We start from the raw sequence: 72,089 nt of genomic DNA, 5'->3' as shown, positions 1-72,089 counted from the left end.
TAAGCTGATAATCATATTGACCTTTGGTTCCAGTGTAGTTTTATTTTTGAACACTGTATAATTAATTGTTATAAAGGAGAGGACGTTCTAAGTTTTAAGAACTTGTGTCCGATCCTTTTGTTGTAACGTCTAAACAATAAAATATGTACAAATCAAATAATTTATTATTATTTTATTTCTTAATGTAAAATAACTATTAAGCTACATATGCTAGTTTTCAGTCTTCTAGCACAACTTTGATACATTTTTCTGCACATAAAATAGTTTCAAAACATAAATATAACATGAAATTGTTTTGAAACATGAATATATTAACCTGTCATTTGGAATATAAATCAACTTTCATCGAAATATATCATATGTGATTTTGATTTTATAAAATGAACACGATATATCATTGATGTAGTAGACATTAAAAGTATATCGACTTCCTTCCTATGTCATCTCGATGTTTATTGTTTTTTTTCCTCCTCAAAGATTTATGAAGAAACCTGTTTCCAACATCCCGATGAGGATCTTTATTTTTTTTTCTCTCCCTTTACTATTGTCTTTAAGCACTGTAGTGTACTTAAAATATTCATCATACTCTAGCTATAGATCAACAAAGTTGACGTCTTTTTGTAGCAAATGTCCATCACATGATGTAGGTTACCAGCTGACTTTTTCACTTTGGTAAGCATATAGCTGTTTTTTGTTGAAATTTAATCATGAATTATACAGCTAGTTTATCGTCGATATCTCGGAAAATTATGCTTCTTTCTCCCGTTCCGTTTCTTGTGTTTTTGTTTCTTTGAATCCGACGTCCTGTCCCTCGTTTCCACAGGGATCTGCAAAAGGACGAAGGTAAAGAAAAGTCATATACTGTAGTTCTCAACAAAATGTCATTTAAAAATGAAATGTACTCACTAATTGAAATCTGTCTCCCTAAATGATTTATCCTATTACTCCCGGGGAAATGAAATCTATCCATCGCGGATCTGTCAGCTGAAACAGGGCGGAGAAACTTTGCCATACCTGAACAAATTGAAATTATACTTGTTATTATAAATTCAGTAAAACCATTTTGTTTCCGGTCGAACAGCGGGAAATTCTGATGCATAGAAAAAAAATTCTTGTATATGTTCTATTTGTTAACAATTTAAATAATATTATAAAGAAAATTTTTATATACTTACTTTTTCGCATTAAGATAGTTGATAAAAACTATAAATAAAAATGAAATGCTGGTAATATATTTAATCAGGTCCTCAATTATGAATAGTCCAACAAATGCTTCAAATATTAGTTTATTCAAATATAATATTGAGACACATATTTAAAAGGACAGGAACCCTTAATATACCTTCAACTGGCCCTTATCTATGTGTAGAATTGATTGAAAAATATCCGCTAATCTTGATAACACTTATTTTTTATTAAGTTACCTAATTTAATTCCGAAAGCAATAGTTCGATATGTCAAATAGAACGAAGATACCTGTAATGATCCATGCATTCAGGGTATAAATTAAAAGAAAGGAAGTTATTTTTAATATCTGATGTCATTCATAATAATCTATTAAATATAAAATGTATGTTAATAAATGGGTGGTGTCTTTATTTATACACGACACAAACAAATGCAAAACAAAGGAAAACGAACACACTTATACAAAAATAGAATAGAGAGAGAATTGATAAAGCCAACTTTCACATTCATTACCCTAATAATTAAGACATATTTTAAACATTGTCATGCAGACTTTTTGAAGTTGTAAAGTTTACACGGATTTTCCCTATCTTTGATAACCTGGAGTTAGCATTGTTTACATTTGATACAGAATAGACTGAATCGCTGAAAACATAAGCCATGGAAAAATAAATTAAACTTTAAAAAGAAATATTTTATCATTGTTCAATACTAGTAAGCATGTTTTTATGACGATGAAATGGAAATGTCGACATTGTTTAAATTCATTAATGACGCAATTAACTCTTTATATTTACAGAAAACAAAATATACTCGTATATGAAGAAATCTAAAAGATGTGGAAACATGGCGATAGTTCTTAAAATTCACAAGAATGTTAAAATATTCCTACTGTGAACATTACAATAGGTTTTTACCATTTGTAGCACAGACTGGCCTGTTTTTAACACTGAAAAGAATATATTATTCTCAATCATCGTTTAATAAGGATCTCTACTTTACTACAGCCTTTATAAAGGAATTATTATGATTAACCAGTATATGTTACTATGAAAATTAATGACTTACCAATATGTTTTTCAACGTGGTCAATTGAACAAGTAATTCTAATCAAATAACTGCGATTCTTTGCTTTCTATATATTTGCTTTCATTTTGGAATTTCCGATTTTTCTTTGTTTACAAATTAGCAATACTTTGCCAAATTCACAAAGATTACATAAGCAGTATTATTTTTCATATTTTACTTCCTTGATTTCATGCCTTGCCAAAATAGAATTTACTTTTGATTATTAACTATTTTTGGCTATAAATAAGTTAATATAAAATGCAAAAAGAATTAAAGTCGCCTGTTGGCGCAGCGCTTACAGCGTCTGCTCTAGAGTCGCGGAGTAAGGAGTTGATCCTTACGTCGTTGGCTCGAATCCCTCTGCGGGACGTGGAGACCTGTCCTTCGGATGAGACCGTATAAACCAAGGTCCTGTGTCGCAGTAGGTGCTGGCACGAAAAAGATTCCTCACTGCTCAATGGCCCTAAGTGCCGAGTATAGGTCTAAATTTGCAGCCCTCCACCGGCAAGTGGTAGCGTCTCCATATGAGTGAAAAATTCTCGAGAGGGACGTTAAACAACAAAACAAAAAGAATTAAAATTAACTGAGTATATTGATAAAAACTAGTGTTATTCGTGCTTTCTACTTTTCTTTTTCATAGTACATATATAAATAAGAACTAACTAAAGATCAAGCGAATGTTAGCCCCTTTTTCAGCAACATTCTGTGTATTTTAAATTATACATCCTGTTAAATACAGATATATTGGGAATACGTGCTTATAATATTTTACACTCGCTTAATATTTTTTTTTTTGTTTTGCTTGGAGTTCACTCCCATATATTATAATGAAGTTAAATCAAATATTAAATGAACAGTTTTTTTATATTATCAATTATGAATAAATTCAGACAAGTGCTAAGCACTTTAACAATAATGCTATTACATGTATACCGTGTGGGAGTTAGTGTGGGCATTCTTTGTTGTGGCATGGCTTATTTAAGGAATCACTGTCTAGTTAGTAGAGTATGCCAGGGCCACTCGGCACACCTCGGCCGATTCGTACCTCATCTAACTCGGCACACCTCGGCCGATTCGTACCTCATCTAACATCGGATGTATCATGTAAACGTCCATTGAACCGGAGCTACTTTATACGCAATATGGCTACGCCCTACATTTACACGTGCACAGTGTGCTGAATTCCATCCGTTAACAAGTAGAGCTTTTTAAAAAAGCTTACCGTCTTTAGCAACAAATTTAAACAGTAAACTGAGCTAAACCTGCCAGGCCGTATAATTCTTGAAAATTTCTTGGTTTTTATTTCTTCATTAGTTTTTTCTGACACAAGCCCTACCAAGTGAAGCAAGTAAAACGTTAACATATGCTCGGCTGTCTCCGTAAACTTTGACTCTGCTGCTGAGATCATTCGGCAAACCTCGACTGATTCCGTCACCTTTGTGATAATTATGTAGATGAGTACGAATCGGCCAAGGTGTAGTCGAGTGCTGCCGAGATTAGAAAGACAGTGCAAAAAAGGGAAAAAGAATACATACAAGCTGTAAAGCTTGCATGCAATAAAGATCAATTCTGTTAATAATGAAAATATAGAAACGCTTTTTGGTAATTGCTATAAAAAAATCTGGCATGTTATTTCGAATTAATTGCTGCCAATTTCCACTGTTCGTTTTGTCATATTTTTTTACGATTGAAAATCTTGAAAAATTGTTAAGTCGTACGAAAATTAGACCATCAGAAAATTATCTCCCTTGCCTTGAACAGCATTTCAACCAATGAAATAATTGAAAATATTTCTACTTATCGCAAAAGAGAGGAAGTGCATAGTTCGAAGACTGTAAAATACTTCAACTCTGTCAGCATACCGTCTTCCAAGGAAGACGGTAACAAACTTATACTGATGTTTGATGAAAGTGACGGAATCAGCCGTGGTTTGCCGAATGTTTGATGAAGGTGACGGAATCAGCCGAGGTTTGCCGAATGATGCCAGGGCATCAACGATAGTTGGAAACGTGGGATAATTTATGCATAACGGGCGAAGCATCAACGATAGTTGGAAACGTGGGATAATTTATGCATAACGGGCTTAGTTGGAAACGTGGGATAATTTTTGCATAACGGGCTTCGCCCACGTTTCCAACTATCGTTGATGCCCTGGCATACTTTACTAACTAGACAGCGATTCCTTATATTTCCATTTCATTGTGAAATAAAATTGTAAATTTAGATTCTAAAAATGTAGACTAATAGATTTAAATTACACGAGGCCTCACATGTCAATTTCAATAGTCCCCGCCCACTGACGTCAAACACAAAGACAGCCGCACGAGAATTACATGCATATTAGGCCTTCTAAGCTCCTGACCTTTCGCTTGGCGAAATTTGCATTCCGGTAGAATGATCAAGAAATCAACTCTCCTAACTTTCAAAAAGTTATCACAGAGAAAACAATTAGAAATGGAACTAGAAACTCATTGCGAGCAATGAGAGGTCTTCCGTCCGATTCTGAAAATAAAAACGAAAATTCAAGCTGAAAAAGTGATAAAAGAAATTCAGACACTCTGGAGATTTAACCCTGGTCGTCAGCGTGAAAATCCAACGTGCTAACCATTAACCATTCACTTTTTTACATCACTTCCTTTCACGACCGGAAGTAACGGCGATGCAAGATTTTCTCACGATCCAAATAAACTGATGACTGAATATCAGTCCTGAAAGTTTTAGTCCTCAGTCGTTTACTGTTGCCGAACAATATTGTGGGACTAAATTCTAATTTTGAAAACAGGTAAACACACAACCGGAAGTGAATTTTATAAAAAAAAAATCTCTGACTGTTCTTTAGTGTAGTATCTACACCATGCATCAAATCATTTCAGGTACTTCATCGATAAGCGATATTTATGAGAAACTTAAATATCAAAACAACGTAGTCTATCTCCTAAAACCGGAAGTTGACGTTTTTGCTTCCGATGGAATCTAACATATTTCAAAACAGCAAAAGAGATGCAATAAAATCATGCAAGTTTTAATTTAAAAAAGAAAAGTTAAAATTTTTGATTTCTTCGATCACTTCCTGTGACAAGCGGAAGTGACGACTGACGCGTCTAACCCAAATAGTTTCACCTATCTCTCAACGTCCATTACTCTTATAATTTTGGCATTTTAATCTTTTACCTGTTTTTGAGATCTCGCTCAGACAACTTCTCATTTTGAGGACAGGAAAACACGCGATCGGAAGTGAATTTTTGAAAAAATATTTAAGGTTACTCTAGACATTTGCACTCTGAATAGCACATTTAAAATTCATTTCAAATACTTTATCTTTAAAAAATATTTACGGGAAATTAAGAAACTCAAATTATTTAGTTTTTCTCTTCTAACCGGAAGTTGTCGTATTTGTTTCCGGTGGGACGAACATCTTTCGAATCTGCGAAAAAGATGCAATAAAGTGGTGCAATTTTTAATTAAAAAAAACGAAAAGTTGAAATTTTCATTTTCTTTGATCACTTCCTGTGACGTCCGGAAGTGACGACTGACGCTCTTAACCCATATGGTTTTGCCTATATCTTAAGGTTTGTTGCTCATAAAAGTTTGGTGTCATAATCTCTTACCGTTTCCGAGATCTTGCTCACACAACTTCTCATTTTGAGGACAGAAAAACACGCGACCGGAAGTGAATTTTACAAAGATATTTGAAGTTACTCTAGACATTTTCAGTCTGAATAACATATTTAAAATTCATTTCAAATACCTTATCTACAAAAAATATTATTTGGAAAGAAAAATACTCAAATTATGTCGTTTTTCTCTTATAACCGGAAGTTGACGTTTTTGTTTCCGGTGGGATTAACATATTTCGAAACTACAAAAGAGATATAATAATGTGATGTAAGTATTGATTAAAAAAGGAAAGTTGAAATTTTACGATTTCTTTGATCACTTCCGTAAGCGACCGGAAGTGCCGACGACGAACGAAAAGTAGCGACCCGGCTAGTACCTATCACGAACTATAATCCCTGAAAGTTTGACATTGATATCTCTTGTCGTTCTTGAGATTATCCGCGGACAAAATGTCATTTTCAAATCAGAAAATGGTCTGTAACTTGGCACCGGAAGGAAATTTCCAAAAAATCTCTCAGATAGATCAAGTTCATGTTACAACACACTTTTCCTGAAAATTTCATGTAAATCCATCCAATAGTCTTCGAGAAATCGCGTGCACAAAATTAGAAAGTCAAAAAAATAAGAATAAGAATAATAACTAGAAACTCATTGCGAGCAATGAGAGGTCTTCCGTCCGATTCTGAAAAAAAAAAGAAGAAAACTCAAACTGAAAAGTGATAAAAGAAATTCAGACACTCTGGAGATTTAACCCTGGGCGTCAGCCTGAAAATCCAACGTGCTAACCATTAACCATTCCCTTTTTTGCATCACTTCCTGTCACGAAGTAACGGCGATACAAGATTTTGTCACGATTCAAATAAACTGATGACTGACTATCAGTCCTGAAAGTTTTAGACTTCAGTCGTTTACTGTTGCCGAGCAATAGACCGGAAGTTGACGATTATTTCCGGTGGAATCTAACATATTTTAAAACAGCGAAAGAGATGCAATAAAGTGATGCAAGATTTAGTTTAAAAAAGAAAGAAGAGAAATAATATGAGCGCATCCTCTGATTTAAAAAAATAAAACAGGTTTTGTAATCCTCAGAAATACTTCTATCATTTAATAGTTGCATATTTAAGATTAGAGGTTACGTCCTATATTAAATATCGAAAAATAGCTTAAAAAATTGGCTGTTTTGTAGAAATTTTCAGGATACGAGGAAAATGACGCATTTCATGACGTCTTAATGCATAGGCTAGCCAGAAAATTACGTCATTTTTGATAGATACGCAGTCATCAAAGGTCTAAATTATATTTAATTCATCGTCAACTAAAACCAAGCAGTTTCAGTTTTTCTGAAATTCACAGGGCCAAAAAAGGCCCTAAGTGAACCTTGTTCTTAAATATTTAAAACCACTACACTAGCGCAATGTACCAGCCGTCATCGATGTTTACCTTGCACTCATTCTCTGAAGTAACGAGTGTCAGGCAGGTTATTTTTTTTTTCTTACAGTGCGGAATTATAGGATGAAAACTAGCCAGCTAAATTTTGTGCAAGTGCTAGTAGATTTACATCGGATTTGTTACTTGAGTTTTAACAATAACTGATAGCAGAGAAAATAATATGTTACTGATAAAAACTAAAAAAAACTATTGTGTTTACTCCCTTTATTCTTTAAGCATTCAGCTTTCTGTTCTATGCAATTCGAAATACAGACATGCCCGTGTAATCCTTTTCTGTACTTCTACACTACTGCATCAGACCATTTGTGAAAGGCTGGTCAAGATACATTATTTCGCGCCAAATGTCACGAGTAAATCTTCACACCTTTTCTTTGAAATGTGTCTTCAATTGAATAAGTGTACGTGATAGCTTCAATGAAATTTAAAAAAAAAAAATATGTTGCTATAGCCTGATTTTCAAGCCTAAGAATGTTTATTTATCACACTGTACATATAACATATCGTATACGGGCAAGTAACATAAAGGCAGCGCTAAGTTTTCTTACACATTTTATATTCCTCTTAACCCCCAAAGTGGACTATTCCAATTAGTAACACATTAATGAAGTCTTGAATGTTTTGCAACAAAACACGTCTCGCCATATGACGCTCAAGGAATCTGATACCTATTATGTTCGGTAACTCTATAAAGGAATATAACTCTACTAAAATCAAAGAAAAATATTGAAAAATGTAAAAGTTGAAAAAATTTACTTTTTTAATTCGCTTCCGGTAGCGACCGGAAGTACTCACGACGCACGAAAAGGCAAACCCGCACATCTAGGAATTATGTTCAATGCTCTCCAACAATTCTCCAATTCATATCTTTAGCCGTTCTTTAGATCTCGCGCGGATAAAATTTCATTTCAAAATCAGAAAATGTCCATAACTGGAATCGGAAACGAATTTTTCCAAAATTCTTTCAAATGTAACAATGGCATTTTAAAGCGCATTATTCCTGAAAGTTTGATGGAAAATCATTGAATAGTTCTCGAGATATTGCGTGCACAAGATTTGTCTAAAAAATCTATTATTAAAATGTATTCTGGTAGACAATTTTAAAAACAAATTATATGTTAAGCATTACATTAAGAATCTCTATTAACCCTATTAAAATCAAAGAAAAATATTGAAAAACGTAAAAGTTGAAAAAATTGACTTTTTAAATTCGCTTCCGGTAGCGACCGGAAGTACTCACGACGCACGAAAAGGCAAACCCGCATATCTAGAAGTCATGTTCTATGCTCTCCAACAAGTCTCCAGTTCATATCTTTAGCCGTTCTTTAGATCTCGCGCGGATAAAATGTCATTTCAAAATCAGAAAAATGTCCATAACTTGGAACCGGAAGCGAATTTCTCCAAAACTCTTTCAAATGTTACAATGGCATTTTAAAGCGCATTATACCTGAAAGATTGATGAAAAACCACTGAATAGTTCTCGAGATATTGCGTGCACAAAATTTGTCTAAAAAATAAGAATAATAATAACTAGAAACTCATTGCGAGCAATGAGAGGTCTTCCGTCCGATTCTGAAAATAAAAACGAAAATTCAAGCTGAAAAAGTGATAAAAGAAATTCAGACACTTTGGAAATTTAACCCTGGTCGTCAGCGTGAAAATCCAGCGTGCTATCTCCTTAAACCGGAAGTTGACGTTTTCAAGGTTACTCAAGACATTTGCACTATGAATAACATATTTAAAATTCATTTCAAATACTCTATCTATAAAGAATATTTATGGGAAAGTAAAATACTCAAATTATTTAGTTTTTCTCTTATAACCGGAAGTTGTCATATTTGTTTCTGGTGGGACCAACATCTTTCGAATCTGCGAAAAAGATGCAATAAAGTGATGCAATTTTTAATTAAATAAAGAAAAGTTGAAATTTTTGATTTCTTTTATCAAATCCTGTGAAGACTGGAAGTGTCGGCTGATGCTCTGAACCCAAATGGTTTTGCCTACATCTTAAGGACTGTTGCTCATATAAGTTAGGTGTCTTAATCTCTTACCGTTTTCGAGTTCTTGCTCAGAGAACTTCTCGTATAGAATTTTTCAAGAACTCTTCAGTAGTTTTAATTGTAATAAACAGGCTATATTCTGGATTGTTTAACCTACCAAGCCAACCTTCTTTTTTTAGATTTTGCCAAATCAGTGTTTTTGCAATTCTCAATGAATTTCCTGTGTAAAATGTTGATAAAAGGGACCTACATAATTTTTCACCATAATATTTCTCCAAAACTTACTCATATGGTTTTTTTATTTCAATTTTTATTCGTAGTTATAAATGCTGCTTCCTTTATACAACCTAGAAACTGATCTCAGTCGGTCTACCTTTCAGCATATGTCACATCTTTGCCTTTCCCAGCACAATGAGCATAACTATGGTAAATGACGACCTGTTGGCTCTTTGTCTCCTGAATACAATGTACAACAAAGCCATTAATACTTTTCTTTCTTGCTGTATAGGTGATTCCACCACTGAAGGAAGTACGCTTGCTTTTTGTTTACCTCTGTAAACATATGCTTTATTGGTTTTCACCGCTTAAAGAATTCTACACGGGAGATCACTCTCAATCACTATTTCATAAGTGAAAAATCCCATGTATTTAACCTTTTTTTTTTCAGGAAAACTTTGACTTGCCAATGTCCGTAAAATATAACATGGGTCCTTCAAAAATGCAAGGATTTTTAAGGATTTATTAAAAACAAATGCAAATAGCGCAGGATTCACACAGAAAAAAAACATCATTTATAAAGATGAAAACGTAAATTAAAGGTAAAAAATGAGAAAGAAAATTCAGACATAATCGGGATTAAACCCGAAATAAAAGAACACCGTTGCCGTTGGAGGTTAGTGTACGAGGTAGCAGCCACCCGAAGAGCTCTGAGTACCGACCTGCTCGTCGGAGTTTACGGAGACAGCCGCCATTTTGGACCCGCTTCAAATTTTAAAATGCGAATATCTAGAGTTTGGATTTATCAATTTTTAAACAAATTATATATTAAGCCTTTTTGGAAATGCCTCTATTAACCCTACCAATATCAAAGAAAAATATTGAAAAACAAAAAAGTTAGAAAATTCAACTTTTTAAATTCGCATCCGGTAACGACCGGAAGTTCCGACGACGAACGAAAGGTCATGTCCCGGCTAGGACTTATCACGATCTATAATCCCTGAAAGTTTCACATTGATATCTTTTACCGTTCTTAAAATTAGTTGCGGACAAAATGTCTTTTTAAATTCAGAAAATGGTCGGTAACTTGGCACCGGAAGTGATTTTCCAAAAAATCTCTCGAATAAAATAACTTCAGATTAAAACACATTGTTCCTGCAAATTTCATTAAATTTCATCAAGTAGTCTTTGAGAAATCGCGTGCACAAAATTAGATGGGCGGAAAAATAATAATAAGAAGAAGAAGAAGAAGAAACAGTAGAATCGCTATAAGGTCTTCCGTGAAGACGAAAGACCTTAATAAGAAGAAGAAGAAGAAGAAGAAGAAACAGTAGAATCACTATAAATATATACTTCTAATTTCTATACTATGATCCAAAAATTGCTGTGGTGTTGAATTGATTTGCTTTCGATTCAGCCCTAAATATGCTTGTTGTGAGCTTGAAAAGCGAGGGGGATAATAATGGAATTGTCCGTTTGTCTGTCTAGCTGTCCGTAGGTCTGTCTAGATGCCCCTCGATCCTTTACATTTGACGGTGCCCATTTCTAATCCGAGACTCCTCGTATACCACTGAATAAAATTTAAAGAGACTTTCACAGAATTTTTATTACATAGTGCCATTGTACACCTCCTATTTGATCAGACAGATTCGTGGTTCCCATTGCAAAACATGGACTTTGCCATTCTTTATTTAACATTGGCGGTACCCATCTCTTATCCGCAACTCCTCCTATGTCACTGAATAAAATTCATTGAGACTTTTACAGAATCTTTATTACATAGTGCCATTGTGCACCTCCTATTTTACGTTTGGATCGGACAGATATTTGGGGTTTCCCCTAATAAAAGATAGACTTTGCCCTTATACCAAACAAAGGGGGTATAAAATTCAATGGGATTTTCACAGAATCTCATTTACATACTGTCAGGAAATGCACGTTGCCATTATATTTATGTGGGAGTGGGGGGGGGGGTGTAATTTCGTGAGCTCAGTTCTCAGAGTACCTCTTGTTTGATTTGATTTGGTTTTGATTTAATCCTAATTATATGCTCGATAGGCTATATACTTACATAAAGACAAGTGCGCCGCAATGATAATCAACCGTCTGATGAGTCACTTAATTGTTTTAATTAAAAAAAAGTCTCATCAATCTGATTATCGTTATGTACGTGTAGTTTGTGTCCTTTTATAAATGTAGGGTGTTGGGAAATAGTTTCCATTTGCCAAAAATAAGAAAATAAAACAACATCGAATCGTTGATCTACATTTACTTAATTATCTGAATACATTTAAAATGATGTGTTAATTAATACTTTATTTAATGTTGAACGGAGAACTCATGGTACTGAAATAGAGATATGAGCCACAAATACAAACAAAGGATTTGACTCATTCTCGGTGTGTATTAAACAAACCTTTTTATCTTAGATTATTTCATAGGTGTAGTCCTATCTGACCATCATCAGAACCAATGCCGATTAGTGATTTACATATTGATAAACAGAGAACTAGGATTCCAGTGGAGGGGTGGCACAACCAAATATTTTCAGTTTGGGGACACTATCAAGGAAAACTTACTTAAAAAGCAAGAAAAAAAAAGGTCATCATGCAGACGTTATTATTAAGGGAAGCACAAGAATAAAGTAACTAAATTTTCTATAGCATACTACAGTATACTATATATCATCCAAATTATTGCGGGCTCCCCGTGCCCCCCCCCCCCCCCCGGTTCGTACGGCCATGCTAAGGACTTAAAAGTAACGAGCTTAAAAACTGTTATTTTTACTGTACTTAGGATCCTTTACGTTAACTAATCATTCGTTCCCTGATACCTATATTTCTCTTTTAATTTGGTCGGAAAGTGTGATAAGAAGGGGCAATAATAAAATACATACATAAACACACACACCCTTAACCCCCCCCCCCCTCTCTCTCACACACACACACCCTCACACCCTCACCCTGGGTGTGTGTGTGTGTTTTGCACTATATTTGCATTCTATTTAAGTGTCATGTCCTAATATAGGGATTTACACAACGTACATTTTGACTTGTATATATTTTTAAAACTGTTTTCAATTATACTCTCACAGAGAAAGAAATGCGTTTCAGATACTAGGCAACATATTTTTAAACATTACAAGTTTAAAAATTCATAAAGTATAACAAGTTCAAAGATTTACTTTGAAATAAGAATTTTACTTGTGTCATCAAAATACCAAATCTGTCAATGAGTTCCGCATTGTTTGTGGTGGACAAACCATTTGACATCTTATCTAACCTCAGAACTTGGCACTATTTCAAGTACAAAAAAATCACCTGACTTTAAAACAACCTGTCACTTTAATCAATATGATAACGTCATCTATTACAGATATCTTTAGAACACACATCTATATATATATATATATATATATATATATATATATATATATATATATATATATATATATATATATATAGTGTACACAATCGTATGAATCTTAACCTTTATTAAGATACATATAGTATATCATCATTTTTCAATTTACAATGAATAAAAAAAGTTTGTTTTATTTCATTTTATAACATAAATTATATGAAGTATTCATTAATTATTACATAGAATGTTTATGATTCAGTTCTCTGTGTGTGTGTGTGTGTGTGTGTGTGTGTGTGTGTGTGCGAGCTTCAAATGTTAAAGCATTGCTGTGATGTCGTTCGTTTGTTCTTTAAGTCTAAAAATTTACCTGTAGCAGTCCGATATTAGTGAGCAGTCTGATATTAGGTGTAATATCAGACTGTGTCAGTACTGATATCCTTCAAAATTGGACTGTTACTGAACATAAGAAATAAAAGTGTGATTATTAGCAAACAGCAAATTAGTTGAATTTCATACATGTATATACAATGATGAATATGAAACATAATATTGATCATATACAGAACTGGAAAATAAAAATATTAAACTTCCAATTAAACCAAGTATACTGTAACAGAAAGGAAGAAAATGTCATGGACCAGATCATGCAGAAACGGGTCCCTAAACTTGTAATTATGAATAAAGTTAATTGACTTTAAGAAATGTTTCAAACCCCATGGTACGCAAATGATCGTTTCTCTGTTTTTTTTTCTTAAAGAGAAGGCTCACTGAGGGCCCTCAGAGAAACGAAATTTTTTTTTTTTTTTTAAAAAAAAAAAAAAGGTCATAAGATAATTTTTGCAGCCAAAATATGGCCGAAATACTTCAAATTCGGCGTAAAGTAATATACAATCAATCAGTCATTAAGTGCTGACCAAAGGTCACAAATTCCCTTGTCAATCAAGTGCATTAAGGTACATCACTGGGTGCTAGAAATTGATTGACATTTACTTACTAGTCCCTGTGTATACCCTGTACACCTTGTTTGGCACTCGTGGTGACCTTCAAATTAACTTTTGATCCTTTGATATTTACCATACATGGTATAAACAATAGAAAGTTTTATTACCATGATTACTATGGAATTTTTTGCTTGATATATACACCTTTAGTATTTGAAATACTTATGATATTCTTTATGATAATATATATCAAAATTTGGTATAATATTTTGTCAAAGCTCGACAAATATTTTGAATAATATATTTTTTAATGGGTGGAGATGCTTTGACACACATTCAATTTCAAATTGATAATCAAATTGATATAGAAAAAACTTCGAATGGCCTAATATACCCTCAACATCTACTTTATTTTCTTTGGTTGTTCAATTCAAATGAAAGTTCACGTCTGCAATTTCCTTTTCCATTCCAAAAACATCATTCACTAGATTGTCTAAATCATAATCTGAAGCATTGTTCTAAGCTCCGTCTATATTTTAAGGAAGAAAAATTTTGACACCACTCTCTTATTAATAATATCGGACTGTCTCAGGTAAATCAAAAAGCAATGTTTTAAGTACGATATATGCCTCGTACAATTCTGTATGAAAAAAAAAATCAGACAGTTTTCGGCCCTAAGGGGTCTCAGACTGTATGATATTTTTTTCATACAGACTGTATTCGGCATATATCCAATACATGGCACACTTGACCTTGGGTAGTTTCTATTTTAGTCGCAAACAAACCGTTGATATTTGAGATAGATAAATGTGCTTCACAGTATAACACGGTATGTACAATTGCCTGATCTTAAATTTGTTGAATTTAGGATTTACCTTGATATCTATACTCAAAATTTATTTTGGGCTACATTTTGCAATTTTCTAGTACATTTGTACTTTCTTCCTTATTTTTGACTGACGTTCAAAGTTTAAGACTACTTCCTCATAAATTAGATTTGTAAATAAGAAAAAAAACAATAATATCAGGCGGTGAAAAGTTCCTTTATTGTGTATTAATTAAATAAAGTGTAATATCGGGAAGTAAAGGGACGATTGCTTCCGAATTTTGTCATAAAAATAATGATGAAACTATAGGACCTTCCACAAATACAGACATCTGTTCTCAAATGAAACTACTAGTTTGTCCGAACACATATCTAATTTGTTCGAACGAATATTTAATTTGTCCGAACAAATATCTAATTCGTCCGAACGAATATCTAATTTGTCCGAACAAATAAATATTTTTTTATCTGGCCCTCCAACAGCGCCGTAACAAATAAATATATATATTTTTTCAATCTGGCCCTTCAACGGCGCTGTACTTCGAAAATCCAATTTGTAATTATTATTTGATATCTATATCCTTGTTTTGTATCTCAAGCAGTTGGAAAATGCTTTATTTTGTATGCTTTATATTGTGTATAAAATCTGATGAGCCTTTGCCTTAAAGAAATAATCAAACAAACATTTTAAGTCATCATTTCGCAAGTTCTATGGCCGATACAATGACCTTGTCAGCAAATAAAATCTATCATTAAGTCGTTTATCATATTAATTTTTAGGCCATTATTTAAACACTGATTTCCGTTTGTCCGATCATGACATTAGGCACACGGCGGGTGTGACTGGTCGATAGGGGATAATTACTCCTCCATGGCACCTGATCCCACCTCTGATGTTCTTAGAGGTCCGTGTTTGCTCTGCTCCCGATTTGTATTGTTTCCGTGGAATTTTGTTCGTTATCCCCATTTTTCATACACGAAGCATTCAATATCAATCAGTCACCCATTTAGAAATGAGGTGTTTGAACAAATAATAGTCCAAAAAAATAACTAAAATATGTAGCAGCTGTCAAATTGTTATGATAAGAAAGATAAGTTAATTGTTCTGCTCATCTCTGGAAAAGTACCTTGTTTATGGGACTACATGCATATGTATTCTCGTATAAAAGCTAAACCGGTGTTTAGGTGTATTGGTTTAAAATCTTTATTCATTAATAGGTAGCAGGATGTTGGTCATGTTTTATATAATTGCATGGAAAAAAAAATGCAATGAAATATTAATTTGACGTCAGAAGATTCATTTCTTGATAACAATACCTCTTGATTTGCTCTCTCTTTATCAATATGCATCAATATACACAAAATATTTATATTTTTCAAACAGCTTCCATATTTTTAAACTTTATTTTCTCTTTCTGTTAGATATGTACACGTACATGTTTAACGAGTATGCAAAAACAGTATATGATACTAAAGGATGACTGCACTTAACGCCGGGTTTTGGGTCTTTTTCGGTCGCTTCTGTTGCTTTTATATCATAATCTTATTTCATTTTTATATATTTATGAAAGAATTCTGTCAATTTCGAGCCGAATTTAAATATTAAAAAGATCTTAGACTGTGATACAATAAAATGATTCTATGTTTTCTGTCCTTACTCTTTCCAAATATAGAGAATTTACACTTACCTGCCCTTGATTAAACATTAGGTATGCATGAGAGGTGGAGCTAATATTGTAAGAATGGGTCTAAAGTTAGACTAGATAAATAACAATGACATGTATTAAAAAATACGAGATCACTCTTTCCCATTCCCTCTTTATTCTGTATGGCACAAGTACACTATTTTCAGAGGTTTCAAAAACGAAATTAACAATATGAGCGACGTCCATATAAGTAAAGAATCTTTTAAATCGATGCCTAACAATTTAACGTGTTCGAGCACTTTGTCCTAGTTAGCACAAAACATGCTACTTTACAAGTCATGTGACGGAATTTAGTATTCACAGAGTTACCTGAGGTAAGAAATCACGTGGTGAATTATAATATTCAACATGTCACAGCCCTTGGTTACAACAGAGAGAGCGAATGTAAGAAGAAGCAGTTTTTTCTCGTATAAACCATGAGCGCATGTTTGTCTATTAATCTCCTTTTGACACAACATTGTTAATGCAAATATACAACTATTGTTAAACGGAGAACAATAGACAAACATGCGCTGACTATGTATAAAGTCAGTGAAAAAGTGGGCGTCCTCATTATCGTACGGAGATTCAAGGAATTGTGATGACCCCCGCCTTAGAAAACAGCATCGTACTTCGTAAATACGTGCTTTTATTTAATGTAATTATATAAAGTTGTAGATTAGATGTTGACCATTCGTGCAATTAAAAGAAAAATGCTTGTTTTGAAAGTTTGTTTTGTCACAATTTTCTCATGTCCTTAAGTGCAGTCATCCTTTATATTAAAATCGACATCTCCTTTTATGGCATTTCGTTTAAAGTAAATCTTTTACAAAACCTTTCTTAAACACACTGTTGCCTACAAACAGGACCATCATGAATTGTATAAAAACAAGGTCTTGTTTGAAAAATATATGTCCATTGAAATACGCTGAAGCTCCACATTTCCTTGCTGAGTTTGGTCACATTTCGTTTTCTTCCATCTTTGCCATTTTATCCATATCAATCGTTGTAGCTTGATTTTAATTGGATGCAGATCTTGAATTTTCCCGAATTTTTTTCAATGTCCCTTAATGTTTTTATCAGTCTTAAGAAATTTAAATTCACTTTTCCGGAATTGTTCCGTGTTCTAAGTGTGGTTGGGGTTTCCATGTTTCAGTTTTCCATCATCGTTATCCGTGCTATGTATGGTTGGGGATCCACGTTTCACTTCGCTGACATTGTTCCGTGTGTTGTGCATGGTTGGGGATACATGTTATGTTCCTCAGTTTCATATGGACCTGCAGATGAAGAAAAATGAAATACATTTTCTTGCAATATGTTGAATTCAGAGCAAGTTAAATAGAGAAATTGTTTGAAAAAAATATTAGTTTACTAACAAATAGATATTTGTCTTCCGAAATGATAGATTTTGATTGTACCGGGTTTATGAAATCTGTCAAAAGCAGATTTGTCTGCTGAAACAGGGCGAATGCATTTGGCCATAGCTGAAAACACGTATAACAAATGGAAGACATTTAAATTAGTTTCGAATATGGTTTAAACGCTGCACAGTTTGAAATAGTGTTTGTAGTGTATCCCTTTAAATAGTTTTATACTTATCTATAAGGGAATTTCCCTTGGCCTATATGATATATATGTCCATGACCAAACTATTTATAGACTATATACCTAAATCAGAGTGATTCTATTTTTATCACAAAATAGTCATCCAGAAAATAAATTCTGTCAGTGGACTTCATTTTGTTTACGTGTGAGATAGGTTGAATCCGTGCTGCTATATTGCAACAGACTATTCTCCCCCGCCCCGCCCAGTATCGTTATTTCGTACATGTTTTTCTTCATTTGATGTTGCTTTTTAGGATCTTTTTCTTTTGTAGAATAATATGGACATTTGAATAAGAAGTCGAGCTAAACATTGCTTTGTATACTGCATGTCTACACTTGAATCTTCATTAAAGTCTGTTGCACTCGCGCATGCGAGCTCATCCTGTATAAAAGTGTTGTGAGTTTTATTTCATAATTAGAATATAATTGTTGACAAATACGACACCTCAGATGTTTATATCAGTAATAGATTGTGTTTAAGCTATTGATAAATATCACATGTGGATACTGGTACAAATCCAGCAGTAATTCAAAATCGTGTGACCTACATTATTTACGTTACTAATTTTAACTAGGAAATTCAGCTTGTTTCGATGTTGATGATGCTCTATTATTATATACCAAATCTTATCAGTTTTTTTCTGTCGTGATATTATAAAGTGCCTGTCCTGAAATGCATATGAATTAAGATAGTACAAGTATAGGTTATTCAACCTTTTAACGAGAACTGTGCATACATGTAGTTGCAACAAAGTAGAGATTTGGTCCCCAGCGTGTAAAGGTCTACCCTCTGATTCAAAAGCCATTTCTGTAAAATTTTGAAAGATATGCTGAAATTGTGTGCATTTAAATCATAAATTAGATTTCTTTTGGATAATCATAAGCATGTAAAATTACATGAGTGAGCATACGGATAATAAAACATTAATGAAATGGATGAGTAATCAAAGGTATTACAACCCAAACTCAGTGCATAACTCACATGAGTCAGAACATGGTTTACATGAGTCAGTACACGGCTCATATGACTCAGAACATGACTCATATGAGTCTGTGTATGGCTCATATGAGTCAGTATATGACTAATATGAGTCAGGTTATGGCTCATATGAGTCAGTATATGGTTCACATGAGTAAGAATATGATTCACATAAGTTAGTACTTGGTTCACATGAGTCAGTACATGGTTCACATGAGTCAAAACATGGTTCACATGAGTCAAAACACGGTTCACATGAGTGAGTCAGTGTATGGTTCACATGAATCAGTATATTGTTCACATAAGTCAATATACGGTTCATATGAGTCAGTATTTGGTTCACATGAGAAATTTAGATGTTATTTATGATTATATAACTTAAAAACAGTGATAAGTTGTGTTTGCAAACAAGGAAATTTAAGTCCATAAAATTTTCGAAATGCTAACATTTGTCATTAGCCTGCCTTGGTTTAAAAATTGATTGATCATCGTACTCAGAGAATGCTCTTGCGTATCGAATTAGTTTGAAGACATAAACATCATATGCAGGTAAAGTCGAATATCACTACATAAATAAGGAAAGCTTTCGATGGAAAAGCTGGAGCACAATTAGCGCCCATCAATATTTTAACAGATTGTAAGAAGATCTCCAAAGACTACATGAATGTTGTAAGTGAGGAACTCCAGCACCCTTTTAATATTAACCAGTGAGTCAGAGTACTGTGTTACTTGAGTGTCGATTCAAAATGATTTTTCAATAAAGTAAATTTGTAGATGACCAATCACAAGATCTGAAATATTCCGGGTTCCAATTTTATTAAAGAAGCAGTTGGCTATGATATATATCAAAAAGCCTAATCTTTACTACATCGTGAAGAATGGTTGAATAAAGTGTAGAAAAGCCATATGTTTTGATGTGACTGACTTTTGGAAAAAAAAATGTGATTTTAAAATCTTGTTAAATTTAAGAATCTATATTAATTTTGATTACCACCAATTCTAGAATATGCTGTACCACAGTGCGTCTAAGTTTCTCGATCCTTCATAACAATTAATATTGTGGGAAGTGTTCATAGGGGCTTGATAGAGCATTTGCTTGACCCTTCAATGTAAGCTCGTTTCTCTGTTTGATCAAAGAGAGACCACTCATACTCGTGCCAGTAATTCCTGAATCATTTTTTATCAGACAACGGGTTTCTGAAAAGGGGTGCGAGTAACCCTTCTGTAGAGAAAGATTTTTTTTTAATGGATACCATTTTGGTGAATTCTAGTGCATCTTCACATAATCAAATAAACAAAATAAAGCATTATTTTTAAGTGTTTTTACAGGGGTACGATCGCACCCAATGCATCCCCAGTTCCGACGGCTTTGAAGCGTATATGCCACTAAATGAATCAAAATATGTAGTAAATATTTCTTTAAGTCGGACTTCAATGGGGTTTTTTTTCGGTTGGGATGATTTATCTTCAGCGGTCTTCGTGATCTCATGGAATTCAAAGTTTTAAGTATCCATAATGTGGACAGATATTGATCAGTATTTTGACTTAAATACATTTAGCTAAAGGAAAGGCGTCTCGCTTTAATGGCATAAAGAGGTACCCGCATAACTTGTATGTTCGAATGCCAAGTGTTTCACGACACAATGAAATAGGTGAAGATAGCGAACAGTGTTCGATCTCAAAAAACTTACAAATAATACAGATCTGTGACCAGGGCATGAAACACGGATCCCTGAAAACTCCAGAGGTGGGATCAGGTGCTTACAAGGACTAAGCATCCCCTGTCGACCGATCACACGCGCGGTGAGCCCTATGTTACGATTAGGTAGACGGAGAAATCCAAATATCTTCTGACTTACAGTGGGCCACTTCCAAGGGTGACTCAGGTTACTTAAAAATTAGTATATGGGTTACAGCTGACGTAAAAAGTCACTGCCAATGATTTAGTGCATCTTAAAGAGATGGAGTTGGAAACTAGAAGAAACATATTTTACTGAGTGAAGCAAAAGAAACTGTGGAGTTTTTTTTTTTGTTTTGTTTAATAAGGTACTCATATATTGTAAAAACTGGCAACATTGCAACACAGTTACAAAACATTAACAAAATAAGATTTTTAAAATTATTTTGAAGTCCCACATTCTCCCTTTATGAGATTTCCTCTGTAGTATCATTCTCCTCTTCCATTTCTTCATTCTTCTGTGTATTGTTCTCAGTATTTTCTCTCTCTAAGTCCTTGGAACATATTTTACTCAATTTGATATTTTTGACATATTTAATTTCTCCATTCCAAGCCCTGAAGAGAGCTAAATTTTTGGCATTAAATATGTGTGGAACTTCAAAAGAGCCCTCGTCAATTTGCCTCCTCTCTCGTTCAGTGGTCACCTTTATGGCATTCTCTCGGGCACTGTGGGGATTCCCCTGTCTTTTTCCTACATTCCTCATAATATCTATCTGCTCCAATTCAGCATCAAAACGCTGAAGGTATTCATTAACAAGAGGTTGCATATCTGATCTTGTAAACACCTTTTTTTCTGGGTCTAGCCTTTCTTTGAACCAAAGTAATTTTTCTGCCAGAACCTCCAATTTAATGGATGATGCCTGCTTAGAAGTCCGTAACCTTTCGTCACGGTTGGCTTGCCGGGACAAAAATGCAGCTTTTCTACTGTTAGGATGAACCACTTTTTCAGCTTTGTCCTTTCCAAACTTAGTCTTGGGAGCTTTGGGCATTTCTGAAACACACAGAAAGGAAAATCTATAACAACGTTGTTCAGAATGTAAATTTTGTCTAACTCCTTAAGTTTCTAAACCAAGAAATCCCTAAAGACATTATAAATGGACTGCACTATATATTCAATTTCATAAAATAAGACTCAATGACTGTGGTCAGTCCTTGATTACCTTACAGTACATTAACAAAACAGAACTATACCAATGCTTATCATATACCAAAAATAATGGTACACAATGGTGGATCCAGGATTCCTTGAAGGGAGGGGGATTAGGCCAGGGGTCTGTGGGCCACCTTAAGGCAAAACCATGGTAGGGACCCCCTAAAAGGTCTCGGGTTTTAGGTCATTTTTAAGAACACGTGAGTTATATTAAGTATACTTTACATAAATTTTATCTAATAAGATAAAGTTGATTCATTCATCCTTACAAATTTTTTGGTCCAAAAAGGGGGGCTGCCCCCCCCCCCCCCCTTCAAACTGGTAATGGTCAATGTCAACAAACTACCTATTATACATATACTGCTTCCTGATATGTCTTTTCATGAAAATTGCATATGACAGCTATGAAATGTCTCTCATAATGGAGGTTAGTGTACCAAGACACCAGGTTTCACTTTATAGTCAAAGGTGAGACAACTCCATCAGTCTTACCTGAGAATGTAATCAGAATAGGCCATCCTCAATGTGTGAACTTACATTAAATATGACAGTCATTTGAATAGTTGGTCATCAACAACAGATTTTACTATATATATGTTGTAAGTTTAACAGCTTAACAAAATTGTTCATGCAGAAGGATAGATTTCATCAAGTCAGACCAATTTTGCCTCACAATTCACCCCCCAAAAAATGTTTTTTATTAAGTTGTACTTACTTTTGTCTGGGTAATTGCACTGCTTTCTAGCTCTTTGATTAGTTATTTATCTCTCTCTTTCTGTTCCTTTATTTTTTCCTGGTATATCTGTTCTAACTTTCTATTTTTTTCCTCGGTCTCCGTTTCACTTTTATTGGTGAAATACCTGTACCCTGAAATGCTGAGGTGTGAGGCTGGTACTCCAATTAAAAGGGTCAATAACAATGGATGTTTCCAGTTAATGTGCATATCAACCTGGAAAATACACAAAATAGATCTCTTACTAACAAGATTTAGAATAACATGTGCAAATAATGCTTATTTCACAGGTAGTAAACATTCTAAAACTTGCTTCTGAATACATTAGTTTTCTGAACAGAAAATGATAATATTCATGTCAAAAAACATCTATGTCTGAAGTAGATGTGTTTCAAGATGGATATTTTTTTCTTTACAAGAAATTTTTGGTTGATACAGAAATTTTTAGAGAAAAAAAAAGTTTAATACACTGTATATTTCAATGGTACCCTTGATACTTTGTGAGAAAATAAAAAAAAATATTAACACACAGAACTGTTTTTGGTGGGCAGTAATTATTAAAGAAGAAATAAGTCTGCTAAATCCATAACAGATAATGCAAATTATATATTGAAATTCTGAATACAGTAATATTCATCACACAGAGAAAAAGTAGACAGCATCCCCTCGAAATTTTCACAAATAATTCACCAAATATGTAAAAAATTTTCAATTTGAATTTTCAGGCCAAGAATATGGTTTGTCTCTCTACTTCTAATAGCCAATTGAGACATTTATGAATGACCAGTTGGAAAGGTATGGATAATATTCCATTTTATCTTGTATTCGCATAATCTTCTATTTTCACATGTGCACTTGAGAGTCATAGCCGACTTCACTGGTTATTTAAGCAACTTGAACACTTACAAAAATCTAACTAGTTCAAACTGGGAATCTCAGAATCTACAGTTCGAAGTAGCTGGATTATATTTGGCAATCTCAGTGTTTAAACAGTGCAACATGCAAATTAGCAACATGAAAATGTGACTTGGATCTTTCTGTAACCGTAGGGGCTTCCATTCCTTTCAGGTTGATTTGGTGAGATGAGCTTCCAAATTGAAATTTTATCTGGTTTTCTGTTGATTGAACATGTGCGATGACCAAGAACCACACCAGCAGTAAGGGAAGGTTGTGGGTTTACTGCATAAATAATCATATGAGAAAACATACCCTTAAAATTTAATATAATGTTCCTGAGAATTTGCAGCATATTATATGTTTTTATGCCTAATTATTTGTTGTGTTTAACTGATATATTCATGGTTTTTAATATTCAGAATATCATACAAAAGCAAGATATAATTTTAAAATTATATTTTTCACATGTTTTCATCTTCGCTAGCCAAGGGTTTCTGATACGCTACTCTCCTCATAAACCCTTGGCATACGGTGCTGACAAAAGACGTGATTGTTTTTGTCACGTGATCATGATTCTTACCAGGTACGGCACAGATTGCGTCATCGACAGAAATAAAAAGCGTATTAAAAAAAAATTTGTTTTTAAAGAATAATTAACAAGAAGGTATTGCGTTATGTTAATTTGTTATTTAAACATGTAAAAATGCAAATCTACATCTTCAGTATAGATTCTTAATCACATATTTTGCTCGTTGCTTTAGAAATTGAATGACACCATATTGCTATTCATAGAATGGCATGTTATCTTACGGATCATTGTTTACTTTCGTTTTACATTACCGATATTAAAGAGTCAAGATATATCCCGAACGCAAATATCGTCATTTACAAAAAGCAATTGCTGATTGGTCGAACGATGTCGATCAACTCCAATCACAACTTGAGAAAAAAATCCCAACTTTTTTTAACACCGTATGCCAAGGGCTTATGAGGAGAGTAGCGTATCAGAAGCCCTTGGCTAGCGAAGATGACATGTTTTATGAAGACTTTATATCATACTTTTTGTGATAAAAGTAACTAAAATTTATTTTATTTATATGTTTTGCACTCATTTGAATGACTAAGAGATCTTCATAACTTACAAAATAACATTAAATAAAAATTAATATAAAAAAGAATTGAAAAATAATGTGATAAATCTATTTATGTTATATTATTGAAATTCGATCGGGATCGGGATATCAAAAATATTTTACCGTCTAATTTTGTTTACGCTTTTCTACTATTTTCACGGGGAAACAGTCATATGATAACATTGTTATTAATTTTGTTAAAAGAATATGGTATATAAAGCGATTATCAGCTCAATTGTGCAAAACATTTACTTGAATTAACCAGTTCTCTAGGATTCTTTAGAGTTCTCTAGAGTTCTCATTTTAGTAGGACCCCGCAGACCTTTGGTATTGAACTGCCGATATCGAATATGTTGATATTAACCCCCACCTTAAACCTGGTGTCCAAATCATACAAAACAAATATTAATAGATTGGCTCATCTGAAGCTTTACTGTATGGAAATAACTTTACCTTTCAGTTACTATCAATTTCACGTGTTTGTCATGTCGGATATGAAGATTGGACTGTGAAATAGTAAATCGGATGGGAACGCAATACAAATTCCGGATAGAAAATCTGCGTTGACAGGATCTTTGTTGTTTAAAATTAAGAACATACGTCCGTCATTTTAAATGTAATATAGCTTGAAGTCAATATAAATTTCATCCAGAATAAATAAAAATAAATAAAGCTAAATGCCAAAAGGAAATGAAAATAATAATGATGTCAGATCTAGAAGAAATCAAACTTGGACTTGACTAGTATGTATATGCCGTCGAACTATATCCAGCTGATAGCATGAAAAGCTTCACTTGTTTTGTTTTGTTTTTTTAATTATATTTTTAAATTTGTAATATATTTAAAAATTTCTCTCAGTACAAATGATCTGTATTACACAGTAAATAAATACGTGTACTGGGGGTATTTAAATGTTGTGTGAAAATGAATACACAGATTCTTCACAAAGAGTAAACTTGTGATCGATATTTAAATTCCAAGGTTAGATCAAGTCGCTTACACACAAGACAAATTTCTCCCTTATCGAGGTAAGTCAATAAAGCCGTTATAACACTTTGTTTATTTTGAAGAAAAATGTACGTTCTGTTGGATAGTTTAACAAATTGAATCACAATGTGAAAAACGGGAGAAGAATATTACATGTCAAAATCAAATATATCTTTATTGACAAAATTCTTTCTGAAACTCAGTTTCAATGAATTCATAAATTCAAATTCAATCTTATTCAAGATGGCCGACTTTCATTCAAATAGTACAGTATTATATGAACGTGAAAATTCAAACAGCGTACATTGTCAACAATGTCAGCAACCGCATAAATACTGTCTAAAACGACCGAGAAGTTCTTGATGCCATATATACGGCTTATTTCTTAGTGAATATTATTAGACTGTGATGAAAGTACAATGAAGATCTGAAATACAAAGGAAAGGAACAGAGAGTGTTATATAATCATTTCTTTTACATCACAGACACATTTTGTCGCCATGATTTGGTTGGTGACTGTGAGCCTGCTGTTGACTGTCGGGGGTTGCTATGGTTACACTGGTTGTACTGACACCTCACTGCAGTACCAAGGTTACACCTACACAATAGACCCCACCACTCAACAGAAAGTCTGGTCTCACTGCGGCTTTCCCAATCCCAGCTTTGACTACGCCCTCTGTGGACTGGCCTTCACCTCAGGGGAACACTTTCTCTGTGACCCGGATGGACTTCTTACGTCACAAAGTGAGTATATCATAGAAAATCCTGTGGATGATTCATACACGTCAAATGTCCAAATAACATGCCTCAAACTAGACTAGAATGCAACGTTATTGTCGCCATCTATAACTTGGTTAGTGTATAGATCTATAAGAAGCTTTTTCTCCCCAGCTTACTAACAGCCTTTTTTTAATTGGCACTCATATAAAAAAAACCTAAAAAGTACATCAATAATTTCAAAATATGACTTTATCAAAGTATCTTATCTAAAGCATATGACATACTTTTGAATAAACTCTATTCCCCTTCAATATTTGCAGTTGATGCCATTGATTTGGCCTTACGAAACATTCAAGCGAATACTTCCACTCTGTGTACCAGTGCTGATGGAAGTTCAGAGAGTTTTACCGTGTCAATAGCCCTTATTAATCGAACACGCATCGCAGATCTGTCGTCTGCTAGTCTGTAAGTAATGTAAACCTTACTCGATTTATTGTATAATAAGTACATATGTTTTATTTTAATATTCAAATATACGTACCGATTTTCAAACAACTCAGTAAAATTATAAGTACATGTATATGTAAGCTTTGGGGTTTGTTTTTTGGTCAAGTACAAGGAACCGTGCCCGTTAACACCATCCAAACACCACCGAAATATCCTTCTTTTAATAACAAAACTATATGACATGATTTCAGTTGTATGTCATGTTGAAACTGATATTCTTAATCATATTTACAAACACAATGTATGTATTAGGTGTATTAACAATTGTGGAGAGCTCCAACCAGGAACAAACCTCACAGCCAGCTCTTTGTCGGATGGTCAGAAGACGGCAATTGCTGAAAACTTTGGTGACTATCTAAGGACAGGGTGGGGTTTCGGTTCCTGCGGAAATGACGTCGTAATTTTTTATGCACAGGATTTAAATAAGGTACATAAACGTTCTTAATTTCTGTTTTTGAATTTGTATTTATTCATACTGCAAGTATAAAAATGTTATGGTTAAACCATTGTTTACACAGGTTCATGTAGCGGTTGGATACAAAGCTACCGGTCTCGTAACCTCAGATGTCATTGATTACATCAAAACCACGTTTGTGTCATATAAAAGCAACGGACATTTAGCAGAAGGTCTTCTTGTTATCGCAGAGAAGCTGCGCACCACGCTGCGCGGTGTAACTCCCGCCCACGTGCTTCTGATTTTGAACATGATTGTGGTCGTTTTAACTGCTGTGTTCTTAGTGTTTTTTCTCCACCTCCGCTCTGTCGAATTCAATGTCTGGGGCCGAGAGGGACTTTGGAAGATTCCAGAGTATTTTTTCTACCTTATATCTGGGGTGTGGATGATAAATGGACTTTTATATGGTGTTATTTATGTATCCAACAAAGCACCATACTGGGCCACCTTCTTTTCTGGTATAATGGGACTGGCTTTTATTGTTTTGTATATATTTGAAGAACAAATATTTGACACGTATTCCAACAGTGGATCCTATACTCTTAACATTACATCATAGATGGTTATTGTGGACTTTTTTTTTATATAAGTCCATGCTCTTTGAAACATTTTGTTTATATAAAAAATCATTTAACCATTTTAACGTTTTGTCAGGCTCCATATAGAGAAAACGATATGTAAAGTGCACGAAGTTTTATTTATTAATATTATATTATCTAACTTTTTTTATTTGTAAAATTTTGATATACATGTACGTTTGTATACTTTCATATCATTCATACATGTATCCGACAGTGTCATTTTATGGCAAACTTGATAATATGAAAGTTCCGTCCATCTTTCTAGTTGTTTATTTCATTTTTACATCATTCTAATATAACATATCAATTAATGAATGAATTTCTGATCACATAATTATTTTATTACCTTTTTACATTGGATGCTGGTCATCCTCTCTATCCATGTTAGAGACTATAATTAGTTAATAAAAGACTACAATAAAATATCGTGCGTTTTTATAGATGCTGAAGGAAAGGGTGTGGCGGTTCACAAAATCACAGATATGATACCAAAGGTGTGTGTCTCTCGAGATCAGTTTTTATTTTCTACCAGAATTTCGCGAGAGCAAGGGTTATTCTTTGATGATGATTTATTTTAATATTGGCCATCAGGTGGCGTTTTCTTTGTGCAAAAAGAAATTTTAAAAACGATGGCTATATGTTTCTGATGTGTAAGTAAAAAGATTGTAAAAATTATATTTGCATTCATTTCATATTTACGAGTATAGAAAGGTAATTAATCAGTGATCGCTGTACACATTTTTTTAAACCTGTAAAAGGTGTATATTATAGAGGTACGTTTTTAATGTTATGCAGTGTAATGTGATATAATTGCGACAGTACATTTATCTATTTTTTAACTGCATGAAAGTCGACAAAATTAATAACAAGATAACGGCAAAGACATTTTTTCTGTGGATTCTTAAAGTATGAGAAGAATAGTCTCAAGACAACCAAAAGACATTGATTGCTAATTTTCTGCAATAGAAATGCACTATTATCTGTAAAATTAAATAGATGTAAATGGAATGCTGAAATCTCTTCTTCACAATTAATGGGACAAAACCATTTGCAGCATTTGTAGACTGCGTAACTCGGTAAAAAGCTGCTAGAGATGTACTAGAAAGGAAGATACATCACTTTTTCTGACAATTTATATGCGTCTTTAATAAAAGATTGGCAGATGCAGTATACAGGAGATGATGCAATCAACAGCAAAAGTAAACATATAACATAATCTTTTTAAAAGAATCGATTTTGAAAAAAAAATTGAAAAGAAACACCAGGACAAAAATCTTAAGAAGAATGATGATGATAGGGAAATATGATGATTATCCCGTGATATAAAACTTCCACAAAAATAAATAGGTAAACTGGAAAACAAGCTAGGAACCAATATGTCTGCATGTGTTTATAAAATGCAAAGGATTTTATGCATAATTAATATTTCAACTAAGAAAATATTTTAAGATGTTTAATATAAAAATCGAATGAATGACCTACACGTTCTGAAGGATAAAATAACACAAGGCTCCATGTAATGGCTCATATGATACATGACTCCAAACCAAAAAATATTTCACTAGTGTCTAAAATTTGTAAACTACTAATGAAATACAACATTTTTAAATATATAACACCAATTTGACAATTTCCAGAAGACATACTGAGTATGTCACTAATCCTAGGGTTGACAGATGTACTACACGCGTACATATCATTTATGGGTTGTAAAGAAAAAAGGGAATATCTACTTACACAGTATCGGAAATAATCCATATAATCTCAGATCCAAGCAGGCTCATGATGATTATACGCCATCAAAGGGTTTTATCAGTAATTCATATTCAGGAAGTGTCTATTTGGAAGCTGCATTGTTGCTGTCCATGGGCGCTTATCTTTATATAGTCCTCGCAAACTCTCCTGGGTAATTTGACAATCGGATAACACACTGTTACACTGTATCTTTGTTGATTTTTTTTTTTTTTTTTTTTTTTACATTTCTACTTATAAACAGTCCCTATCAGGTTATTTTCCGTTTTTCAGCTTTCGAAAAACATTCTTTTAGCGCTATTTACATGTACAATAATTTTTACGACTAAGATTAACCTTTGACAAACCTGTAATAAAGATAAGACTTTTTCTGAACGATTATTCACAATATATTGTAATGTTATAGAAATATATAAGATTTTTGTGACATAATAAATTAGATCCTTTTTGGAGAACTGAGTAAGCTATTTTGTGAATAAGTCCTCCGATATCTTTCGTACACTATGTAACATACATTTATGATAAATCTTGTCGCCAATGTGTACGACACTTGAAGCATTTATGTATTTGTTTCTCTTTAAGGGTCTGTTTCTAATCATCCTTTGAATTAACAGATTATCTATTTTTTTACCTTTAGCCTACCTTCTTTTGGTTACTTTAATATCAATCTTTAAATCGAGAGGTCTTTCCTTGTTTACTCGCTTAAGTAGAAACTGCGTTTAAAATCGGCTTCGTGTAAAGTGCATGTACTTGTACAAGGAAAGAGATAAATCTTTATTTGCTATAAATGAGAAAAGTCTTCAATATATATCTTGCTAATAACCATAAAGTATACCTTCATCTAACTTCTCACCAGCAAGAGGAGATGGGATTCCACATGGAATAATTACACTATTTAATAAAATAAGGCCCTACGTGTAGTTTTGATAGGAGAAAGTAATTTTAGAAGAATGACAATTATCAGGCTATTTTACCTCTGTATGCTAACAGAAGTAAGAAATGGTCGACACGGTTTACAATAAATTAGCCATCACCTTCTTATGACTCTCTAAGATGTTGCTGCACTGAAAACGATATTCAAACAAAATCTTAAAGAACCAATCTCGTGATCAAAGACAAATAATATATCATCATTTCGTAATATCCGGCTTGTAGAAAATAAACATTAATTTGTCTTTATGTACGGAGGAAAGAAAATGCTCTAATTAGAAATCAATATATGTCTGTGTTTGCTTGTTAAATGTACATGGTTGTACATGCTAAAGCTGATGCAACCCTAATATTTTGAAACTTTATCAATGAAAGGCATGTCACAAGTTCGCTGAACTACAGTTGACACAAAAAAACCTAAGTCGATAAATTTGGAACACACGTTTATCTTTTTTTCTCCCAAAAACTAGTGCCTAAGAAACACTTTGTTGGTAATTCATATCTTAAGCATGTCCCTTGGCAATGTCTTATAACACAACAGAAAGCTTCCAATCGTCACTAATGTACAGAATGCATAGAAGTTCTTGTTTGTATGATATTTTGAATAATGATAGTGGTCGATAAAAGCTGATCGCGTGCCTATCCTGAACCCCTTGTTAATTCCTGGTCTATTGTATCTATCAGAGTTTGGTACATATCCTTTAATGCTGAACTTGAGGTCTCCTCTTGTGTATCTTAAAACAATGATATTCCTCAAGAACAAACCTTTACCCAGTTGCCATAAATAAATGGAATGTGAAATATTTAAGACAAAGAATAAACAGTATGAATTACCTACTACTAAAATAATCCTTGAAGAGAAATCACATTTAATTTTGTGAACAATGAGGAAAAATGTGTGTATGTCTTCAGATGATACAAGTCTTTTGTTGGATTCTATGTCCGCTTTCAACAGTTCTTTTATTTTTAAGATCTGTGTCAGGGAATACGCCGGTTTCCTGCCTTGGAATAACATAAGTTGATGATATAATGATATCAACAATCTCGTTTAAAGTCAACATTTTTGCAAATTCCATGGTCGAAGCAATGACCTTGTTTGCAAATACAATCTACAGTTAGGTCGAATGTTGACTGATATTTTTCATACAAATTGTTTAAAAATTGTCGGGCAATTATTTTCACACTGAATTGTCAACAGCTATTTCCGTTTATCCGATCATAACAAGGGGCACACAGTGGGTGTAACCGGTCGACAGGGGATGCTCACTCCTCCGTAGCACCTGATCCCACCTCTGTTTTCAGAGGTCTGTTTGCTCTGCTCACAATTTGTGTTGTTTAATTGGACTTTTGAGCATGATTACTAATTTGTTATCTTCACATTTCAATAGTTACTTCTACTGTCAATGTTCCAAAGGGGTTGCATATCTAGAAGATTAATATTGAATATATTTACACCTTTTGGTTCATATTATTTTCTGTGCCAAACCGAGTACCATCAGTGTAAGCATCTACAAGATGCACTTAATTTTAAAGATACTGAAATTTACTCTGTAAATGAAACGCTGCATTTATCCTATATTAAATGCTAATTCATAATCGGGATGTTGCATTTAGCCCATATTAAATGTTAATTCATAACTGGAATGCTGCATTTAACCTGTATTAAATGTTAATTCATAACTGGAATGCTGCATTTAACCTATATTAAATGTTAATTCATAACGGGAATGCTGCATTTGACCGATATCGAATGCTAATTCATAACTGGAATGCTGTATATAACCTATATTAAATGCTGATCAATAACTGGAATGCTGCATTTAACCTATATTAAATGCTAACCCATAACTGGAAAGCTGCATTTAAAACACACACACACACACACACCCTCACACACACACACACACATATATATATATATATATATATATATATATATATATATATATATATATATATATATATATATATATATATATATATATATATATATATATATATATATATATATATATATATTAAATGCTAATCCATAGCTGAAATGCTGCATTTAACCTTAAAGTATATCAAATGCTAATCCATTACGGAATGATGCATTTAATCTTATAGTATATTTAATGCTAATCCATAATTGGAATGCTACATTTAACCTGCATATATAATAAATGCTAATCCATAACTGGAATGCTGCATTTAACCTTACACTATATTAAATGCTAATCCATAACTTGAACGCTACATTTAACCTACATATATAATAAATGCTAATCCATAACTGGAATGCTGCATTTAACCATATAGTATATTTAATGCTAATCCATAACTGGAACGCTACATTTAACCTGCATATATAATAAATGCTAATCCGTAACTCGAATGCTGCAACTAACCTTATACTATATTAAATGCTAATCCATAACTGGAATGCTACATTTAACCTACATATATAATAAATGCTAATCCATAACTGGAATGCTGCATTTAACCTTATACTATATTAAATGCTAATCCATAAATGAAACGCTACATTTAACCTGCATATATAATAAATGCTAATCCATAACTTGAATGCGCATTTAATCTTATACTATATTAAGTATGGTTCCGTGTAAAAATCATGCAGGTAGCACAGAAAAGGCGCTACATCGATAATCTGCAAATTCATTAAAACTGAGTTTAATATATTCATTTGGGTCTAAAATGAATGATAACGAATGGATTTGTTATAATTCTTCTTTTTTCATATAGCTAGGGATAGGGTACTCCAGGGGTAATTTTGTATGGATAGTGTGTAAATAGTGCATATTTCAGAAAATAATTTCTTCTAAACCCAAGAAGATGTATAAAATCTTAACACATAATTGCAGTGAAAATAGAAAGTGTAAATTAAATTTACTCTAATATTTTTGTGCAAACAAAGGATTGAAAAGATACAGGGTGTTAAAAATCTGGAATTTGTGAAGATTCTTCGTATGAGTTATCTCCCTTAGGAAATTTATATAGGTGGCGGTAGTAAAAAAAAAATGGCGGCCTCCATGAAAAGCTCTACTCTGCAAAGTTATTTTGATGCATCATGTGGTGTTCATTGGAAATACCCGTGTGAATTGAGTAAAAATGATTGAAAGGAATTTACAAGAACAGATTGGACATAGAGCTCGTGTAAATTAAGAGGAAAAAAAATCCGTGAAACGAGAAAGTGTAGCTTGGGATTATTACAGTGTCACGTGTTGATCAGGGTATCGGCAATTTTCCTTATTACTGACATCAGTATGGTCTATGTCTAAGTTAATCCACCAGAATCCAAGAGTAAGCCCTCAGAGAGGAGTTGCAGTCCGATTGTGTCAGCTTACTCAACTTGGAGAGGGAAGATAATGTACCGGCGCCACCGGTACATTTGGACAGCTGTTTGAACAGCTTGATAGGTAGGATTTAATTTAAATTTACTTCTTATATATGGTTATTGATATTTTATACAGTAAAGTATGTATTGGGAAAATTGTTGGGGATGGCCAGTTCCTACATATATCAATATCATGTCCATTTTGAAAAAAAATGACATCTTACACATATATGTTAGAATAATGTTACTGTGTCTTGGGACAGGCCCTGACCACAGTTAGAATGCCTTCCATATTCCCGCAATGTAGCAGTAAATGGTGGAAACACTCTGAAATGATTTTGGAGAAAATAAATGAAATTGCATTGAAAAATAAGCGTCAAGTTAATAATAACAAAGATAACCTTTTTTTGTCACAGGGATACCCTTCATCCCCAAAACTTAATCCATATAATGTAAGCGTTCAACACTTTTTGTCAACGTTTTTTTAAACGATTCAAATTTACATGCCATGTTGACAGTCAGAAATCTCCGAATTGTTCAGAGTAAATGCATTGACCAGAGTTAGTTATGACACGATAGCTCAGTGTTTTTCTTTGAAGTTTGCCGTTCTGTATTAATTAGCAATACAGAACAGGACTACAGTGGGCAGAGCTGATTTCCATTCTGTATTAACCCTATATACTGTCTTGTATTAGCCAACTATTCTGTATCTAAAATACAGCACAGTCTAAAAATAAATCTGATTCAATTTATCACAAGCAAGTACAAATAGTAAATGCTGAGTTTTTTCTTATTATAAAATTTGGAGAAATATATCCCTAGCAATGTAAAATATCAAAATTTCTCAATTTTTAAAAAATTATTCCACACAGAATCTAAACATTATTTCGATCCAAACAAAAAGGAAAATTCGCAGTTATGGAATGCATCCTATGTTTAATAAATTTCTGAAAACCTGTTTGCTTTCCCTGCTTTTTTGGGGTCCCCTTCAAAATAGTTAAGCCAATGGGTTCACGGGTGCAGCATACATTATGTGAACTTCGCACAGTCCCCCCCCCCCCCATTTTCCACTCTTCTTGTGCAAACTCATTCAAGTCCATTTTGAGCATTTTTTTTTAACATTTCATCTTAAATTCTTATCGCTGACGACTGCCGCACATCTCTTTCTCTTCGTTTTTAAATTTAATGTCGCATTTCAATAAGAAAATAAAAATCCGTGACATCAAAGTTCATTGAAGAACTGTTTGTATCGCCTGCATGTGTATCTAGTTAAACTGAGATTTTAAGACCCCTGAAATAAATTAGGATCAGTCTCCATCTACAGCAAGGTTAAATTGTCCACCTTATCAATTAAGACAACGTCTACCCCGTTGTCAAAACTAATCTGACTAAATCTTACGTTGTCCGTGAAAATATATATCTACTGCGGAGGCATACTTCCCATCAAGGCCTCATCTACAGAGAGAACAAACAAACACTGGCAGAAGTTTGAATGCTGGACAGCTATAAAGTGGGCGGTGCTTTTTCTTGATTGATCATGTCACAAATCATTTAGAGAACTCGATAGGTTCTGTATCGTAGATACAAATCTGGGGGCGGAAACTAGTGCTATGCACTCGTCCACCCCCAAATTTGTATCTACGATACAGAACCCATCTCATTCTCTAAATAATACTTATTGCCCAGTTTGTTTTGCTACATAACATTGCTAATACACATTCTTTCATTAAACCGGGTCTGTAGGAGAATATCATCTTAACAATAGAACATTTTATCATCATATAAGTATGAAACATTGTCTGTGCTCTCATCATTAATCAATACATGTCCCATACAACAACCATTATTTAACGTGGCCAAATTTAAGGGATTCAGTGGGAAGGCCCGGGCCATTAGCTTAAAAAATTCTTTGTTTGCAGTTGCCAACCTATAATTTTTAGAGTGGATAGATTTTTTTTTTTTTTTTTTTAAAAATAAGTTATTTTTCAGACTTTTATTAGGTAACAAATTATAGAGATATTCATACTTCAAGGCTTACTTAACATAAATAAGCTTCATTTGATAAAAACAAAAATAAAAAATAGAACATTTTCAATATCCTGAAAAACTGAAACTTAAAAAAAAATAATAATACAAAATGGCTGGAAAAAAAAGTTTGGGTCGGGTGCATTTATAAATGCTAATCCATAACTGGAACGCTACATTTACAAAAGCCTGAGTGACGCTGGTTTATGACAGAAATTAGCTTGTATAACACTTTTGATTTTTTTGAAACAAAAGTGTTAAGGATATAGGTTCCGTAATATTGGCGCAAGTTAGTGATTTGATTTACTTAGCTTTAATCAAATCAGGAGAAAAAGAATAAAAAAGTGAGAAATGCGCTTGTGTCAGATAATTCTCTGCATGGTCTTTCTTTCAAACGAATCTAGATACCATCACCCATTAACTGTAAATCAATGACTATACTCAGGGCTCTGGGAACAATTATGTAATCAATGCAAATTGTTTGCCGAATCATCAAAAGAATATTTGTTTACATTGCATTTAAATACAAAGCAAAGATACCGTCCTTGAATTGTTTTGTTTTGTTGTCCTCTACTTTTGAAAGCTTGTGAATTAAATTTCTACATATCGTCATGTTAGATATGTACTTTGAATTCATAATAAAATATAGAATTTAAAATATTAACTTTTTCGAGAACAGTGAACAAAGAAAGATTCTCATGGAAATTAAATAGAAAATATAGAAAATGATGCTTTCATTTATGTTTTTATGCATTCATTCATGTATTTATGTCGACTCGATATATTACATTAAACTCGAAATAAGACACTGCAGACTCTGTCACATCTGTTTCGTAAATGGATGTTCACTGACTAAAGATATTCATGGCCAACGAACAGCTAAACTATACGACAAACGGGGTGACTTCAACTTTTCCATCTTCATTTTTTTCCATTTATATAGTAATATTCTACATGTATATCACCTCCATATGGTGCTGATTCTGTTCGCAATAGATTGTTACGAACATTTTTTAACGGAGAAAAGCTACTGACAATAAGTTAATGATACAGGGTTTTTAACTCGTTTAAAGTCAGCCTTTCGCAAATTCTATGGCCGTTATAATGAAATTATTTGCAAAAACAACCTATCGTTGGGTCAAATTATGACTGAAAAAATTCCAACCAATTATTTTATATCTTAATTTGACCACGGGTTACTCTGATCAACACAGAGGACTCAAGCCGGTCGACAGGGGATGCTTACTCCTCGTAGTCACCTGATCCCATCTCTGGTGTTTCAAGGGGTCCGTGTATTTTTTTTACCCTTTTCACGATTCGTATTTTTTTACCGGATTCATAAGATTAATCACTGTTTGTTTTCTTTCCCTTTTACATTTTATGCCTCTTCCGTCCAATAAGGTGGAGATCTACAATATTTTTTTTTCATGTGTATCTTTGTCTTGCCACAAAATCCTAATTTTTTAACACCCTTTATTGGAATGGTTTTAAACTCTAATTTAATGTTGCTCATATCGTAAAGAGAAAATAATACACCAAAATGGTGAGCCATTCATGTTTTAAAGGTCTCAAAGGACGAGATTTTGACGTTTTAAAGTCGATAACTCTATTATAATTGATTATACAGTGTAAATATCTTCCATTCCCTGTATGTTTCTAATCATTACATTAGATACATGTATATTTGTGTTAATTCATTGACATATGCATAATTCTAACATAGTTGGAGAAAGGGAGAGCTAGACTTCCATTTTGTTGAAAACATAATCGTCTTACAATCGACTGTTGTTGAGAAGGAAGTATGTTATTTTCAGTTTTACAAACTGATTTACAAATTCGCGTTACAAAATATCTACCAAAGATTGTAAACAATAGTGTCTGCGAAATATTAATATTGTATTGTGTATAAGTACATTATTTGTAACAATTTTTTTTATTAATAAATCAGACAGAGATCAATTTTACGTCATTTTATGCCATCAATATCTCTGTTGTTGTTAAGAGTGAAATCTAACACAGTAGATAAATATTCCAGTACTAGACTCGCTGACCACGACTCAGGAACCCCGCCCTCCCAGAACCCACAATGACCGCCATGTTTGGTGGAAACCAATAGCATATTTGGATAATAATTGAAAATATCAAAAGGAATATGTTCTTGTTGACACACTGGGTCGTCCTGGCTGTTTATGCACATTACAGGGATAGCAATGTCATCTACGTCTCGTAGTGGATTATTCTTCTCTAGGAAGTCTTCCATGGAGGAATATCCAAGTGGATTGCAGTAAACCATCTCCACATACTGTAGTAAATTCCACGAACTAAACGCTGATTGTAGATTAACCGATTTTGTTAAAGCTTTAGAATGACGTAAAAGCGTTATTTTAAGTCCACATAGAACAACAAACTGATAAAATTTTGGAACATCTTTTAAATAGTCTTGATCAATTTCATATGGTGGTGATATAAAAGCAGCAGCTTTTAAACGAGTTGAGGAACCAAACTCGCCTAAATAAGAGAACAGTACGGTGGAACCCGAACCTACTCCGATGGCAGTAATGTTAGCTTTGGGAAACTTACGATTAATATACATCACACATTGTCTTAGATCAGTTGGATCACCATAACTTTGGAATTTACATGTTGCCAGGTAACTACTTCCATGACCACGCGAATTTATCACAACAACACGATAACCTTCGCCACATGCCTTTGAACACAAAGTCCGAACGCCTTTCTTATCGTCTGCTTGGCCCGGAAGTACAATGACTATTGGGCTTGTTCGCTTCTGAGGATTATCAGGAATTCTACACCAATCCAACGCTACAATACCTTTATCCGTAAGTTGAAGGTATTCTCTATCGTATATCACATTGTTCCTTTGGATAAAAAGTCCTAGGAAACTCTGTATATGAGCATTCCTCGCCCAAACCGCCGGTCGGAACGGTTTCTTTAGGTTTGTACATTGCCGGATGAGGTATTCATTCAGCCGGGATTCCTTATAGAAAAGTGTCGGCTTGTTTTCAGTCTCCAAGAAGTGTTTAAAGACATTATAACACAAATATATTACAAGACTGATTACTGATACCTCGAAAATCGTACCAAATGTGCATATTCCTGCTGTCACCAGCATGTCGAAGTCTCTCTTTTCAAATCTGAAATAGGATTAAACTGTCATATTTAGTACAGAGGGGTGTTTGATTTCATTGCAAACATTTAAGTAATGGATTATAGAAAATGTAAATATCCGATGTGAAATATTTAGTGCAGAAACAGAAATGATATGAATTAATGAGCATTTAAACATCACCTGAAAGTAATGAATAACTGTCGCCAGAGTTCAATGTAAAAAAAAACAACATATAAACAGACTTAAGGATTTTGTCACACATTGGCGGTATTTGTTGTTTTACCTAGAAAAGGGGTCGATTTTAACGTCAGAGTAAACGTGTCATTGTTGCACAGATAATGAAAACATTGCCAGCAGGTAGAGAAACGAAGAAGAAATACACGGTGACCGTTCATTAAAGTAGTAAAGATTCTTTTTCAACTTTAAATGTGAAGTTTGAATCTGGAAAAAAGGACTAGAGATATTTAATCATTCCAGTCCAGTAGAACTTATTATATCAAACCAAATGTCAGTTACGGGAAAGAACAACTTACCCAGTTTGTTGGCGGATTTAGAGCAAACATTTCACTTTCATATTTTATCCACAATAATAACAAACTCATTTCCTCATTGCACAAGTAGAAGGTTTTGTACTGATTCAATGGAGCGACAAGACCTACTCCGCCAAATATCAATTTTCCTCCATTGTGTGTATCCATTCTGTTATAAACACTAAAACAAATTTGCTTTTGTGCACGCTATTCATTTAATGAATTGAATACCGGAAATTACGTGGATTGTTCTATTCTTCAATTCAAAACGGGAATTTAAATTGAATTTTATTTAGCTGTAACAAAGTCTAATTAATTGATTGCGTAACAAAGCAATAAAATGTACAAAGTAAATCTATACCTGCTTCCTTTAAAAAAATTCTTCGGAAATCGTCATCTGTAGTTGTGCACGTATAATCAAGAACCCGTTCGACATCTCAGTATAAACAGTATAAGCGTTGTAAGGACATATTAATAGAAGAGTGATAGAGATAAAAACTAAACGGGGGGGGGGGGACTCTTTTTGTAGAAACAGATTTACAGATATCTAAATATATTAATAAAGCTACGACTTTCTAGCAAGAGGAAAAAACAAGGAGCTAAGATAGAAACGGTTTCCTACCTGAGACTCCTGCAGAATCTAAAGTTACATCCTCCACAGAATATGAAGAAAAGTTAGTCTATAAATTTGTTTATCGAATATCACTTTATACATCGGCTGCAATTTCTTTGAAGCTCAGAGACTTCTGGTAATGCTGTCAGCCAATACCGTCAGTTATATGGTGTGTCAGTTATACATGTATGGTGTGTCCGTCCTCTGGATCTTTACACCGAGCTGGCTAAGGACGTATGTATAATAGTTTACATGTCCGTCATCTCTCATTAGCATTGTTTACTCTATTTAAAAAAGCAAGAAACAAATTAACGAAATGTCAAGTATATTTTTCTTGTTATTAAGAGCCAGCTGTATTAACAACACTATTTTTTTTTTAAATGTGGTATTAATTTAATTGTTTTTTTCTTGTTGTCATAGAATCTGAGGATAAGCCATGGAAAAACTTTGACATATTAAGAATACATTCAGTACTGTACTATGTACTGTCAATGTTGTTATATTGGAGAAAACGTAAATGGAAAAAGAAATAATCACCAACCGAAAAAAAAACAACGGACCCGTTCATATGTTCTTCAAATTACATTCTTGGGCCCCAAAATAACTATAATGGATGGCCATTTGGAACTCCTCGTGATTTATTATTACTGTTCATGCAGGAAAACGATATTGAGAAATGATGTCGGAATGTAATTGTAAATTATGCTGTCGATAAATGGAAAGAAAGAGGCCAAACCGTGTAAGGAAGTTTCCATTATTCAAAAAGCAAAATGATTTCAGCAACATTTCATTTCATCACATGGTAGCTAAATTTTGAATAAATTGTTTCACTGTACGTTTATTATAAGAAAGGAATACGATACTTATCCATGAAAGCAACTCATATTGTGTCGTGAAGTTGAAATAAACGTCCTCTTTTAAAATGTTTCGGATAAACAATATGGTACCAATTTATCTTTCAGTCAGTAATATTCGATGTCGACTTCAAAAATGCCAACTTTAATACTCCATCTTTACTTTGTTATTGAAATTGTAATGAAATTCAGAACATTAAATTGTGAATATGACCTTGGCTTGTCTTTATACGAATTATTGTAATATGACGGATTTTAATATAAACTGACATACTTTCTAATCCCGAAGAATGATAAATCACATCATAAGAACAAAAGAAACCCAATACACAGATCTAAAAACGAACTAGATTCATTATATAGCTGTGTCATTCAAACCATTTAATGCTGACACAAGAGTACAGCGTGTTTCTTTTTTAAATAAAATAACATTGAATGTAAAAGGGATTTGACATTTTGAATAAATCTGATAACAATTTATAATTTCAGCTGCGTGAAATTGAAGACATTTACTGATCTGACATTAAGTATGTTGTCCATGATTAGAACATTTCTTATAGTACACATTACGAGTTAAAGTATCGCCCCATGTGTCACCTAACCTTATCTTTTGTTATCTATGATCTACTCATTTAAAAATAAAATCCACGCAACACACACTTTAATTTCAAAAAAGTTTGATTTTTTTTTTCTTTTAAAAGACCCCATCATAAAAGTAAAAATGATAAGGTATGAGAAATAAATCATAGTGTATCATACAAGATGTATTTAAATACTGATTATACCCCGTTCATAAATGAAGCATATTGTACGTTATAAAATCGCTTATGTAACTGGAGTGTACTTTAATTTAAAGTACGACAATGCTTCCAAACCACATACAAGAAAGCATTTCTTTCAGTAGATGCACCGCTCTGAGCTGCATACTGCAAATGGACTAATCAAGGAGAAGTAGCTTCACTAATTAATTTCAGCATGAGCTTTTGCAATAATAAAGAGTTTTATGGGTTTTTTAAACACAATAAAAAAATCTGGGCTTTCTATCATCAAATTGCCAGATTCACGCCTAAAGCAATACTATAAATGTACAGGGAACCATTTATACAAATATCAACCCCCCTAATGTTCTCCACGGGAATCACACACAAACCGAGGAGAAAGATCAAAGACAAGGACTTGGTTTAGTAGGATTTCAGTACTTGTGAGTAATACTGAAGACACTATGCTTGCTGTGACAGCAGAATTTTCCAAGTCAAAGAGGAAACTAATAACTTTGATTTATTCAGAATTCAGCGAGATACAACTATAATGGACATTTTACACAAGGGAGTTTATTGTATCACACAGAGGGCTTAAGATGAATCTAATTTTCCACAAAATAATGAACATAAAAAATAAGCCAAAAAGAGGATCAAAAAAGACATTGTGTATTTAACAATATTAATTACAACTACAGTTTCGTTTTCATCTGATTAAACTGTAAAAAAAATATTCTAACATACCTTCATATTCCAGAAATACAGCAATTCTCATTGATAAGAAAGGGTAAAAAAAATCAGTAAATACACGTGTGCATAAATTAATGTTATTATTATAAATCTTATGTATATTATCCTAGGCCTTTACTTTGTAAAAAAAAAATGCCTTAGGAATTTTCTTTCACGATTTGCACGTTTTAAAATTACTTATACTTTCATTACACTTTTTTAAATACATATGTATACATTGACGTAAATCGTGGCTGCTATGATAGCTTTAAACAAAAATCATAAAATCAGCTACATTATAACAAAATCAATGGCACTAAACTCGGATTGTTCCCTAAGAATGAATAGTTTACACGTATATAAAAGGAATCCTTTAACGTTAAAAGAAATTTCAGAACAGAGTAAAAGTAATGTGATAAGTGGATTTTAGTTCATATACATGTAAATCATTCTAGCCAGACAACAATCCGGGTAACCTAATTTTACCTGTGTTAGAATACGTCATTACTTAATTATTACAGTATACTCTACTTCTGAAAATCAAATTAATGAACATTTCTCTCAATAATCAATGAGTTTTTACTGCCACAGCAAATATTGACAGGATGTCCCGTTAGTCCTTGGTCATATTAAAATAAAAATGGAATAGAAAGCGAAAAGTTTGGTAAGACAACCAAGTATACAATTTTGAAAATATACCTTGGCCACTTCTGATAAGAAAACACTTGTAAAAAAAAAAAAAAAAAAAAAAAAAAAAAACACTTACACGTATGAAGTCAGATTTCCACCATCATAATTTGATTACTTGACAAATGGCACGAGATGTCCATCTGAATTCAGTATCACTTTTCCGTATAGGATTCTCTAATCTTTCCTACCTTATACATTTATATGGAGATCATTTTTCTGGTGTTGGAAACAAAGCCAGTTATCTGTGGTCTACAAACAAATCGATTGTTCAGACAACAGAGGGAGAATAAGGCAGACTTTTTATATGTATATACACCATTTATTCTTCAGTCAAGACTTACACTTAATGTCGTAAATCATTGAACCTATCCTTCTTATTTTTGAGGCCTTTTCTACATTCTGATAAGTAAACACTACTGTAACTTTTAAAGTTCTACCATCAATCTTGTTTTCATAATCATTTAATTTACGGGGCAATGTTCTATTTACAGTGTTGTCGATATTGTCATAAAAAGTATCATTGACATACGTATTTAAAATCCATTTGTGGAATATCAAAACATATTTGTTACAAGGGTTTCATTTTCTTTTAAGGATAAATAACAAACAATCTTTTTTCCTATTAAAATTCAAATATTCCGGATTAAATGATACCCCCTCTTATCAAATTTTTGATTTAAGCAACTTTACGTTTGACCAAGACACAAAATCTGGTAAAAGTTGTGAAAATGTAACTTTATACTCAGTAGTTCAATATAATTTTTGAAAAGATTTTATAAAGATATCAAGTATTTCTTAGAACATTATTAACAGTCTTTTTTTTTTTTTTACATTTTACACAATTAAAATTTCCTAATTAGATTTCAATTGAAAGACATATTGAAAAAATAGCAGTGTTACTCTTTTGTGGGAGAAAAAACAAGCAAATTCAATGAATTGTGGTCTCCCGCTATTATTTATGGCATATTGTAACTTGTTTGTGTGTCCTGTATTGTCTATGCATTATACAAAAAGACATATATTATTGAATTAATAACAGTTATGGCAAAGATTATAGCTTCTCAAAACTACATCAAACTTAAAGATCAAGGTCATGAGGTCAAATATAATACAATCCAAATGGTCTTGTCGCAAGTAATGTTCATGTGAAAAATAATTTCAAAAACCAGAGTACAATCGGAAAGGTCTTGAAACAGGTAATGTACATTCAAATATGAAAGCCCTATCTTTCTTAATCAAAAGTTATAAGCAAAAATAAATTTTTGAAAAGTAGGTCAAACTTCAACCTCAAGGTCACAGGGTCAAAAATCATAGTACATTTAGAAAAGTCTTGTCACAGGTAATATACCTGTATAATATATGTTTCCTCTTTCAAAAGTTATGACCAATTTAATGTAATTGTATTGTTAAAATTTTTGAAAAGTATGTCAAACCACAAGGTCACGGGATCAAAAATCATAGTATACGTACATGCATTTGGAAATGTCTTGTCACAGGTAATGTACATGTGAAATATGAGAGCCTTAAATCTCTTCTCATTCAAAGGTTATGACCATTTAGGTTTAAGTTTTTGTGATAGACGGACAGACTGACAGACGATAGAGATTTAATGTCCCCTTGCTTTCGCGAAAATCTGGGGAAAAATTGATTGTGGTATTGCTGAATGTGAACAGTGTCCGGCATATATACGACTGTCGTGGATACATTTTGTATTGACATATACATGTATGTATCCAGTTAATGACTTCTTTCCAGCCTACAACATTTACATGTTTATTTATGTTTTATACTTATCCAGTGTTTCCAGGCTTAATGAGATTCACACAGAAAATTGCTCATTCTCGACCAAATTAATTATACTATGAAACGCTAACTACAGTTTGTTCTTTAAAGTTTGTCTCATAAATATATTATTTAGAAGATATAAATTATTTTCAATCACACTGATATATTCACAGGACATCGAACCCTGTGGTTAATCTCATGAACCTATATACCTAAGCATTTCAAGTAGCATTAGCCAAAGTAATAGACCATAAAGCGCTCACATTAAAACGTAGTATACATGGTAAAATTAAAACACATTCTGACAAAGACTTTGCTTACCTGTGAGTGGTTTTGCCTTCATTCATATGTATCTATATACATCCATATCATCTGGAGCTGAATGAACCACTAGGTCATTGGTGTCAATCTCGTAATCCACTACGTACGGCGGAACTCAGATTGCGACAGATGGGTTTACAACTGTACAGATGAAATGATTCACATGTTCAAACTGCGTAAATTGTCTCAACCTCAATCAGAAAAATTATAGACATATAGCATCCTGTATTCAAGTACAATTTAAGCGTTCTGTATTATTATTTACTCTTTGCAACCCGATATAATGTACTGTTCTTTTTGATTTGGGTCCGTCAGGTGTTAAGAAATGTACCATTAATAATTATGTAGACAAATTAAATTGATAGTTTCATATAAAGACAAGATATATCAACAGATCGAAACTTTGGGTTGTGTAAATACTCAAAGAAGAGATTATCCTTAGATACAAATGGAATTTAATTGGACAACTTTAAGGTCTCGCACAATAAGATAGAAACGTAAAAGGAAATGCATCGCATTTTGATATCTTGTTATATTGCTGCTGGAGAAATGACTTCTATTGTACAATAATGCATTGCATAAGAGGGCGTAATGAATACAAGTACTTCAAAAGGATCTTGTAGCCTCTCCTTACACCATACTTATCATGTAATAGGAGAATGATCAACTTATTCATTATTTTTAGTAGTATCATCATTAATTCAACATGACTTTTTTATATCTGTATTATTTGTCTAATAACGATAAAAAGTCTGCTTTAAATGCCACTAAATAATTTCGGCACTCCCAATAATTTTTTTGCCAAACAATAGGTAGTCAGACTGGTGTCTATTACTGGTAATCAGATTGGTGGGTGTTGCTGGTAGTCAGATTGGATTCTGTTTCTATCAGATTGGTGTCTATTACTGGTAGTCAGATTGGTGGATGTTGCTGGTAGTCAGATTGGTGTCTGTTATTGGTAGTCAGATTTGTGTCTGTTACTGATAGTCAGATTGGTTTCTATTACTGGTAGTCAGATTGGATTCTGTTTCTGTCAGATTGGTGTCTATTACTGGTAGTTAGATTGGTGTCTATTACTGGTAGTCAGATTGGTGTTACTGGTAGTTAGATTGTTTCTGTTACCGGTAGTCAAATAGTTGTTGCTATCGGTAGTCAGATTGGTGCCTGTTTCTGGTAGTCAGATCGGTGTCTGTTACTGGTAGTCAGATCGGTGTCTGTTACTGGTAGTCAGATTGGTGTCTGTTACTGGTAGTCAATTTGTGTCTGTTACTGGTAGTCAGATTGGTGTCTGTTATTGGTAGTCAGATTTGTGTCTGTTACTGATAGTCAGATTGGTGTCTGTTATTGGTAGTCAGATTGGTGCCTGTTACTGGTAGTCAGATTGGTGTCTGTTACTGGTAGTCAGATTAATGTCTGTTACTGGTAGTCAGATTTGTGTCTGTTACTGGTAGTCAGATTGGTGTCTGTTACTGGAAGTCAATTTGTGCCTGTTACTGGTAGTCAGATTGGTGTCTGTTATTGGTAGTCAGATTGGTGCCTGTTACTGGTAGTCAGATTGGTGTCTGTTATTGGTAGTCAGATTAATGTCTGTTACTGGTAGTCAGATTGGTGTCTGTTACTGATAGTCAGATTGGTGTCTGTTATTGGTAGTCAGATTGGTGCCTGTTACTGGTAGTCAGATTGGTGTCTGTTACTGGTAGTCAGATTAATGTCTGTTACTGGTAGTCAGATTTGTGTCTGTTACTGGTAGTCAGATTGGTGTCTGTTACTGGTAGTCAATTTTTGCCTGTTACTGGTAGTCAGATTGGTGTCTGTTATTGGTAGTCAGATTTGTGTCTGTTACTGATAGTCAGATTGGTGTCTGTTACTGGTAGTCAATTTGTGTCTGTTACTGGTAGTCAGATTAATGTCTGTTACTGATAGTCAGATTGGTGTCTGTTATTGGTAGTCAGATTGGTGACTATTACTGGTAGTCAGATTTGTATCTATTACTGATAGTCAGATTGGTGTCTGTTATTGGTAGTCAGATTTGTGTCTGTTACTGATAGTCAGATTGGTATCTATTACTGGTAGTTAGATTGGTGTCTATTACTGGTAGTCAGATTGGTGTTACTGGTAGTTAGATTGTTTCTGTTACCGGTAGTCAAATAGTTGTTGCTATCGGTAGTCAGATTTGTGTCTGTTACTGGTAGTCATATTGTTGTCTGTTACTGGTAGTCAGATTGGTGTCTATTACTGGTAGTCAGATTGGTGTCTGTTACTGGTAGTCAGATTGGGTGTCTATTACTGATAGTCAGATTGGTGTCTGTTACTGGTAGTCAGATTGGTGCCTGTTACTGGTAGTCAGATTGGTGTCTGTTACTGGTAGTCAATTTGTGTCTATTACTGATAGTCAGATTGGTGTCTGTTACTAATAGTCAGATTGGTGTCTGTTACTGGTAGTCAGATTGGTGCCTGTTACTGGTAGTTAGATTGGTGTCTGTTACTGGTAGTCAGATTGGTGCCTGTTACTGGTAGTCAGATTGGTGTCTGTTACTGGTAGTCAATTTGTGTCTGTTACTGGTAATCAGAATGGTATCTGTTATTGGTAGTCAGATTTGTGTCTGTTACTGATAGTCAGATTGGTGTCTGTTATTGGTAGTCAGATTGGTGCCTGTTACTGGTAGTCAGATTGGTGTCTGTTACTGGTAGTCAGATTAATGTCTGTTACTGGTAGTCAGATTGGTGTCTGTTACTGGTAGTCAGATTGGTATCTATTACTGGTAGTCAATTTGTGTCTGTTACTGGTAGTCAGATTGGTGTCTGTTATTGGTAGTCAGATTTGTGTCTGTTACTGATAGTCAGATTGGTATCTATTACTGGTAGTTAGATTGGTGTCTATTACTGGTAGTCAGATTGGTGTTACTGGTAGTTAGATTGTTTTCTGTTACCGGTAGTCTAATAGTTGTTGCTATTGGTAGTCAGATTGGTGTCTGTTTCTGGTAGTCAGATTGGTGTCTGTTACTGGTAGTCAGATTGGTGTCTATTACTGATAGTCAGATTTGTGTTTATTACTGATAGTCAGATTGGTGTCTGTTACTGGGAGTAAATTGGTGTCTGTTACCGGTAGTCAAATTGGTGTCTATTACTGGTAATCAGTTTGGTGTTACTGGTAGTCAGATTGGTGTCTGTTACTGGTAGTCAGATTGGTGTCTGTTACTGGTAGTCATATTGTTGTCTGTTACTGGTAGTCAGATTGGTGTCTATTACTGGTAGTCAGATTGGTGTCTGTTACTGGTAGTCAGATTGGGTGTCTGTTACTGGTAGTAAATTGGTGTCAATAACTGATAATCAGACCGATGAAGATAACAAAAAGCGATCATATATTAATGAAAGTCAGATTGAGTTGCACATCTTTAACTATAGTCAGATTTGTATGTGTGTGACTTTTTAGATGCATGTCTTCGACTTTTTTCTTTTCAATATGTTGCTGAGTGGTATGTTTTTAACATGTAGTCTGATTTTTGCCTTTTAGTTTTTAGTTGGATATCTGTGAATAAGTTAATTTCGTTTGTATTCTATCCTCTGATTGGTTAATATCCAAAAAGGAACACAAATTATTGGTTTGGTATGGGGACACACCCCCTGACAACCAGCTGAATCATCTGTATCCATAAAATCCTCTCATTTCTAGTCCTCGGGATTCATGGAAAATTCCAGATTTAATAAATGTACTTTTAACTTCAAACAATAATTCGATCTTACCACATGTAAACAAACAACAAGGCTGCTAGGCCTATGGATAAGCTTTTACCTCCCCTCGCTTCCCATCACTTCCGTTACTTCCGTTACTACGGTTGTATTATTGAGCGGCAAATTTGAACTAATAAAAAGCAACGACAGTCTAGTTATAGACACCCATAGTTATTTAATGATTTTAAAATTAAATTATAAGGAATTCGCGGATTATAAAGCGTAAACTGACTCAAACCAGATTAACTCGAATAATTTGGCCAAGAATTAGAGTCATTTCTAAAATATTTGTCTGATTTGTATGTCTGTGATATTTGAATTGCATCAATATTTGTCTGTAATTAGTGATTTTGATTTATGATTTGTAAGTTGGGCGTGTGTTCATCGTCAATTTCTTAATGACAAGTCTTTGATTAGTAATCTGAGTTTTGTATGTGTGACTCATAAGTAATGTGTCTGAGACAATTATTTTGATTTTATGTCTGCGACTTTTGCGTCTCTGATTCCTAGTCTGAGATACAGGTCTTTGAACTTAAGGATTTGTCTTTGACTTGAGGTCTTCGTTAAATGTCTGACTTGTATGCTAAAATCATAAGTTGTGTGTCTCTAACTATAAGTTTGTATCAAATCTATCTTGTAAATCTATGACTGAGTTATATCTAATTTCAACCTTTACGTAACTGGTCTGACTACGTACCTGTTACTTATGTGACCTCGTGACGTCTGATTTAGAGCTGGGACTTTTGTACCTGTTACTTATGTGACCTCGTGACGTCTGATTTAGAGCTGGGACTTTTGTACTTGTTACTTATGTGACCTCCTGACGTCTGGTTTACAGCTGGGACTTTTGTACCTTTTAATTATGTGACCTCGTCGTTACGTCTAATTTAGAGCTGGGACTTTTGTACCTTTTACTTTTGTGACCTCGTCATGTCTGATTTAGAGCTGGGACTTTTGTACCTGTTACTTATGTGACCTCGTCGTGACGTCTGATTTAGAGCTGGGACTTTTGTACCTGTTACTTATGTGACCTCGTCGTGAAGTCTGATTTAGAGCTGGGACTTTTGTACCTGTTACTTATGTAACTTTGTCACGTCTGATTTAGAGCTGGGACTTTTGTACCTGTTATTTATGTGACCTCGTGATGTCTGATTTAGAGCTGGGGTTTTGTACCTGTTACTTATGTGACCTCGTGATGTCTGATTTAGAGCTGGGACTTTTGTACTTGTTACTTATGTGACCTCGTGATGTCTGATTTAGAGCTGGGACTTTTGTACCTGTTACTTATGTGACCTCGTCGTGACGTCTGATTTAGAGCTGGGACTTTTGTACCTGTTACTTATGTGACCTCGTCGTGAAGTCTGATTTAGAGTTGGGACTTTTGTACCTGTTACTTATGTGACCTCGTGACGTCTGATTTAGAGCTGGGACTTTTGTACTTGTTACTTATGTGACCTCCTGACGTCTGGTTTAGAGCTGGGACTTTTGTACCTGTTACTTATGTGACCTCGTGACGTCTGATTTAGAGCTGGGACTTTTGTACTTGTTACTTATGTGACCTCGTGATGTCTGATTTAGAGCTGGGACTTTTGTACTTGTTACTTATGTGACCTCGTGATGTCTGATTTAGAGCTGGGACTTTTGTACCTGTTACTTATGTGACCTCGTCGTGACGTCTGATTTAGAGCTGGGACTTTTGTACCTGTTACTTATGTGACCTCGTGACGTCTGATTTAGAGCTGTGGCTTTTGTACCTACTACTTATGTGACCTCGTGACGTCTGGTTTAGAGCTGGGACTTTTGTACCTGTTACTTATGTGACCTCGTCGTGACGTCTGATTTAGAGCTGGGACTTTTGTACCTGTTACTTATGTGACCTCGTGTCGTCTGATTTAGAGCTGGGACTTTTGTACCTGTTACTTATGTGACCTCCTGACGTCTGGTTTAGAGCTGGGACTTTTGTACCTGTTACTTATGTGACCTCCTGACGTCTGGTTTAGAGCTGGGACTTTTGTACTTGTTACTTATGTGACCTCGTGTCGTCTGATTTAGAGCTGTGGCTTTTGTACCTACTACTTATATGACCTCGTGACGTCTGATTTAGAGCTGGGACTTTTGTATTAGTCCGAGTTGACTTTGTATTAGTGACTTCTATATACATGTATTGTCTGTAGCATAAAGTCTTTCATGATTAATTTTAATAGGCTATTTTTAAATAGTACTCGTCCTTTTGTGCAACACAGAGATAAATGGAATCGCACATTTTTTGAAGTACCAAGAATTCTGTTGTACACTAGTATGGCATGTCAAACGTTGCAATATTCAATCTTTTCCATTTGTATTGTATAATTTTCCATTTGTGTTATATAATTTTTATTTATATTCTATATTTTTTCATTTGTATTGTATAATTTTTATTTGGATTGTATAATTGTCTATTTATATTTCTATAGTTTTCCATTTGGATTGTATAACATTTATTTGTATTCTACAATGTATATTTTCCATTTGTATTAAAAAAAATTCAATTGTATTAATATTGTTTTTTTTTTTTTTTTTTGTATTCTACATTTTCCATTTGCATTGTATAATTTCGTATTTGAATTGTATAATATCTTATTTGTTTGCGATAATTTTTCATTTGTATTGTATCCGAGGGATTGTTTACTTTTTTTCGTTAAGAAGGCTTTCATTGGTCAAGTTTTATTCTTCTTTTTTTTGTAGTAAAGTGTTCAAACAAGCAAGATGTTTCGAGTGAACTGGGCTCCTCTTTTTGTTTGGATGCTAAGGGCCGGTCATATTTTTATTATCATTATTTTTTTTAAATTAATTTATTGATTTTTTTCTCTCTCTCTCTTTATTTAGAGAATGTTTAGAGAATGTCCAGGATGACCAGACACAAAGAGAAGAAGAAAAAGAAGAAAATCTGCCCAAACCCGAAAACTTCATTTCCTAGGGGTTGGGGGGGGGGGTGAGGTACCACCAGCCAAGATCAAATTATTTATTTTCTCAGATAACATTTCTAAGGGCAGATTATTTATTTGCCAGCTGCCAGCGCTCCCTTTTCATCTAAATGGCCGTTCTCTAACAGGCACGCAAATACATGTACTTGTACATATAGGAGCCCAGTTTCGCTCATTTTCAACACGACACAGGCTAAATCTTGACCAATGAAATCTTTCATTACGAACATGACGAAATAAATAAACAATCTTCGGATACAATACAAATGAAAAATTATCGAATACAAATAATAAATTTTACAATACAAATAAGAAATTATACAATGCAAATGGAAAGTATTGAATGCAAATGAAAAATTATACAACACAAGTGATTTTTTACAATCCAAATAGAAAATTATAAAATACAAATAAAAAGAATATACAATTCATATGGCAAATTATAGAATACAAATGGAACATTATATAGACTATAAATAAAAATTATACAATACAAATAAAAATTAGACAAAACAAATGAAAAATATACAATACAAATGGAAATTTATACAATACAAATAAAAATTATACAATACAAATTGAAAATTATAGAATACAAATAAATATAATGCAATACTAATAAAAAAAATTTACAAAGCAAATTGAAAAGATCGAATATTGCAACGTTAACTATGACTTGCCATACACTTGAAAGTTAATCTTACCTTACATTAATTTTAGCTAACGTTTCAGATTTCTATAAATGGGTCAACTAACAGTTGACAAGGATTTAGGCAATACGAACTCAGAAAAATATTTCCTCCCTCTCAAATCATTGTGCTTACGTGCAGTTATGCAGCGTACGTATAGCGAAACCAAAGAATAGAATAGATTAACAATTTCTGACAATCAGTTTTTTAGAAATTTGGTAATAAACAAATTGTATTTTAACTATACCTGAAAACGAAATATCGATATTTATTGCGTTAGTCAGCTGTACAGATCTAAATCATCATACAACTTGTGCACGTATAATGTAAATTTGAATCAATACTTACTGTATCTATAGCTGAGGCATCTAATACCTTTGTCCCGTGCTTATTGTCCCCTATAATGAAGCGCCAGATATAGACCCGTCCATTACTTTTCTGATTCTTTGATGCGATTTCAAGAACATTCAAAGAGAGATAACCAACATGTATCTCCAAGTTGGTCTCAAATTACTAAAGAACGGAATATTATATAGATTTTCATGCATGTTTATAAAAGAAGTAAATTGTTTCATAATAACGAATGTGTGGCTAACAGAATCATCGTGTTAGTGTAGTAAGGATTTACGTAAGCAGTGAATAAAAGAAAGAATCTAAGTGCAATTTTCTTCTAAACGCTTTCAGTTATTGACCTGATTTTTGGTATGTAACTTTTCCTTAATTAGTTAAAGATCAAGTTTGCATTTCCTTCCGCTTCATTGATTTTTGACAGAATTATGGCATATTCAATTCTTAACGGGAACCAGATTACACTTGCCGGTAGGGGACTAGTATTGCTCATGCAATACTCTCAGAATGCTTGTTTCTTTTCATGTCAGTTAAGGATAGATTATTTTATTTTCAAGATGATCAAGGACAGACTATATATTTTCTCCTTTGCTAAAGAAAGATTGACAAGGAGAGAGAGAAAAAGAAACGGGGAGGGGTTAGTATTATTGGGCTCAGTCGAGGAGTACAGCTTCTTTATTTTCTTGCCAGTTGAGGACAGATTATATTTATATTCAATATTTTTGCGGACAGATTATTTATTTTCAAAATCTGTCAGCCCCCCCTCCCGAATCAAAATGCTCGTCCCCTCATGGTCATATTTATTTTTATACAGAATGATGACATTGAAAAGTTCACAACATCCCTGTCCTTGACGTACAATGTACGTACAAGTATTTCGCTCTCATGAAGTGACACTTTGTTGTTTTCAAATGTTACTAATTTCAGGCATGTAGAATCGCTTCTTAAAGTTTAGAGGATAACTGAAAGAAAGAAAGAAAACCATTCTCTGTAAAATAGATTATGATTTCAAGTCAGTTTGCCTATCACTGGTCACAGAGGCCCTTAATCGGCCGATTTGGTTACGTGACAACGGGAACTCGTTTTGGAATGAAATGCGCAATAAATAGTGAAATCTCAGTCATTGTGTAATCCTTCATAGCTAACCAATCATAATCTTTCATACATATAGAATTTTTTGTTCAAAGTTTTTTGTTTTTTTTTTAAATCATACAGTCGTCGCCTGGAGAACAGAAATAATCAAATATACATAAAGTCTAGTTCCGTAATAAAAACACTTAACCTGACCATTCAGCCACATAACAGTTTCATTTGTTTGTAATGTAAAATGCGTTATTTTATTCTTAGAAAATGACATACAAATGCGTCCACACAGAAGAAATACCCCTGACCTAATAAAAATAAGAATGGATTTCATTGTCTGTAGTTTTCATCGATTTCAAAATTACCTTACTATTCCAGATACATTATAGATAGCACATTCTGTAAAGTATATGTGGCAAGTAACTAGATATAAACTGCCCTCCTTTGATGAATGCACAGTATCTTCGTGATTTTTACCTCAATCATATCTAAGAAATATGAATCGTGATTAAGTATGTCATTATTTCTCTACATAAAGAAAAACTCAACAGACATTTTCAAAAAAAATGTTCTTCTAACATGTTTTATAAATGTGAAAATTTACAAAATTAAAATAAATGCAATTTTACGAAAGTTTATAAAGGATAACCAAAAGTAAATACTTGGTGTATAGAATAATATATCAAGCGAGTTAATTTTCAAGTAACTATTATAGTTGATATTTTCTTCACTAACTGGAACCTTAAAAAGGAGGCCCATGGGCTTTAACAGTCACCTGAGTATTATATGAAACTTGGGAGCCTTTACACATCTAGCCTTGGCCCAGAAAACAGTGGTCTGAAAAAGTTTCTACGTTAACTTCAGGATTACATTTCAAAATAATTTGTTAATTTGAAACATTTTCTTTGGGTGATCATTTTCTATTACCTTTAAAATCTCCTTATGATAAAATGCACCCCTATTTTTTTTTTTTTAATTCGAACATTTTTTGTGGTAAAATCCCTGACTTTGAATCTGAATATTTCCAAACAAGTTTTATGAACTCGACTTTCTTGTGAATGAGATTTTTCCTTGTTTTTTTTTTAAAAACAACTTTCGACTACTGTTGTTCTCTCATCTCTGCCCCAGGGGTCATGACTAGGGGGAAATTGCTCGAGTTTACGCTGCATTAGATTGATCCCAGTATATTAAATGGACAATTTGTAGCCGTATATTCTCGGATTTGTTTTCCTTACATATTTCTGTGTAAGAGTTCGGATTCCACTATGATCTGTCATTGTCACAATGATCACCCCATGATCTAAACATCTATGCTTCAGCATAAATCGTGCCATTTATGACTCAGTGGTTCTTTAAAAATGAACTCATCCTATTTTCACTTTTCCATAGTTACAAAGCTTTTACCAAAATATGCTTTGTGGCAAGTTTATACGAAATTAACCCAGTGCTAGTGGTTGAAGAAGTCGTTAAGCCCACGACGACGGACGGACACAGACTGCAACTGCATCTGTAGGTTTATTTAGAAATGATTTTTGATTTTCCATACATGAAAAATGGGTTATAATGCAAAGTTTAACTTGGCGTATTTTGGCTATGGAAAATGCACTACAGATTCAAGAAAGCTTAAACTGTTTACACCCATCTGTTACAATGATGATATTTTAAAAGTCACTACTTTTAATATAGAAGTTGATATGTTTAATTTCTTTGATGAGCACTATGGGAAATATCCGAGAGATTGCTCAAAATTTGTCCCAGCGGTGTCCAGCACCTCGGGTCGTTTATTTGGGTTTTGCACGTTCATTTTGGAGAACATGTCAGCCATCTCTCCCTGTCTGTAGTCTCCACCATGTGGTTCACTTGGTCTAATTTGATTTTTATCTTGTGCATATTTTTGGAATTGCTCGTCGTAAGACCAGGGTTTTTGAGGTTTGTCGAGGCCCTCCGGAGGGGCACTATGCCTGTAATTTCCAGGCCCTGATTGGTAGTAGCTACCCGGGTCTCTGCGTATCACATGATCATAGTCATCGTAGTCACCCCTGGGAACAAGGTCAGGGGGAGCATTGGGGTTGTAGTCTCTATCATATTGATTTGATTCTCGCTCATAAAATTCTTTTCTACTAATTGCATTATCATACGGGTCTTCCTCGGCGTAGCGCTCTTGCTTAGGACTACGCGGAGACCTATTTTCCTCTTGTTTCTTTTGTAAAGCTGCCATAAATCCTGTTGGAAGAACTTTGACCCCTGCCACCAGATGAGGAGGAACTCGGGCGACAGGTTTGGATTTTTGATTTTCCATTTCCTGCCTACTCTCTAAGCTAGACGCAGAGTATTCCGGTCCTTTGAACGATGGCGGGCGGTCACGTGTTGGCGAAGGAAAATGTGGCTCATCAGAAGTTGTCGGAGTACGAGGAAGACCTCGTTTAATTGGCGGCTCGTTTCCTAAATAACGATCCTCCATTGGTGATCTAGGACCAGGCGACAGTGCACGTGATGGCTTTGGTGCTGTAGCCGGAGGAACACGCCCGGGTGACATAACGCGTGGAATCCTGTAATCTTCCTGTCTTGTTTCAATACGTCCGCGTCTTTCACCAGAGTCGTAGGCATCCCTGGAATAACGTTCTCCTCTGGGAAAGTCTCCAGATCCCTGACGTTCATGGTGATATTCTGACGACAGTTGTCGTTCGTGTCTAAATTCAGATGACGGATTTCGTTCATGTCTGAAATCGGAAGAGATTTTTCGTTCATGTTGGAGTTCACTAGATGGTTGGCGTTCATGTCTGTACTCCATGGAAGCTTGTCTTTCATAACGATAGTCCGATGGCGGTCGGTCATGTCGTATTTCGTTAGAAGACTGTCGTACATGGTGGAATTCGTTTGACGGTGGTCGCTGATAATCATTGGAATGTTCTCTCTCGTGTCTGTATCGCATATTTTCCTCATAACTTTGTGGAGGAAACCTGTTATCGAATCTTCCAGATGATGATAAGTTTTGTGAATATTCCTCTCGAGGTCCCGGTGGACCGTAAGGATCTCTCGTGTATCTATCTGGTCCCTCTAATTCAGATCTATAGTCCCTCCACTCTCCGGGTCGAGGACCACGAAGATGTTCGTCTGTTAAATGCATTGGCCGCTGGTCTTCTGTTGGTTGTAAAAGATCAGGTCGCCGTAATGGAGGTTCTCTTTCAAAGTTTGGATCAGAAGGCGGCCTCGCGAACTCCTGGCGTCCTGAATCCATCCTCTGAGATTGCAACATAGCTATCAACGAGACAATATGTAGTGCTTGATTTTCGTTATCACACACAAACCCATGACACTCTAAAGCCCGCACACCAGTATTTTTTCTCATAACAAGCGCCAATAGGGGAGGGTGGTCCACCTTAGCTAAATTGCTGTGTTTTTTATCTAATGGTGTAAACAGTTTTTCCGAGCCTGTGTTGGGAGCACGATTGATATCTATAGGAACAAATCCACCCTGAATTTTTTTATCATGAGTTTTCACGGTCGTGAATCGAACAGCTTCGAAGAAAGAAATTGACTGCATGTCATAATAGAGCTCATTCCCTGGGTGAGATCCCGCAACAATGACGGCCACGCCTCTTTCTGAAATATGGAGAGCTACTTCACGCAAGTCTTTAGACTTGCTCTTCTTTCCTGAATGTTTTTTAAACTCAAAATAACGATCACGTAAAGGTTTCTGAATGGTCCCTAAACCAGATGATGTAGCTTTGGCGAGAACTTCACTTCCCAAATACTGAAGCACAAATTCTCCATGTGGCTCCATGATTAAATATGATGTATAGTCCCAAAGACGAGGCAAGGGTTCAAATGTCACATCTGCTTCTGTAAAAGAACAAGAACAAGATATAGTTCCTTGTGTCACAGCTATAGAGATAATTATCTATATAAACTTATCCGTGCAATGATTTATTATCATCCAAATGATATTTGTTTATTTTTTTAAACAAACAAATGTTTGTTGCTTTTTTTCTGAAGACATTTCTCAAGACGTATCATGATTGTTACCGATATGAGTCAAGTCATTCTTGTAGTCATTGGTAGGATGAGTTTAACCTTATGATTAATGACGCATTTAACCAGTTCATTTTCACGTGCTTTATTTCAATTCAAAGAAAAATGCATTCAAAGAGAGAAAAAGCAGGGGAAAAGAGACATTTTTTGTGACTTTGATGTAATAAGAAACTGAATTCACAAACACGAAAACAGCTGTAAAGGTAGTTATAAATACCAATGATAAGGAGCCTTAGGCAATGCTGCAGGGTCGTTGATATTTAATATAGAGTAGAAACCTGTCTTTATAATACCTGAACAAAATTGACAGTGTATCCCTAAAAATACATTATGTCATTGAAGTCTCACTTGGTTCGTTTTTGGTAAGTCTTAAGTAAGAAAGTTCTTTGTGCTAAATATTTACCTCATTTGTTAGCATGTAAATCAGTGGCTTAAATATATCCTATCGTTATTTTCATTTTAAAGTGTTAATTAAAATGTTAACCTGTCCCATTGTACTTACATACAAAATATGCTCAGAAGTAGTATATTAATATCTACGTACCAGGCATTCTAAACTCTGGAACCATGCTTATCACAGAAAACTGATCATAAACACTTAGATTCCAAGGGCCTATGTGCTCTACCTCCATCATTAAACACCTCTTATGGTTGTAATGGTCAGTAAATGAATCTCACCCGACGGTCACCACACAGATCTCAGGGATGGGACACGGACCATATACACGTAAACAAACTGACCATTAACTTACCGAACAACATCAATTGGGAACATTGACTTGTTATGATGGTACCCCCGGGGCTACAGAATGCTTTCCGTTATCCATGTTAATTAACACTGCACAATATTAAGAAACCATTATATACAAGGAGGGAAGGGAAACCAATGAGAAGCTGAAAGCTCTAAGAACTTCGCTTTATATGGCAAAAAGGTCTAATGAACGTACAGTTCTTTGGAGGGACATATTTTAAGTGTAAAAATCAAGATTTCAGCTGTTACATGTACATATATCATTTATGTCAGGTTTTATGAATAGCTATCCATTTAAAATTCATATCATTGCCGATATTAGAAACTTCATTATAGGTGAACGTATAGGTATAATTTGTTATGATATGTACGTTTGTGACCTTGAACAATAGAAATATAATAGCCTACGTAGAGAGGTCCAAAACAACGTTTCATGATCCTCCCTTTTAATTATTACAATCTTAATGTATGCAAACTCAATTATATCCCCTCCCTAAATTGAAGGTGACTTACAAATGGGGGATTCTACAGATAAGAACAAGAAATTTTCACATTAAGACCCACTATCCTGAAGTACACTAAATCTTTTAATGTTAAATTTTATCTCCACTCCAAACTGAAAACTCCAGCAATTTTGTGTTTTGTTAATGCAGTTTGACCTGAAACATCAGGTTTATGACTTTCTACAGGTGAAAATTTTTATCAATGTGAGAAAGCATTGAAGGTGTGCAATAAAACAAGGCCTGTCATTTCTAACAAGCAAAAAAAAAAAAAAAAAATCTCACGACTAGGAAATTGGCACTCTCAGGAATTCCTTTAAAATAAATGAAACCAGACTCAATAATCAATAAAACCTTTTTTTTCGTTGGTTATATGCCTTATTATAGTCATAATTATGTGTAATGTATACTTCGTTATGCTATACTTAGAAAAGTTCTTTTCATGATAATTTACCCACACTTCTTTTGTGCATATTGAATCATGACATGCAAAATTTATCTTCGAAGTTGATACGGAGATTTTGCTGAGCCTTCTCATTCAAATTTACCGAAGCGTCCAATATCTTCATTTGTTAAATCCCGTGACTTTATCCTTCTGTAAATCCTAAACCCGGAAGAAACATAAGATCCAAAAAGGGAGATAACAAATATATCAGAAACGATCAATTCCGAGAGCCAAATATTTAAGTAGAACTTAAGGAATAAAACAAGGTTAAATTGTTGTTTCAAAGAAAAATATATATGTAGTCCTGTAGATTTCAGATCCAATAACATCAATATCGTTACATCTATGCAGAATTATTAATGTTGCAACTAGAATATTGACTTTGGATTCCAAAGCTAACAGATTATAACACCTGGCTCTACAGGTATGAAGCATGGGAAAGAAATGACCACGCCTCATGTCATCGCCAGGAATCTAGAGAAATCGCTGTGTGCAGTTTCTCAGGGGAACTGGAGAATGTATGAAATTTATAACTAAACACTTCTGGTAACAAACTTCATAAAACAAGATGTGAGGGGTGAAGGGTTTTCCAATATTTTATGCTATTTTCCTGCCTTAAATACTAGATGTAAATTATTTAATGTGACCTTAGAATTATGCAAATTTCAGTAAAGGGGGAAATGTCAACTTTTTTAAGTGGAGCATCTACAACCATGATTATTTAAGGAGGCAAAACGAGAAACATTAATTACCTTAACAAACTTACCTGTTCATAAATTCAAAGTTTGTACATGTCCGACCACAAAATACAAGGTTTTTACAAGGTAAGAACAAGCTACCGACACTACAATCAGCCAGATTTATACTTTTGTTATCATGAACTGACACACCAAGAGGATACCTGCATGAGGGCCCAGTAAACATTCTCATTAAAAGTTAAATATGGTCGAATTTAAAAGCAATATATCTGTAGGGATTTACAACAATAAAGAAGCAGTGATAAAAGACGACATTCCAGAAGCTTGTTCTGTCCCTAGCAGTGAAGAAGTACTGTCTCTAGGTTCTACTGCAAACTTTGGAAATGCTTTAAAAATATATGTCTTGTGCTTACACGTAAAATGCTTTAATTTGCTTAACTGTACTAAAACATGACATGGTAGTGGACATATCCTATTGATTATTGGGTATAAAAAAATCCATAAATGTACTGAATTCAAAACACAGACTACGCAATTACTTAAGAAAAATTGAACTCCTTACCTGCATGACTAGGTGATTACTAAATAGCACGTTACTTTCCAAGCGTTAAGCTCATTCAATCTTAACGAATTCTGGACTGGTTACTGAAGACAAAAACAGGAGAATGGGACTCTGCTTCAAAATAATGTAAATATGGCGTGTGACAAAAAATAGGAATGCGAAGAACCACACAAGTTACTTACCAGCAGACGTTTAAATTTTGTAATGAATATTTATGGTTTGTTGACGAATATATATCGCCTCACTAGATATGGAAAACGGTTTGATAAACTGCGTTTGCAGGCAACTTACCTTGATAGATACCTGGCGATTGGGTGTGTGCAGTTCTTTTTAATCCACATTTATTGATCAACGAAAAAAAATTACATATGTGCAGCGAATCTTCATTCAATAATATAAACAACAATGGCAAAAAATGGCGTCTTGAGGATGCAGGTAGACAGACTACCTGAGTTTTAAATACCACATTTCACCTGCGGAGTAGTAGTCCATTTGATTAACATATTAAAAGATTGAGCGCAAACGCCCTGGAAAATAATTTTAAAACCCCCAATTGACTAAAACATTCCCTTCCTTAAAAAGTCTGTCTTATTTCCAACCTTTCGAAACTAAATACAAGAGGCTCCCCTCAGGGAGATATTTTAAACTAATTTGCAAAAACACAGCTAAGAAATTGATTTGTTTTCGGTTTAATGACCATAAACGGAGAGATAATAAACACGTTTATCGACCTGACAGGCTACAGGTAGACCTGGGACAGAACATTCTCATTATCTACTCGATACCAAAACTGTTCCGAATTTAATTACCAACTTTCAAAAATCTTTAATTAGATTTAAGCTTTAGTTAATAAATTATAAACGATATACTTACATGGACATGCAAGATATAGTAACAGAATTTTGATAATCCTTGGTTTACGAGGATAAAATTATGGATGAAGTAAACCCTCACCATCCCAGATCTTAGCCGGGTATCAATTTATTGGTATAAGGAAGATATTATATAACACGTTTTTCAATAACAGCAATACCCCCGTCTCTAATATGACTACAATTATAAGGCGATAACCTCAATTATTGGAGCATTTATATGCCTGTGTCTCCTGATACCCTTGAAGTTACAGGATATGAAACTAAATCCGCCCTGATTCTTCCATTTCTAGCTATGAAATACGTATTGTGGTATTTTGATAAACGAAAACCATGAATGGCCACCTTTTTTAAGGTAAATGATTCGAACACTTTTTGCAGCATGGAATTTAAAGAAGGGAGTTGCAAAATAATTTAAATAGCAAATGCTCCAGTTGGATAAGAATCCCATCTCAAAACATTCAACTGAAATCTTACATGCACGATAGTGTGAATTGTACAATAAAGGTATCAGAAACAAGTTTCTGAGAAAAAAAGCTATTCACTTTATATCACTGTTTCATCACTTTTAAATTAAGTTGATGATTAGATTACTAGTTTATTATCTATAACAAGATTATATAGTCTAATAATCTTAGCAGACCGCTCATCCAACCCATGAGCTTGTAGTGAACTGAAAAATAAATGTATTTAAAACGCTTCCCAAGGATGCATGTACAAATTACAGATCTCTTTTACGAGTTTCCCCACAATCACCCCTTTGCAACGGATATGAATGTTATTATCTAAAATATAATAAAACTGAAAACTTTGCAAAAGAATTCTTTCAAGAATAATAGTAATAAACCAATAATACATTGAGAGTTTTAGCTTTGATGCTTTGTCTACGGTATATTATTTCTTACTTAAGTCCCATTCATACTCCGAACACGCATACTGTGAATAAGACTTATATATAGGCACACTGCCCCAAGAAACGATCTGTTTAATGCTATTTAGAATAATTAATTAACGAATTGTAGACACTCTTGTTTTATTGGAGAGATGATTCGATCAGTATTTCCAAAAATGAAAGTTTATTTTTAAATGTGCAATTGTTTAAGAGATCTGGTCGTTTTTGAATTTATATATTCAGATTCATTTGTACATACTACATCAAATCATTTTTTGTACATGCATAGCCTAACTAAGCAGATAATCATATGGACCTTTGTATTTTTTAACAGTATTTTGAGTAATTAACTGTTATAAATGAGGGGACTTTCTTCTACGTTTTAAGAACCTGTGTTCAATCCTTTGGTTTTAATATCTTAACAATAGAATATGTTCAAACCATATATAGGCGGTGCCTGCAATCCTTTTAAGTTTCTTTCATAATAAAATATTGTGGAAAAAAAAGAACACGCAGACGTTGGTGAAACAACATGACAGTATATATTGATATTAATCTGTAGAATATAAAAAAGCTTCTTTTCAAACATGTGTTTGTTTTTTGTTTTGTTTTGTCTTTTTTTTTTCTTTTTCTTCAATTTTGACGAACAATTAATGCTCCCACACTAGCAATCTGGGAAATTAAATAATCTGGACAAAGACATTAAAGCCACATGTGGATGCTTTCAGAATAATATTTGTGCAGATCTCAAGTCCCTTCCCCATTTTTTAACATTAAAAGACATACGGTAAAACCTATTCCCTGTCGTAAACCAGATGAGACTATTGGTATTTTGGAATTCGAGGATGTTTTTTAGTAATTGTGAAAAACGAAAAAGTTACAATCTTCCTTGAATTAGAATTATCATATTAGATAAGTACTTTTGTAAAACTAAACTAAAAATCATCATATTAAAATTGATCATTGAATTTGAATAATTTTAATTGTATGTAAACTCCCATAGATGATTGCTGAATGCAATTACTTTTCAATCATTATAGTCAATGACAGTTGCTCTTTAGGCATTTTTTTTTATTTATCCATTTTACTGTACCAATTTTTAAAGCATGGGAATTTTAAAAGTTGATTCTACGTGATAAGGTAAATTTGAATACAAAATATGACAAATGTTCCTTTTATTTCTCAAAAACATATTTGCAAGTAAAACGTTTGCTTCTGACTCCTGGCCCTTGAGTCGAAGTTTGAGCATTACACAAGAAAGCTTCCATAAATTTGTCTATTACGAGCTCATTATTATTAATAATGATCACGACATTGTTATATCATTCTCCAACTATCTCCTTTTTGAAATGAGATGTCCTTGGAATTCTTTTATTTCTTCCGAGATAAATTACAATATATCGAAGCATGTGTATGAATCTTTTAATTTTTGGTTTTAAGGTGAGTTATTAAAATCTTTGATATAATAAAGGTGTAATCAGTTTACTGCATAATAACTACATGTAAACACAACTCTAGGTACCTCTTTGACGCGGCGTATCGTATCTCGTCAATGGCTCCAAAAATGGAATCCTAAATTGCCTTCCGTTTTCACCATAATCACTTCTGGCAGTTATACGGGCTTTCCGTCTTTGCCGCTTTCCATCCTTTTTCTTTCTGTTTTTGAACCAGGACATATTCATTGTGTTCTAGAATAAAGTATCTGTGTACACATATGACGATTTCCCGTTCATCATTACAGCTATTATGTTACACCATATTGTGTGATGACCACATGTTACTCCTTTTGGGAGATATTATGCCCCAACCTAAAGATCGAAGCTGGAGGTTTTTTGCAATTGATTTTGTTGATAATCAGCGTTGCATATCTGGACAAGAGAATGTATAATTGATGAAATATTTCCCCAGCGTTTCGCTTTTCTTACATCTGTATATGGTCTTTGTATAACTTTCGTCCGACCTTTGATAATTATTGCACAAATTGGTCTAATGTCCCTTAAGAAACCTTTTTGTTGCACAAATTAGAGTTTTTCCGGAATGATTTTATGTTTGTTCATTTTGTTAACGATCCTACCGATTCTTCTATTTTTATTTTGTCTCGGTAGCTTTAATTTACACAGCAGTGATATTCTAGGATCCAGTCAGTTAAAGCGATTGATCCAGCTAAAAAGATTACTATGTTCATCATAGTAACAAGTACTAGTATCCAAACATAAGCAGAAAGCAATTCGTAGTTTTCAAAACTTAATAAGGAACTATAAACTAAAGGGTGTTAAGAAAATTCATTCCACATTTTCTTTCATTTTCAAAAGAAATACAATAAGAAGATATTTAAAAATTGTGATATTTTATGTTCATAGAGTCCATTCTTGCTACTGATCAGGTATTTACTGTACTTTGTTGAAACGAAAAGGAGAGGGCAGGTATTGAAACAGATGTCTGTGCAGAAAAATAAGAAATGCAGCATATTTGTAAGATATCTTAAGCACACAGGTCGATATATCCTTTCAAATACCTATGTGAAATTTATCACGTCAGTATACATGTAGAATTCCAATATGATACACCTATTCTTTTAAAAAAAAATGACTGATCTTTCTTTTACCTAAGCTCATCAGTTTTGTATGATTCGAGATAAGCTGTGAAGAAACAAAAGTAAATAATCATTTTTTCAAACAAAATGACCATTAGTCTTGCCATTTGGGTGTTTATACACGTATACACTTTCATACGGAAAACAAGATGTGTTTGTGAAACACTGATGCCCCCGTATCACCTATGGCAACTTATAGCGAAGGTTAAACTTTCTCAAATGCAAATCAATTATGTTGGTAGAATTGTAAAAGTAGGTCAACGCCTAGGTCAAGGTCAAAGGGTCCAAGTTGTTGGTATCCAAAGGAAGGTCTTGTCACAAGGATTACACATGTGAAATATGAAAGTCCTAGCACTAACTGTTCAAAATTTATGACCAAGGTTAAAGTTGGGTAAAAATTTGCAAAACTGGGTCAAACTCCATGGTCAAAAGGTCAAATATGATGGTACCCAAAGAAAGGACTTGTCACAAGGAATACAAATGTGAATATGAAAGCCATAGCTCCAACCAATCAAAAGTTATGAGTAAGGTTAAAGTTTTTGCGGACAGACAGATAGACAGACTGACGGACAGGGCAAAAACTAAATGGCCCCGAATCTTCGATTACGGGGGCATAAAAAATCCTATAGCTTCCTGTTAGAAAACAATTGCTATAAAACGGAAGCGCAATCTTGTGATTTTTTCAGACTGGAAAATTAATTTCTTCAGTTAAACACTACTTTGAAATTTTCAAAAATCTTTTATTATGGAACAAACTTTCAAAACACCCTTAATATTTGACAGCTTCATTTTATAGTTGTGCATCAATGATGAACTTTTCATTACATAGTATAAGGTGTTGACTTGAACAAGCTTGTTTTCTTTGTGCATCAAATCACTACATATTTATCAATTTATGAAATAAGGGTTGTCATTTTGTACATAAGAAGTTACTTTTCCACTTGACCTTAGGAAAGACCCTGATCCAAGCATTAATTAACAGTTATATTTAGGATGTTTCCGTTACGTCTCCCCAAGGAGACATGTTGGTATCGGTATTACTGACCATTTGTCTGCCTGTCTGTCCACAAGGTTGTTACAAAGTTTTGCCTGAGAAATATGTCCAACTTTGGATTGAAATGGATTCAAACTTTCAGTGGTTCGCTTCGTGATCGAGAGACCCGGGTTCGATACTCGTTCGCCGCGCCGCGTCAAACCCAAGACGTAAACGTTCCCTCGCCAAGCGCCCGGCACTAGAAGTGAAAGTCACTGTCTTTTGGTGAGTTTTTAAAAGCCAAGGTCCTGTGTTACGGTAGGCGTTGGCACAATAAAGAACCCTCACCGCTTAATGATCCTGAGTGCCGAGTATAGGTCTAAATTTGAAGCCCTTCGCCGGTATATGGTGCCGTCTGCATATGAGAGAAAAATTCTGAAATCGGACGTAAAACAATATACATGTACAATCAATCATTACATAGTATTAAAACTTGATTTTTATGTTGTTAATGACCGATGTATCGTGGTCTTGAGAAACGGTAAGACTTTACTGTCAAGGTTACTGGGCATTGTAGTGAAAGACCTTTGGAACCCTTGGCTGGAATGAATTAAATCCTGAGTCTGATTGCTGCTAGTGGTCTAAAGGTATGTCATGACCTTGGCGCATTTTCATATTTCACAAAATTCAGGTCCTATAATGTCAATGTGGCATAATTGGGAAATTCAGATGGCATTAAAAATATTTCTTTGCAGGAAGCATTTGTGCCAAGTTTGATGGAAATTGACCAAATATGAATAGTTTACAATCAGTGGAAAACACAGGATTGGCAATATCATTTATTGATTTACTTATTTAAATAATGTGTTGGTTCTCTTGAGCAGAGGAAGGTATGAGATACTGACTAGTGTTACTATAGAACCAGCAATCAGAGTAAAGGAAATGACACATATCTACAATATGATAGTAAAGTTAAATCGGTTACTTTAATACAGAAAATGTGGACTGATAGTTAAAATAAAATACTTAAAGGAACGGTCCAAATCGAACACAATCATTCTTGAGATTTTTTGAACTTCAATTCAAAATGAGCAAAATGGTTATGTTTCTTAATTCTGTTGTGCACTTTTGTTCTATATATCCGTAAACATCCAGTATAAACCTTCTATACGTATCTAGATAGTCTTTATAAACCTTCTTAAAACATTCATTGACATTGACAAAGGTTTATATTTGGCAAAAATACCGATCTACCCGGTCATTGCCCCCGTGGTGTATAACTGCAGGTATCGTGGAAATTTATATCGAGGGATAGCTTGTTATCTTTTAATATCCTACATGTTTTCTCAAGTTTGTCACTTATTTGTTCATCTTTCGTGTGAACATTGTGCACCATTGGCAAAAATACCGTTACATCCGAGTAACACGAGAAGGAGTGTTGTTGTCAAGAAATGTAGTCTCAAAGTATTAATATACTGAGCGACAGATGTACGCAATATTACAATTATTTGTAGTGATAAAAGTTTTAAGAACTCTCTCTCTCTCTCTCTCTCTCTCTCATTTTAATAATATCTGAAGTGTATGGATAATTTTTAGTCTTCAAAATCGAGTGTAAGCTTTACATGCAGCATTAGATCATGTTGTACATTGACTGACGTGTTTGCTTGTTAGATCAGTTAACAATACACCTGCCCGTCCAAGGCCGTAACTAGGCTCAAATTTTTAGTGAGGCAAGGGATCTGGGGGCCACCCGAGTCTCAAGCGGGTCCAGGGTAGTGTCGTGATAGAGATTCTCGGGGGAGGGGAGAGTTCTCAAAACCTGGGTTTTAGCAAATTAAAGACTTAATCTTTGAAGGTTTTCACGTTTTGAATCATTTTTATATGCTTTCTTAACTATTTTGAAGCACCTGGTGAGATGATCGATTTACGGAAATTGAAACTGAAGTTGAAAGTATTAATTTAGTATAAAGACACACATATAATTAATTAAAGTTCAAAGTAAAACTTTTTCACTTTTCAGAAAACTCTGAATTTTTAGTGAGGCATTTGCCTCACTTGCCTCAATGGTAGTTTCGGTCTTATGTCCTTCCTAATATACTTTATTTTGACAAATAAAATATACAACAAAGATAGTCATGTTGTATATTTTATTTGTCAAAATAAGTATATCAGGAAGGACACTTACCGTCATTCGCTGGAACCTTTTAATCTTCTCTGAAACTGGTAAACTTTTTTGTCTTTAGCTTCTATGGGTCAAAGGACAAAAAATGGAATTTTTAGGTCCCAGTCTCTTCCTACTGCGATTTTTTGACAATGTTCTCTACCCTGGGGCAGGATAAAGATGACAAACTATAGACGTAAGGATGCAATGAAAAAACCTTCAATCAAATTTGCTCCTGGGGATTCAGACCATAATAATGTGAAGGTCATGGAGCAATGTAATCAAAAAGTATGTGTTTATAATATTAAGAACCATGCTTCATAAATGTGGTAAAAACAAAGCTATAAACCATCAAATGATTCTTATCCATTTGACACTCGGTGTCATACAGAACATGCAGAAATCTGTCGAAGTAATTTTATGACCGAGAAATAAAAAAAAAAAAATAAATAAACGTGAAAAGGGGATGCTTGTCCATGAGGACATAAGGACCTCTTCATTAAATATGATATCTATGTTAAATTTCTTCAGTAAAAAATATATTACTTAAATGTGAAGGACTCAATGTGTAAAGGTTTACAGTTTATTCTCTTTCAATATTCTTTGCTGAGAGTGAATACAATAACAATAAATCCTTTTCCTGAATAGATTTGGGTAAATACACCTGTACTAAGTAGTTATTTCTAAGTAAATAAGATACATGCACAGGTGTAATAAGATAAAACCTAGTAAGCAGGTATTCATGACCGTTGTAGACAAGAGTTATCCTTCTTAGTATTATAAGTATATTATGATACACGTACTTGGAATTTTGAAACTTAACAGATTTTTTACAGATATAGATTTTGTTTTTAGAGCTTTCTGTTTGTACATATTATACAATTTTTTTAATATCTATTAATGTTATAACTTATCTGACTTTTTTCTCACGCTAAATTACGTTAGAAAAATGTGAAAGAACTACAAAATTAATGTGCTTCCAGTTTTGGGGTTTTTTTTTAAGATTATCAGAATCTTTGTTACGTCATCAAAATTTAAGGCACCACCCAATCGGTAAGTATTATTAAAGAGAGCAGTAGATGAAATAAAGGGCTTGCGATCATGACATGGCAGTTAAAATCATCACTAGCGACCTGTATGAAATCTGGGTGTACAATGTACATGACTCAAGTTTTTCCTTTCAACATCTCAGGTGTGTCAGAATGTCAGAACAGGGCGTCAACGGTCACCCAAATAAATGTAAACAACGGTCAATCTTGGTTGTAAACAGTGTACATGTATTTCTAAATACAATTTATTTTACAGATAAAATATTTTCAGGAAAAAAAACATCCTATACATGAAATACTTTTATAAATTATTCAGAGAAATTCAACTATACTGCATTATTTTGTTAGTTTTAAAGTTGCACGGCAGTTGATTAACATTCGAATCATCCACATTGGTATAGGACTTTTGCAGCATAATAAAGTTGATTACTTAATATTCACAAAGTATTCATCACTCTGTCAACTTTTATATGAATCTACACTGCTTGACACTTAAAAAAGTTGAATTTCGTAACTTTTAACATACATAACTGCCTAAAGACTCCACATGCACCAGCCCAGACTATTTTTTTTTTTTTAAAAGCGAAGTCGGTTCATTTCAGTCAGGTTAAAGCTTTGAACATAATGAACAGGACTATCAACTTTGAATAATATGGCGTATGATTATAGACATGGCCAAGAGTGCATTTATGATTTGGAAACAGTTTTCTAGAATTACACGTTCACAACCATCAGTATGTACTATAGCCATAATGAAGGCTTACTGCATGATTAAATTCGATTTATGTCCTCTACATGCCAGATGCATGGTTGGACATTGTAGGGAAATTTCTTCTTATTCAGTTCCTTTGCTATAATTAATTAAATATGAATGATAAATATCACTTGTAGCTTCTATGGAAGTGTATCAACCGGTAAAGGGAACGGGGTCAAAATATTATTAATTAGGAACAAAATAAAATCTAATGACTACTAACATTTAGATAACGATGTGCAAAATGTATCTTAAGAACTTGAACATTTTAACTTAAAAAAAAAAGAAAAGAGAGGAGGGGGGGGGTCACTGAATTCTCATTTACGGTGTATAGATAAGGATATAATAAAGAATATTATTTGTATTCAGTATAATTTCTAGATATTCTTTTTTCCAAAATGTTATCACCTGACCTGAAATATAATGCTTGAAATGTTCCACTGGACAGGACATACATTTGACCAATTTTCACTGTTAATGTACTCAGTCTCGTAGTATAAGGGGGATTGATCCTTTTTTTGCCATTAATTATGAGTGGAAAATTAGTCCCACTCCCATCCCTCGGACCGATTTAATAATATGAGACTATTCGGTGGGTTTTTTTTCTGTTTCCTTTTCAAGTTCCTTTGTTCAGGTTGAGTCAACTGAGTCAACCCCGCTCCTGCCCCCTTTTTAATAACGATGCTATGCTACGTCGCTGTGTTCTCTATTTGACACATACTCTCTCTCTTTCTCTCTCTCGATTGATTTTTTTCATTTTATTGTATAGTATATACCTAAAAGTACATGTCCCCTCCATTTTTCTCGTGGATAATGCTATGGTGGCCTTACTCTTCTATTATCAGAGATGGATATATCCTATTTCTACTGGACAATACATGTATTTACATGCAGGACATTACTATTGAACTCAGAGTGTCGCTTTTTTGTCCCCCGAAAACTGTAGAGGTGGCTTCATATATGTATAGTGATTACTACGGTATTTTCAATGATCAAATGGATTTTCTGTGCACGTTTGTGTTTAGGTACAGAACAGAAAGTCCATGTGGCCACATATGAGCTTGGCCTCATATATCTTTTAGCACATAGTAAAAACAAGCAAAATTTCTCGAGACAAGAAAAGAAAAAGAAGAAAGAAACTTCAAAATGTTGACTTATATCATACAATTTTTATTTTTTTATTTATGCCCCCGTTATCAAAGATTTGGGGGTATATAGTTTTTGCTCTGTCCGTCCGTCTGTTTGCCCATGACTTTTGATTGGTTGGAGCTATGGCTTTCATATTTCACATGTGTATTCCTTGTGACTGGAACTTCCTTTGGGTACCAACATATTTGACCTCTTGACCTTGACCTAGGAGTTTGACCAACTTTTGCAAAAATTTACCCAACTTTAACTTTTACCATAACTTTTGAGCAGTAGGTGCTAGTGCTTTCATATTTCACATGTGTATTTATTGTGACCTTTCCAAGGGTGTAAATAATTTTGCCCTTGACCTTAAAGTTTGAACCACTTTAAAAAACTTTAACTTTGGCCATAACTTTTAGACAGTTAGTACAAGGGCTTTTAAATTTCACAGATATATTCTTTTGACGAAACCTTTTTGGATACCAACAATTTTGACCTTTTGACCTTGGAGTTTGACCTACTTTTGAAAAACTTTAATCTTGGCCATAATTTTTGAACAGTTGGTGCTAGGG

The 72,089-nt window shown here is 33.9% G+C and overlaps 4 protein-coding genes across 7 annotated transcripts; 1 reads left to right on the top strand and 3 right to left on the bottom strand.

Moving 5' to 3' along the window:
• Positions 1 to 20,992: 20,992 nt before the first annotated feature.
• Positions 20,993 to 25,063, bottom strand: LOC133171526 (translation machinery-associated protein 16-like). Its single transcript, XM_061306289.1, has 3 exons — positions 25,040 to 25,063; positions 22,539 to 22,772; positions 20,993 to 21,664 (listed from the first exon to the last, which is right to left on the bottom strand). Exon 3 carries the CDS (start codon positions 21,660 to 21,662, stop codon positions 21,081 to 21,083), a length of 582 nt encoding a protein of 193 aa, XP_061162273.1. The 5' UTR covers positions 21,663 to 21,664; positions 22,539 to 22,772; positions 25,040 to 25,063; the 3' UTR covers positions 20,993 to 21,080.
• Positions 25,064 to 25,542: 479 nt separating this feature from the next.
• Positions 25,543 to 28,240, top strand: LOC133205915 (uncharacterized). Its single transcript, XM_061341808.1, has 5 exons — positions 25,543 to 25,614; positions 26,059 to 26,317; positions 26,614 to 26,758; positions 27,053 to 27,227; positions 27,319 to 28,240. Exons 2-5 carry the CDS (start codon positions 26,074 to 26,076, stop codon positions 27,811 to 27,813), a joined length of 1,059 nt encoding a protein of 352 aa, XP_061197792.1. The 5' UTR covers positions 25,543 to 25,614; positions 26,059 to 26,073; the 3' UTR covers positions 27,814 to 28,240.
• A 9,556-nt stretch (positions 28,241 to 37,796) lies between these two features.
• LOC133205299 (protein ABHD15-like) lies at positions 37,797 to 45,393 on the bottom strand. 3 transcript variants are annotated; one of them, XM_061341076.1, is made up of 4 exons: positions 45,293 to 45,393; positions 43,263 to 43,435; positions 40,165 to 40,439; positions 37,797 to 39,037 (listed from the first exon to the last, which is right to left on the bottom strand). In XM_061341076.1, the coding sequence occupies exon 4, from the start codon at positions 39,013 to 39,015 to the stop codon at positions 37,849 to 37,851; it is 1,167 nt and encodes a 388-aa protein (XP_061197060.1). In that variant the 5' UTR covers positions 39,016 to 39,037; positions 40,165 to 40,439; positions 43,263 to 43,435; positions 45,293 to 45,393; the 3' UTR covers positions 37,797 to 37,848. The 3 variants fall into 3 exon arrangements, with proteins under 3 accessions (XP_061197060.1, XP_061197061.1, XP_061197063.1); XM_061341077.1 differs by lacking the exon at positions 40,165 to 40,439; XM_061341079.1 differs by lacking the exons at positions 40,165 to 40,439; positions 43,263 to 43,435; positions 45,293 to 45,393 and adding an exon at positions 39,546 to 39,830.
• Positions 45,394 to 54,661: 9,268 nt separating this feature from the next.
• On the bottom strand, positions 54,662 to 61,662 carry LOC133205287 (uncharacterized). 2 transcript variants are annotated; one of them, XM_061341060.1, is made up of 2 exons: positions 61,387 to 61,662; positions 54,662 to 57,950 (listed from the first exon to the last, which is right to left on the bottom strand). In XM_061341060.1, the coding sequence occupies exon 2, from the start codon at positions 57,889 to 57,891 to the stop codon at positions 55,825 to 55,827; it is 2,067 nt and encodes a 688-aa protein (XP_061197044.1). In that variant the 5' UTR covers positions 57,892 to 57,950; positions 61,387 to 61,662; the 3' UTR covers positions 54,662 to 55,824. The 2 variants fall into 2 exon arrangements, with proteins under 2 accessions (XP_061197044.1, XP_061197045.1); XM_061341061.1 differs by lacking the exon at positions 61,387 to 61,662 and adding an exon at positions 61,096 to 61,191.
• Between the last annotated feature and the right edge of the window lie 10,427 nt (positions 61,663 to 72,089).

This window comes from Saccostrea echinata, unplaced genomic scaffold (genome assembly GCF_033153115.1).
Source record: "Saccostrea echinata isolate AGI-Se365-2 ecotype Australia unplaced genomic scaffold, CSIRO_AGI_Sech_v1 ptg000054l, whole genome shotgun sequence".
Lineage (NCBI taxonomy): Eukaryota > Metazoa > Mollusca > Bivalvia > Ostreida > Ostreidae > Saccostrea > Saccostrea echinata.
Note: the sequence above shows the minus strand (reverse complement) of the source record. Positions and strands in the feature narration are given on the sequence as shown.

What these genes read in the sequence shown, in the direction of transcription:
- LOC133171526 (XM_061306289.1), bottom strand. Translation starts at nt 21,662, where the DNA reads ATGCCCAAAGCTCCCAAGACTAAGTTTGGAAAGGACAAAGCTGAAAAA.
- LOC133205915 (XM_061341808.1), top strand. Translation starts at nt 26,074, where the DNA reads ATGATTTGGTTGGTGACTGTGAGCCTGCTGTTGACTGTCGGGGGTTGC. An exon ending in TGGACTTCTTACGTCACAAA is followed by an intron (nt 26,318 to 26,613) that starts GTGAGTATATCA and finishes CAATATTTGCAG; the next exon opens with TTGATGCCATTGATTTGGCC. An exon ending in GATCTGTCGTCTGCTAGTCT is followed by an intron (nt 26,759 to 27,052) that starts GTAAGTAATGTA and finishes TGTATGTATTAG; the next exon opens with GTGTATTAACAATTGTGGAG.
- LOC133205299 (XM_061341076.1), bottom strand. Translation starts at nt 39,015, where the DNA reads ATGCTGGTGACAGCAGGAATATGCACATTTGGTACGATTTTCGAGGTA.
- LOC133205287 (XM_061341060.1), bottom strand. Translation starts at nt 57,891, where the DNA reads ATGGAGCCACATGGAGAATTTGTGCTTCAGTATTTGGGAAGTGAAGTT.